This window comes from Hevea brasiliensis, chromosome 4, assembly GCF_030052815.1.
Source record: "Hevea brasiliensis isolate MT/VB/25A 57/8 chromosome 4, ASM3005281v1, whole genome shotgun sequence".
NCBI classification, from domain to species: Eukaryota; Viridiplantae; Streptophyta; class Magnoliopsida; order Malpighiales; family Euphorbiaceae; genus Hevea; species Hevea brasiliensis.
This window is the reverse complement of record NC_079496.1, coordinates 12696986-12769074: the sequence shown is the minus strand read 5'-3', so window position 1 is coordinate 12769074 and position 72089 is coordinate 12696986. Positions and strand designations below refer to the sequence as shown.

Here is a 72089-nt window from a genome sequence, read left to right as displayed (position 1 = left end):
GGAAAGGTAGAAGAAAAAAAATAAGGTGGAAAATAGAGCAAGGGATGCGAAGTGCTTCAAGTGTTTGGGAAGGGGACATTATTCCAATGAGTGTCCAAATAGGAGAGTGATATTTATTAGAGAAGATGGAGAATGGGAGAGTGCTGAAGAAAAGGCCGAAGAGAGTGCTGGTGATGATAGTGATAATGAGTATCTTGATGAGGGTGAGCAAGCTCCCATAGATGGTAATGTCCTTGTCACTATGCGAACTTTGAGCGCACAAGTTAGTTTGGGTGATGGAGATAAGGTGCAAAGGGACAATATTTTCCATACTAGATGTTTGGTGAATGAGAAACTATATATTGTGATTGTGGATAGTGGTAGTTGCTGCAATGTTGCTAGTAGCTTATTGGTTGAGAAATTGGGGTTGCCTACCACTATGCATCCAAAGCCATATGGTCTCAATGGCTTAATGATTGTGGGAAATTGAGAGTTACCAAATAAGTAATAGTGCCTTTTAGCATTGGGAAGTACCATGACGAGGCAGTTTGTGATGTAGTGCCTATGGTAGCTACCCATTTGTTGTTGGGACGTCTATGGCAATTTGATAGAAGTGTGGTTCATGATGGGAAAAAGAACAAGTATACAGTTTTGAAAGATGGCCGAACCTACACCTTGCCTCCTATGTCACCATCTCGAGTGCATGAAGACCAAGTGAGGATCTTAAAATTAGTTGAGGAAAAGAAAGATTGGAGAGAAAATTTGAGAGAGGCCGAGCTTGATGAGAGGAAAAATGAGAGGAAAGTGAGAGCAAAAGAAGTAAAAGAAAAAGAAAAGAGTGAGGGCTCAGGGCAAAAGGAGAGTAGAGAGAAGAAAATGAGTTTGTATGTGAGAGGAAAAGAAGTGAGGGAAGCCTTACATGGGGGTAGACCTCTTTGTGTGCCTATGTACCGAGAGGTGAACTTATGTTTATCTGACATTGTCCAAAACTTGCCTAGTGGTGCTTTTTCTTTGTTGCAGGAATTTGAGGTTGTGTTTCCAGATGATATTCCTTCGGGTTTGCCACCAATTCGGGGGATAGAACACCAAATTGACCTCATTCTGAGTGCTCTAATTCCAAACAGACCAACATATAGGAGTAATCCTGAGGAGACAAAAGAACTACAAAGGCAAGTGAAGGAACTTTTAGCAAGGGGCTATGTGCGTGAAAGTATGAGTCCATGTGCGGTTCCAGTGCTCCTTATACCAAAGAAGGATGGGACATTTAGAATGTATGTAGATTGCCGTGCTATCAAAAAAATCACGGTAAAGTATCAACTTCCCATTCCTCGATTGGATAATATGCTTGATGAGTTGTTTGGTGCATGTGTGTTTACAAAGATTGACTTGAAAAGCGATTACCATCAGATTAGAATGAAAGAGGGGGATGAATGGAAAACCACATTTAAGACAAAATATGGATTGTATGAGTGGATGGTTATGCCATTTGGGCTAACCAATGCACCTAGTACTTTCATGAGGTTAATGAACCATGTGCTTAGACAATTCATTGACAGATTTGTGGTAGTTTATTTTGATGACATCTTGATCTATAGTAAAAACATGGATGAGCATTTGTATCATTTGAGATATGTGTTTGATGTGTTAAGATCTGAAAAACTGTATGCTAATATGAAGAAGTGTTCCTTTTGCTTAGATAGAGTTGTCTTTCTTGGTTATGTTGTGAGTATCAAAGGTGTGGAAGTAGATGAACAAAAGGTTATAGCGATTAGGGATTGGCCAACTCCTAAAAATGCATCTAAGATTAGGAGTTTTCATGGATTGGCTAGTTTCTATAGGAGATTTGTGCCTAATTTTAGTACTATTGTTGCTCCTTTGAATGAACTGGTGAAAAAGGATGTTGTGTTTGAATGGAAAAAGAAGCATGAAAATGCATTTGCTGAATTGAAAGAAAAATTATGCACTGCACCATTGTTGAGCTTACCTGATTTTGATAAAATGTTTGAAATCGAATGTGATGCTAGTGGTGTAGGTATAGGTGCAGTTTTGATGCAAGAGAAATGCCCTATTGCATATTTTAGGGAGAAATTGAATGGTGCTGACTTGAATTACTCTACTTATGACAAAGAATTGTATGCACTTCTTAGGGCCTTGGAAACTTGGCAACATTATTCGTGGCCTAAAGAGCTTGTCATACATTCTAATCATGAATCATTGAAGCATCTTAAGAGTCAAAATATGTTGAGTAAAAGGCATGCTAAATGGATTGCTTTTGTTGATTCATTTCTATATGTGATTAAATATAAGCAAGGAAAGGAAAATGTTGTTGCTGATGCACTTTCTAGGAGGTACTCACTTTTGTCTACACTTGATGTAAAGTTGCTTGGGTTTGAATTCATGAAAGATTTATATGCTAATGATGATGACTCTGCTGGTTTGTATGATGCTTGTGAGAAAGGTGCATTTCAAAAGTATTATAGACATGATGGGTACTTATTTAAGAGACTAACTTTGTGTGCCTAAGTGTTCTATACATGACTTGCTTGTGTTAAAATCGCATAGTGGGGGTTTAATGGACCATTTTGGCGTGGCCAAAACTTTGGAACATTTCTTTTGGCCCAAGATGAGAAAAGATGATGAAAAATTGTGTTCTAGTTGTGCGCAATGTAAAAAGGCTAAGTCTAGAGTTATGCTACATGGGTTGTATACACCATTACCTATGCCAAAGGAACCTTGGACTGACATTTCCATAGATTTCATATTAGGGTTACCTAGGACACAAAGAAAACATGACAGCATATTTGTGGTTATTGATAGATTTTCTAAGATGGCACATTTTATTCCCTGCCATAAAACTGATGATGCCACTCATATTGCTGATTTGTTCTTTCGGGAGGTTGTCAAATTGCATGGCATACCTAGAACGATAGTTAGCGATAGAGATGTTAAGTTCCTAAGTTACTTTTGGAAAGTCTTGTGAGGTAAGTTAGGCACTAAACTTCTATTTTCCACTACTTATCATCCACAGACTGATGGACAAATTGAGGTAGTGAATAGGACACTAACCACTCTATTGCGTGCTATAATCCAAAAGAACTTGAAATCTTGGGAAGATTGTTTGCCATTTGTTGAGTTTGCTTATAACCCTGTTATGCATTCTTCCACAGGATTTTCACCTTTTTCAGCTTGTATATGGATATAATCCACTCACACCACTAGACTTGCTACCATTGCCTATTGATCATATTGATAGTCTAGATGGTAAGAAAAAGGCTGAATTGGTTAAGAAATTACATGAGCAAGCTAGGGTACACATTGAAAAGAAAAATGCACAATATGCTTCTCATGCTAACAAAGGTCGCAAGGTACTTGTTTTTGAGTCAGGTGACTTAGTGTGGGTACATTTTAGGAAGGAACGGTTTCCAAACCAATGGCAATCGAAACTGCATCCAAGGTGTGATTGTCCATTCAAGGTGTTAGAGCAGATCAACAATAACGCGTGTAAAATTGAACTGCCAGGTGAGTATGGCGTTAGTGCTACATTCAATATTTTTTATCTTTCTCCTTTTATTGATGCAGGTCCGAATTCGAGGACGAATTCTTTTCAAGAAGGGGAGAATGATGAGGAGACACCACCACTGGAGCCACTTCCATTGTTTGAGGGTCTAATTACAAGAGCCAGGGCAAGGGAGTTGCAAAGCTTAGTTAGTAGACTTTGGAGGCGTTAAGAGGATCATATTGGGCTTGGGCTTGGGCCTTTGGAGGACAAATGGATCAGCTTCACACAATTGGACCTTGGAGAAGTAAGTGCAGCCACCTAGCCTCTAGAATATTCTTTTTTTTTTTTTGTTCCTTTATGCCATGTGGTAGATTAGTTATTTATAACTCATATAAATACTTGTCTTCTACATCAAATGGGGGGAGCTAATATCAAACATTGAGAGAACATTGATTTTCGGCCATCGCTGTTAATTGTGAGAGCTTTATGATTTCTTCCTTATTTCTTGAATAGAACTTGGACTTAAGCAAATTGACCACTTGTTTATTTTATCTTTATAATTAAGGTGCTCTAGCCTAGCTACTATTATGTCTTGATTGGTTATCAATTCTGCCTTGTTTGTTGTTAAAAGATCTAATTCCATCTTTAGATGTTATGTCTCTAATCTGAATATTGGGGGTGTTCATCACTTGTGTCTTAAAGCAATATGTCTAGACTTGCCATTATAAATCTTGCTAAATGCTCTAAACATAGTAGCTTTACTATCATAGTACAAAGAGATTGCTGGCATCAATTGTAGCCATAACTTTATATCTAGTAATAAATTTTTCTGCCATTCTACCTCTTTGCCTACTGTCGCTAAAGCAATAAACTCATATTCCGTTGTTGAATGAATGATGCATGTTTGTTTCTTAGAAGCCCATGAGATAGCTCTTCTGCCTAAAATGAATATCCAACCAAATGTAGACTTATTATCATTAACACTGGTTACCCAACTGGCATCACTATAACCCTCAAGCATTGAGGGAAACTTATTGTAAAATAGGGCAAAAGACTTTGTCCTTTTAAGATAACTAAGAACTCTTCCAACAACTTTCTAATGATCAGTGCTAGGATTTTGAGTATATCTTGAAAGTTTACAAGCAACAAAAGTAATATCTGACCTAGTACAATGTATAGTATACATCAAACTACTAATTGCACTAGGTTTAATTAACTTATAGATCTTCCTAAATCTTCAACTAATTTGTTAGAAACATCAAAATGAGTATTAGCTTCTTTAATACCCAAATGATTATACTTAGGAAGAATCTTATCAATGTAATAAGATTAATTCAAAACAAACCCCCACTATGTTTTTTAATTCTGATACCTAAGATAGTATACACTTCTCCCATGTCTTTCTATAATTATTCTAAGTGGTGAGCAATTTTGCAATAATAGTAGCCACTTGAAGTTATTCAGACACTTCTATTTTCAAATCTTTGAGTCTAAACGCTAAAACAAGCAATTCATCTACTTGATTCATAATGAGTTTATTTTCTGACATTTGAAACTCCAAAAATTTCATACTTAGAAATCTGTTCGTACATTGTTTTTCATAAGTATACTTATTCTCTAAGGCCTGGCAGATTCCTTGTGGAGATTTGATTGGTCAAAATAAATCATACAGTCTATCAGAAAGAGAATTCAAAATAAATCCTCTACATCGAACTTAATATTCTTCACATTTCTTGCAAGATGCCAATTCAATAAGCAAAAATAATAATTTGTCCTTCCAGCGAGTAAAATTGGATCCATCAAAATGCTCCAATTTGAAGGCATCAGGATTGACAATTTTGTTGAAGACAGAATCAAAAACACTAGTACCAGAAGCCTCCATTGTTGAATAATTCTCTTAAGATTTTTAGAAAAATAATAATAATAGGCTTCGGTCGTATAGTCACTCTCCTTAAGAGAATAATTTATTTACTTTGCCTAGATTTATTAATTTTACTAAGTTTATTTACATTTGTACTTTACTTTAATTATCATTAGACCAAATACAAATTTTTGTAGGAACAATACTTTAATTATCACTCTATTTACTTGATATGACTCATGTACTCAGGAAATACCACATCAAAATCTTTGCAATTTTTCTTTGTCATCCAAAGACAAGCACATCAAGTCATGAAAGTTCTATATAAATAGGAGGTAGATAGGTTATTTCACAGTTTCTAAAATAAATATTGAAAAAAAAAAATCCTGGAAGAAAAATAGCACCTTTTGGCGAGAAAAATCTTAGCTACAGTCTTTTTCAGTGATGGAATATTCATTCTTCTTTTGTTTTGGGTAAACAAATATGTATCTTCGTGGAAGACTCTAGCCACAGAACCGACAAAGGCATGCCTTGAAAATTCCAGCCAATTTGCAAGTGTCACCATCAAATTACTCACTCCTGTACTTGTTATTCTAGATAACTTAGTTTGTGGGTTGTGCATAAGTTAACATTCTCACAATCGTTGCACATCCCATTCTCATACGATAGCTTAGTCGACTTTCCAAAGTAGAAATTAAGCAGGAAAGGAGATATAGCGAAAAGAGAAATCAAGGGGTCAAGCAGAGGGAGTCAGGGAGAAAGGAGTTGATGGGTTTTTTTTTTTTTTTTCCTCAATTTTCTGATCTACTTTTTTGTAAGTTTTAAAAAATTGAAAAGTATCCAGTTTAATTTTACTTTATCGTCCATCAATTTTTTTTTTTTAAATTATTTGTAATTTGGTAGAGTAAACCCTTTGAGCAGCTCAATTTAATCTCCCTAAAGATTAAAAAAAAAAAATCATTTTCAAGTCATCTATATTATTTTAACTAATAAATTTTTATAGTATTACTAAAAAAGTGTTTAGCTTATATTTTCTTATTTTAGAGGAAATGATTTTTTTTTTTATGTTAAGTTAATAAATTTTTCTTAATTAAATATTTTATAAAAAATTAATATCATTTCACTAAAATATTGTGAGATTAGTTGCAAAATTGTGTTAAACTATAATATTTTCGCCAACATCATAAATTTTAATAAAAATCATATATTTTAAATGTGAAATAATATATGAATATACCTTATTTAATGTTATTTATAATTAATATTTTTAATATTATTAAAAAACATTATATGTATTTTTTTAGGAATTTTTTTTTCTATCAAGTTGATAAATATTTTGTAATTAATTACTTTAACAAAAAATATAATTTTATAAAAATTTTATAAAATAAATTGTAAATTTATGTCAAATCAGTTTATTTTTTTAAGAAATAATTTTATTTTATATGAAATCAAATAATTATAAAAGACATCCTAAATTAAAATCATATTGAAACCAGTGATTTGAATTATTAACTTCAATATTGGGGTGGCCACGGTTCAGGAACCACTGGTTACGGTTCCTGAACCGCTTGTTCAGGTTCAATGAAATCATGAATCTGAACCAAATCGTCATGGGACAGTTTAGAAGACGGTTTTTGAACCGCCGGTTCCGGTTCAAGCTCCGGTTTTAAACGGTTTAAAGGACGGTTCGAAAAATGATAGTTTAAGATAGTTTGAAAGCGGTTTAGGAGCGGTTTAAGAGCGATTTAAAGGAAAAAAATTAGAGAAAAATTTTATTGATTTAGAATTTAAGTTATATTTGTAAAAATATTTTAATTTTTCTTAGAAATCTTTCAATCAAAATAAAATAAAAAAAATAAGAATAAAAATAACTTATTTTTAAGAAAAATTTAATAAGCAAAAACTTGAACTTATTAAAAAATTAGAGATGAAATTAATTTAAAAAAAATTAGAAAAAGGTGCATGAACTTAATTTTGCCTATATATCCCTTTAAGATTTAGAGGAATCAAAATTTTCAGTTATAAGTTAAGAGAAGGAGGATTGAGGTGGTTTGGTCATGTGAAGCATAAACAAAGGAAAAGTCCAATTAGACAAGTAGAGCATATTAGGTTGAGGATAGAAAGAAAATAATAGGTAGACCTAAATTGACTTGGAGGAGAATAGTACAACATGACCTAGAAGTATTACACATTTCCGAGGATTTAACCCAAAATTTTTTAGAGTGGAGAAAGAGAATCCATATAGCCAACCCCAATAAATTTTTGGGATAAAAGCTTAGTTGAATTGAGTTGAATTGACTATTACTTATCATTTTTAAAAAAAATTATATGATAATTGATAATTAAAAAATATAAAAGAAAAAAAATCAAAATGGAGGGTATTGAAAATTTTATTGAAGATATAAAATAATAACAGAGTAATTGATATAGCATAAAAATAATAAAGTAGGGGAATTGTGAAAGTACTGAGAATTAAAAGGAATGTAGAAAATAATTATTTAGAAAATTTGAGAGAAATTGAAAGAGTATTAAGAATTAAAGAGAGTGTAGAGAATAATTGTGTAGAGAATTAATGATATATATATATATATATATATATATATATATATATATATATATATATATATATATATATATATATATGAAATAGGAGTAGAGTGAAGTATTTATTGAATTTTTTTGTATTTAAATCACTGGTTTTTTTCTGGTTCGGAATCGTCGGTTCAATCCGGTTCGGAACCGCCGGTTCACGTTTTCTAAAAATTATGAACCTGAACTAAATCGTAGAAGGACGGTTTCGGTCCGGTTTGAAGCCTGTTTCGGTTTGGTTTTGACCGAACCGGTTCCGGTTCGATTCTGGTTCGAAACCGGACTGTGGCCACCCCTATTTCAATGGATTCAAATTAAAAAAAAAAAAAAAAAAAGCGGTGGCATCTTTATAAGACACCACGTGGATTAAATCATTTTTAAATCAAAATCATGAAAAATCAGAATCATAATCAGAATTGAATTGGATCAAAATCCAATCAACATCGAGTATAAACTGAAATCTGCTGGAACGTTACTCAACTTATTTGATTCCTATTGGTCCCCTAGGATTACAGCGTGTAGGAGTCACAACGATTACAAATGCAAATCCACAATTCCCCTTTGACTCTTTCACTATACAGGCCTACACTTCAAATAATAATAATAAATCCTTGAGTGGCATTAATAAAAATTAATTAGATAAAAAACTCTTTCTCACACAATAAATTATAGAATATAAGTCAAAACACTTTGTTTTCATTGAAACTTGCTTGCAAGTTGCATTCCTTTCATTGTCAAGTGAAAGAGATATAAAAACTAAAAAGTCCTAACAAAATCTGAAATTGAGGCTGTGAATTCAATACCAATCCCACACCAATTAATGTATAGGAAAAAAATTAATTAGGTTTGATTTATTATAAATTTAAAACATGAATATATAAATTTAATTTGTTTTATACGTAAATCTCAATGCATAATGTATCTTACATACTACTAGGTATAGGTATCATAGAAAGAAATTTCTATCTTTTTGGTCATTGCCTCTCAATCCCCATTTTCCTCTTTGCCCATCTCTCCATCCTCACAGTTCATGGCTTCCATACTACAGAAATCACTCTGCTTATTTTCCTCACTCCTTCTCCATCTTGTTCCTTTACTAGTATTTTTTGTTCATGTTCTTTCTACTGCATCCCCTGCTGCTGCTCAAACTGAAGCAGCAGAAGCAGATTCTCTTCTGAGATGGAAGGCTTCTGCTGATAATCAAAGCCAATCATTCCTGTGTTCTTGGAATGCTACTGCTGGCAGACCCTGCAATTGCTTTGGTATCCAATGCAATGAGGCTGGAAATGTCTCCAATATAAGCCTTACAGATTCTGGTTAGGAAGGCACGCTTCAGAGTTTCACCTTTCCATCAGTTCCCAATATTGTCAAGCTTAACCTTAGTCATAACTCTTTCCATGGGAACATTCCTTCCCATATTGGCAAGCTATCCAGGCTCAACATCCTTGGTTTTTCTGTCAATGAAATCTCTGGTTCCATTCCCCAAGAAATTGGGATTTTGAATTCTCTCACGTACATTGATTTATCAAACAATTTTCTTACTGGTACAATACCAGCTTCTATAGGGAATTGGACAGCATTGCCAATTCTCTACATTCAAAGGAACCAACTTTCAGGCTCCATACCTCAAGAACTTGGAATGTTAAATTTGTCACTGAGATTTCTTTTTTTTTTTTTTTTTTTTTTTCAGAAAATATTCTCACTGGTGTAATCCGAACTTCCATAGGAAACTTGACAAATCTTTGGGCTCTTTATCTTGATAGCAACCAACTTTCTCGTTCCATACCTTAAGAAATTGGCATGCTTAGATCACTTAAAGAACTTGCTTTGTCACATAATAGTCTCACTGGTCCAATTCCAGCTTTTATAGGAAACTTGACAACATTATCTTATCTTTATCTCACTGATAACTAACTTTCGAATTCCTTACCTAGAGAAATTGGAAAGTTGACAAAGCTAACTAGACTCGTCCTTGAAATGAATGACCTTTTAAAAGGGATAAAGATCAGGCTCATTCGTTAGATAAAGATGAAGATGGGGATAAAGATCAAGCTCATTCGTTAGATAAAGATGAAGATGTTAGATGTTAGTTTGTTAGATAAAGATGAAGTTGTTAGAGTGAAGCCTTTTCCTCTGGAGGTCAATTGATTACCCAGAAATTTGCCTCTTCCATTTGAATTTCTTCCTCCTCCTTGTCATTGGCTCACAAAGGCAATATGCTGATTTGTTGCCAAATATGCAATATAACATGCCATACAGCTCTTGAGTGTTACAACAGATTTAATAAAGCTTATCAATAAAAGAAAATTCCACAGGCCTTAGCTGCTATAACTCTTAACAATTTTCAAGAGATCAATGGCTTCCAGATACTGGAGCAAGCTCACATATGACTAATGATCCTAGTAAACTCTCTTCTATTAATAAATACTTCGGATCAGACAAAATTATGGTTGGCAATGGACAAAGACTTGACATCACTCATGTTGGTTCAACTAATCTAATAGTTGATTATAACAAAGTTTCACTCAAAGATGTGCTGGTTGTACCTAAGATAAAGAAAAATATAATGTCTATTGCAAAGTTAACTGATAATCTTCCTTGTCTTGTTGAATTCTCATCCACTGGACTTTGTATTAAAAGTAGAGAAACAGGAGAACTGATTGCTGCAGGAAAACACAGTGGGGGACATCTATTCGGTGAATAGTTTGCTTTCTTCTCAAACCAATTCCGCAAAGGTAGTGCTGAAGTTTGGAATCAACGATTGGGATATCCTCAGCGCAAGATAGTGGATTTTCTTCAAAAGAATAATCTCATTCATGGAAACTCAGTCAATAAAGCAGCTACTCTATGCTCAAGTTGTCAAATGGGCAAATCATGTTGATTGCCTTCTGCTAATTCTCATGAAACTACTAATAATCTGTTCAGTAGAATTCATTGTCACACTCAAGTTGTAAGGCATGACATGATCCCGTAGTATACCTAATGAATTATCAAACTTCATCTACTAATAACCTATTAAATACACTACAAGGGATTTTAAATATTTTCTTACTTCTTTTTACAGTGGTAAGCACTATTGATAGGTGTTAAAAATTTTCTTTTACTGAAGTGAAACCAAATAACAAATTTAAAGTACTAATAATTTCTGTAAAAATTTTGGCAGAGTGCCATCTGTATTTTGAATAAAACAATTCTTCAAAACCTGTAAAAAGCACTTCTAATAAGTTTGTTCAATCCCCAAACTCCAATAATAGTTCAACACAATAAATTTCTCAATATTTGTCGACTCAATTCAACAACAATTTTCCATTGTTTCCAAAAGTTGAAATAAGAGAAATATGTCACAATATTTTTACAAGCCAAAATACTTTACAATTTCAGTTTACAACTGCTCAAGATCAAGTACAATATATACATACAGTGCGCATACATTACAACAAAAACTACAAAATATGATACACTCAATATACCCGGTGAAATCTCAATGTAGCACAAGCAGCCTACTCTACTGCTCTGTCCGTCTGTCTACCTGCGACAGCAATGAAAAAGCTATCGCTGAGTAAAATTTACTCATTGGTGCACAATAACAATTTAAAATGCGGTATATAAAACATTTATTGACAATTCACAATTCAAATGATTTACAATTTCATGTCACAATTTTCAAAGCCCATATAACACAAATTTGATCAAACAATTGAATAACACAGTGTTGCCAATCAATAACACAACTTAGGTCATGACACAAACTTTTTCAACCATGTCGTGTTGCACACCACGACAAGGCATACTCACCCCACTAATCGAAATCAATGAGGGAGGTGGCTAGCTAGATAATGAGTGTTCATCCATACTCACCTCAGACTGATAAGTCAAAGAGGGAGGAATATAGTCATACTCAGTCCAGACTGGCAAGCCAGAGAGGGAGGAAAATAGTCATACTCACCCCATAAATGGAGGAGGAAAATAGTCATACTCACCCCATAAATGGAAGAGGAAAATAGTGTACCTATCAGACCACTTGCAGGTGTTACGTATCGCCATCCCTGCAAACTCCTAGGCGAAGAGCTCCCAAGAATCGTAGGCGTTACGTATTGCCGTCCCTACTTTACTCTGATAACACTAAGCACATTTTATCTCAAAATTTCCATTTACAAAGTAAGCAACATAATAATTTTCAAATAAAATTCTCAAAGCCAAAACAATCAAATATTATTCATAACTCATTTCTCCAAATAAAGTTTCTGATAAAAGCAATTAATATAAAAAGTATTGTGCACAGACACAATTTAAAACTATAATGTTCAATTTAATTTTTAAGTAGAAAATGAGAAATCAAAATTATTGTATACAAACACAATTTAAAACAATAACTTACAAATTGTCATAATTTATTTCAATTGAAAAATTCAAAAGAAATAACTGTTGTGCACAAACCTGATTTGAGTCGCCCCTAGCCCTTGACTCAATGTTCCTTATGCTTCCCAATATCCTTTTCAACTGAAACATACAATTTAAAGTATTTCAGTACTCAGTTAAATTGTTTCTAACAATAAAATCCAATACCTAAATTTTCTTGATACTATTCCCTTCAATTCATTTCATTAGTCAACCTATAATATTGACCTTTAACGCACTCTAGGTGAATTAATTTTAATGTTCCCAATATGTCACATTTTAGAGCCCTTTAGTGTTAGTATATGTTACCAATTTCATTTTCAAGTGTATTGCATTTTATTGCAATTTACCGGATTTTGGTGTACTATTTTAACCTAGCCGGATGACCTAGTTTCCTCGGTTTTCGGGTTTTGGTCCAAACTACAAACTTGTAGGTCTATGTCTTATTGCACGCGGAGCAAAATTTTAGGTCATTCTGAGTTGTATAGACCAAGATATGATCAATTTACCAATGCTGGATAGAATGCACTAAACTGGTAGGCTTAAGTCATTTTTAGGTCATTTTCACTTCGGCCAGTTTTGGTACCCGAATTTGTGCAAGCTATTTGGCTTGGTTCTGGCCATTTCTGGGCTTTGGTGCTTTCATAAGAATTGTAGATCTATGTCTAAACTATTCATGGTAAAAATTTTAGGTCAATTGGACCTGTTTTGAGTGAGTTATGGTCATACTAATGACTAATATTCATATGGTCAAAAATTTTGGCCTGCACTTACCTATTCTGGATTTGGTCATTTTTAAGGTCAGTTTCTAGGCAGAATTTTGGCAACATTTCTACATGAAAGTTGGCCTATTTGGTGTCTATTTTTACTCCCCATTAGCCTCATACCAATTGGGTCCACAATTTTGCACTTATAACCTAATTTAGGTACTGCCATCAATACACAACCTACACAAGACAATTACACTTTCAATTTGACATTCCTTCTCTTCCTCATGACTTCATTATTCATTCATAGCACTTCTACAATTAATAAACACAATCCCAGCAAGCATTTTGGCCAGAACACTCAAGTGCTCAATGCACAATTCACCATTAAAGTACAACATTCAATTCCACTAAAATTCAACATACCTCAATATCAATATTACACATACACTTCCATATACTCATACCTCAATATCAACTACACATGCTGCCCACAATTTAACATTATGACATCTCATCAATAAATTATATATACTCACATACAATTTCTTGATTTTTAAAGCTGCCCAATATGGCAGTTTACTAAAGCATCAAAGTCCCACTTTTAAACTCTTAATTCAAGCACCAACATACATATACTTAGACATTAACCTACTACAACTTCCATTGAGTTAATTAACCTTAATTTCTATCCATATAAATATAAGAATAAATCACTAACCATGCATTTTCATGGCTGCCAAAACTAAGGTTCACCAATACTCAATCATTTCCTCAATTTTTCTTAGCAATTCCACTTACCTAAAGCTCAACACAAGGATTAGTTAAGGAAAATGGGAAGATTAAGCACTAACCTTTATTTGGAGCTTGCTAAACCTCACAAAAACTTCTTCTTTTTGCTTCCTACATGCTGCCCATGATGTGTAGATCAACTTTAGTGAAGGAAGTTTGAGGAATCATGGCTTGAATTAAGGTGCATGGAGGTTTGTTCAAGCTTTGGCTTTGGAGTTTCAATGGTGGAGTGGTACGGCTGGTTTGAGAGGAGGTTGAAGATGAGTTTATTTTCTATCCTAATGACTTTATATAGTTCCTTAATACTTAGTTAGTGGAGCACTAAGATAGTTTAATGAATTAATTAATTAAAGTTCCTAATTTGCACTTATGCCACAATTCTTCCACTATTTATATTATGTACTCATTTCTTATTTTTCATAACATTTTCAATGTTTAATATTACTTATTTTTAATGAACATTTAGGTCAAAAGTCAACTCCAGGTGTCAATTGACCAAAATGCCCCTCTTCGGATCAAATTCGAACTTTTTCGGTAACACCGATTTACCCCTTGTACCGTTGATTTCTTTAATTTTTATTTTTCGTTTATAATAATTTATTAATTTTTCTTTGACATTTTCAATGTCAATTACACCTTAGTAGACCTTTAATTATGTCTCAAAAATATTTTCCTGAGTTCCCCGCGGTCCAGGGCTAGTCAACGGTCCTCGCCGTAACTTCCCGGTGCGGTCAACCATCGCTACGGGTTCGGCTCGTTTAACTTAGTCACATTTTCTCTCTTTCATTTTTCTTTGATTTTTCTTATATTTTCCTCTATAGTATTTCATTATTTTATGTCTCCTCACTAATATTTAAGTGTAGTTCTAGGTATCCTAGCTGTCTGGATAGACACTGGTCACCGGAACAGTAGAACGCACTACCGAACATAGGGGTGTTACAATTCTCTCCCCCCCTTAAAATAAATTTCGTCTCGAAATTTTACCCAATAGCCTTCTTACAATAGTCATACGTTTATTTTCTCTTATCTATATGATCGTATAATATTCTTTCCTTTGAATTGTGGAAGACTTTTAACAATCTAATACAACATTTACTTTGTTTATACAACACTAATCTTTTCTTACTATCGTTTCATCTAATATTTCGATTCATATTCCCTTTTTGAAAGACTATTGAGGTCGTGTTAGAATTACTTATCTAATCATAGGTCCTTTGACCATTCTAGTCAACGATCTTACTCATATTCATAACATTTTTTTGTTATATCTGAAGCAATTGTTCAAATTTTTACTTCCACGACTCTTTTTATCTATTAATATTCTATAACTTACTTCCTTTTGTACTGAACTATAACCTTTCGATAATCTAATTTTTGAGTTTTAAATCCTTAAGTAGGATTTCCAAACTCATTTCCAACCATAAAATTCTGTCCTGGCATAACTATTCCAAAACAGATGTCGTTGAAAACTATTCTCATCTTGGTGTACTATCGAGTAGTACGTAGCTCTACACAATAATCTCAAGTCAGTATTGTAATCTGCAGCTTACAGTACAAATATCAAGAAAATTGCATAGTTACTACGATACATTCCAATAGATCAAACTTTCCTATATTTTATCCTTCTTGAATTCACTAATATCCGAAACTTATTCTGATTACAATATCCATTGACAATTAGAGGATATTATACCTCTTGAACAAATAACACAAGGAGATTTCCTCCCGTTAGTGCATATTAATAATATAATGTATTGTATGTATCAAGCCATGACATTGAGCAGTTGTACTATGAAGGAAAAATATTCTAATTACAGGTCAAAACAGAATTTAAACCCTGGCTCTGATACCACTAAAACATATCACACCCTACCCCTCCGTAAGGCATGACATGATCCCGTAGTATACCTAATGAATTACCAAACTTCATCTACTAATAACCCATTAAATGCACTACAAGGGATTTTAAACCTTTTCTTACTTCTTTGTATAGTGGTGAGCACTATTGACAGGTGTTAAAAATTTTCTTTTACTGAAGTGAAACCAAATAACAAATTTAAAGTACTAATAATTTCTGTAAAAATTTTGGCAGAGTGTCATTTATATTTTGAATAAAACAGTTCTTCAAAAACCTGTAAAAAGCACTTCCAATAAGTTTGTTCAATCCCCAAACTCCAATAATAGTTCAACACAATAAATTTCTCAACATTTGTCGATTCAATTCAACAATAATTTTCCATTGTTTCCAAAAGCTGAAATAAGAGAAATATGTCACAATATTTTTACAAGCCAAAATACTTTACAATTTCAGTTTACAACTGCTCAAGACCAAGTACAATATATACATACAGTGTACATACATTACAACAAAAACTACAAAATATGGTATACTCAATATACTCGGTGAAATCTCAATGTAGCACAAGCAGCCTACTCTACTGTTCTGTCCATCTGTCTACCTGCGACAGCAATGAAAAAGCTATCGGTGAGTAAAATTTACTCAGTGGTGCACAATAATAATTTAAAATGCGGTATATAAAACATTTATTGACAATTCACAATTCAAATGATTCACAATTTCATGTCACAATTTTCAAAGCTCATATAACACAAATTTGATCAAACAATTGAATAACACTGTGTTGCCAATCAATAACACAACTTAGGTCATGACACAAACTTTTCCAAACATACCGTGTTGCACACCACGACAAGGCATACTCACCCCACTAATCGAAATCAATGAGGGAGGTGGCTAGCTAGAAAATGAGTGCTCATCCATACTTACCTCAGACTGATAAGTCAAAGAGAGAGGAATATAGTCATACTTACCCCAGACTGGCAAGCCAGAGAGGGAGGAAAATAGTCATACTCACCCCATAAATGGTGGAGGAAAATAGTCATACTCATCCCATAAATGGAAGAGGAAAATAGTGTACCTATCAGAGCACTTGCAGGTGTTACGTATCGCCATCCCTGCAAGCTCCTGGGCAGAGAGCTCCCAAGAATCGTAGGCGTTACGTATCGCCGTCCCTACTTTGCTTTGATAACACTAAGCACATTTTATCTCAAAATTTCCATTTACAAAGTAGGCAACACAATAATTTTCAAATAAAATTCTCAAAGCAAAAACAATCAAATATTATTCATAACTCATTTCTCCAAATAAAGTTTCTAGTAAAAGCAGTAAATATAAAAAGTATTGTACACAGACACAATTTAAAACTATAATGTTCAATTTAATTTTTAAGTAGAAAATGAGAAATCAAAATTATTGTGCACAAACACAATTTAAAACAATAACTTACAAATTGTCATAATTTATTTCAATTGAAAAATTCAAAAGAAATAACTGTTGTGCACAAACCTGATTTGAGTCGCCCCTAGCCCTTAACTCAATGTTTCTTATGCTTCCCAATATCATTTTCAACTGAAACACACAATTTAAAGTGTTTCAGTACTCAGTTAAATTGTTTCTAATAATAAAATCCAATATCTAAATTTTCTTGATACTATTCCCTTCAATTCATTTCATTAATCAACCTATAATGTTGACCTTTAATGCACTCTAGGTGAATTAATTTTAATGTTCCCAATATGTCACATTTTAGAGCCTTTTAGTGTTAGTATATGTTACCAATTTCATTTTCAAGTGTATTGCATTTTATTGCAATTTACCGAATTTCGGTGTACTATTTTAACCTAGCCAGACGACCTAGTTCCCTCGGTTTTCGGGTTTTCGTCCAAACTACAAACTTGTAGGTCTATGTCTTATTGCACGCGGGGCAAAATTTTTGGTCATTCTGAGTTGTATAGACCAAGATATGGTCAATTTACCAATGCTGGACAGAATGCACTAAACTGGTAGGCTTAAGTCATTTTTAGGTCAGTTTCACTTCGGCCAGTTTTGGTATCCAAATTTGTACAAGCTATTTGACTTAGTTCTGACCATTTCTGGGCTTCGGTGTCTTCATAAGAATTGTAGATCTATGTCTAAACTATTCATGGTAAAAATTTCAGGTCAATTGGACCTGTTTTGCGTGAGTTATGGTCATGCCAATGACTACTATTTATATGGTCAAAAATTTTGGCCTGCACTTACCTATTCCGGATTTGGTCATTTTTAAGGTCAGTTTCTAGGCAGAGTTTTAGCAATATTTCTACATGAAAGTTGGCCTATTTGGTATCTATTTTCACTCCCCATTGGCTCATACCAATTGGGTCCACAATTTTGCACTTATAACCTAATTTAGGTACTGCCATCAATACACAACCTGCACAAGATAATTACACTTCCAATTTGACATTCCTTCTCCTCCTCATGACTTCATTATTCATTCATAGTACTTCTACAATTACTAAACACAATCCCAATAAGCATTTTGGCCAGAACACTCAAGTGCTCAATGCATAATTCCCATTAAAGTACAACATTCAATTCTAGTAAAATTCAACATACCTCAATATCAATATTACACATACACTTCCATATACTCATACTTCAATATCAACTACACATGCTGCCACAATTTAACATTATGACATCTCATCAATAAATTACATATACTCACATACAATTTCATGATTTTTAAAGCTACCCAACATGGCAGTTTACTAAAGCATCAAAGTCCCACTTTTAAACTCTTAATTCAAGCACCAACATACATATACTTAGACATTAACCTACTACAACTTCCATTAAGTTAATCAACCTTAATTCCCATCCATATAAATATAAGAATAAATCACTAACCATGCATTTTCATGGGTGCCAAAACTAAGGTTCACCAATACTCAATCATTTCCTCAATTTTTCTTAGCAATTCCACTTACGCAAAGCTCAATACAAGGATTAGTGAAGGAAAATGGGAAGATTAAGCACTAACCTTTATTTGGAGCTTGCTAAACCTCACAAAAACTTCTTCTTTTTGCTTCCTACATGCTGCCCATGATGTGTAGATCAACTTTAGTGAAGGAATTTTGAGGAATCATGGCTTGAATTAAGGTGCATGGAGGTTTGTTCAAGCTTTGGCTTTGGAGTTTCAATGGTGGAGTGGTATGGCTGGTTTGAGAGGAGGTTGAAGATGAGTTTATTTTCTATCCTAATGACTTTATATAGGTCCCTTAATACTTAGTTAGTGGAGCACTAAGATAGTTTAATGAATGAATTAATTAAAGTTTCTAATTTGCAATTATGCCACAATTCTTCTACTATTTATATTATGTACTCATTTCTTATTTTCATGACATTTTCAATGTTTAATATTACTTATTTTTAATGGATATTTAGGTCAAAAGTCAACTCCAGGTGTCAATTGACCAAAATGCCCCTCTTCGGGTCAAATTCAGACTTTTTCGGTAACACCGATTTACTCCTTGTACCGTTGATTTCTTTAATTTTCATTTTTTGTTTATACTAACTTATTAATTTTTCTTTGACATTTCCAATGTCAATTACACCTCAGTAGACCTTTAATTATGTCCCGAAAATATTTTCCCGAGTTCCCCGCGATCCAGGGCTAGTCAACGGTCCTCGCCGTAACTTCCCGGTGCGGTCAACCATCGCTACGGGTTCGGCTCGTTTAACTTAGTCACATTTTCTCTCTTTCATTTTTCTTTGATTTTTCTTATATTTTCCTCTATTGTATTTCATTATTTTATGTTTCCTCACTAACATCTAAGTGTAGTTCTAGGCATCCTAGCTGTCCGGATAAACACTGATCACCGGAATAGTAGAACGCACTACCGAACATAGGAGTGTTACATTCATTGTGACTTATGGGGTCCAGCGCCAGTCTTGTCAGTACAAGGTTTTCTATATTATGCTTTGTTCATTGATGAGTTTTCAAGGTTTTCCTGGACATTTCTCTTGAGAAAGAAATCTGAATTATGAAATCTGAATTATTTCGATCCTTTGTTAATTTTCATAAGTTTGTTGAAAATCAATTCACCAAGAAAATTCAAATCTTTCAATATGATGGAAGAGGGGAATTTTCTAGCTTGGAATTTGAAACTTATCTTGTTAATCATGGCATCCTTCAGAAATCATTTCCTAAAACTCTAGCTCAAAATGGGCTTGCTGGAAAAAAGCATAGAAACGTGACTGAATTAGGTCTTACAATGATGTTGCATAGTAGAATGCCATGCAGATTCTGGGTTGAAGCCTTCAATACGAAAGTTTGGCTAATTAATCACCTTCCTCATCCTTGATATAGTTGCTGGTGCCTATAAATGGCTCACACACAGATAAAGGCATCTTCATGCGCCGGTTGATGAAGTGCAAGACAATTAGACTCTGTGCAATTGATAAACATAATTTGTTCTGTTGAAAATTCATTACACATGTAATGCTGTGTTTCCCTTCCTGGAAACATTGTTAGGGAAAATGCTGTCTAGGTTGTTAAGCAACTTTGTTAAATTCTGGCTCTGTCTAGATTAGCTAATATGATTTAGTAAGAATTCCATTTCTTTCCTAAATTAAATCCAAATTTGTCAATTGTCATAATCATGCAAACTAAGATCAATGCAGTACTACAATAAATGATCTAAGATAATGCTTTTTATATGCCTTACAATGCCACTGCAAACCTGCAAGCTAATGCGTGATTGTACATTTTTGCAGAGCTAGCTTACACCATGATCGTCAATGAAAAATGCGATGTTTACAGTTTTGGTGTGGTGACACTTGAAATTCTAATGGGAAGACATCCAGGTGATTTCATTTCATCTCTTTCACAGATGGATCAGTATACACTACTCAAGGATGTGATTGATCAACGTCTCCCAACTCCTCAAAACAAAGCTGCTGAAGGAGTAAGACATATTGCACAACTCGCACTTGCCTGCTTGCCTGCTTGAGTGCCAATCCGCAATCTCGGCCAACCATGAAACAAGTTTCTTCAATTCTGATAAATAAATGGCATCCATTGACTAAGCCATTCTCAGAAGTAAATTTGGGAGAAATTTTTTTTTTTTTTTCAAGGAGGTGTCAGTAGCTAAGCCTTTGAATAAGTGTTTGTAATACTGTGTATGAATGCATGTTTGATATTAATTTCCTTTTTACTTTTCCTGCTTCACACTCTTTGCTTGCCCTGTATAAAAATGTAATATAATGTTATTGTCATCTTCATCATGAAGATTTTATAATAAAAATAATAAAAAAAATAATAATATAATAAAAATATTTATTAAAAATATTAATGGCTTAAAGTCATTAAATTATATAATATTTTTATCATTTAAAAATATTAAATTTTTATAACTTTTTAGTATTAAAAAATATAATATATCTAAATATTATATTTATTTAATTATATTAATATTATTCTAAAAAATAATATTAATAATAAAAAAGCACATAAAAATAGCGCCAGAGGAAAAAAATAAAACAAAATTATATAAATTTTGCTATATAAAATTATATATATATATAATAATAATAATAATAATAATAATAATAATAATACCTATTTATTGTAGCATTAAAAGATAATTATTTAATAATTTATAAAAAAAATTATCAAAATTAAATTAATTATATTTTATAGATAAATTACCACTTAAATTGTGATTTAGAATGTCACATCACAAGTTTTTGAAAGAATATAACTTGCTTTATATATGCACACAATTCCAGTTCCTAGAACTTCCACTGCATTAATATTTATATTTAAATGTATTTTCTTTTCCACAACATTATTATTAGTATTTTGTTTTATATCTAATTTTTTTAATTATATTTTAATATTTTTAATATTTATACTTAAATGTATTTTAAAATAAATTTGCACGTAGAATTATTTTTTTTTCTTTAAAAAATTTTAAAGAATGGACTTTAAATCTTTGTATCTAGTGAAATTAACAATAATAAAATGGCATCGTAAATTATAAAAATAAATAATATTAAAAATTTATTTTCTCAAATTTTACTTATTTTTGTATAGACTTAAATTATTATGCTTTGTATAATAATTAATGATTTATTTTATATATTTAATTAAAAATTTTCTATTATTTAAATATTTATTAACATATTTAATAAATATTATTTTAATTTTAATTAATGACTCCATATCTTATTTTTATAACCTATTTTATCTATATCAAAACTATATTGACTAAAAATTCTAAATACATAAATAAGAAAAGAAAATGGTACTAATATGTTTATATGAAATGCAAAAAGATAATAAACACTACAAGAAAAAGCGTTGAAAATATAAATTGAGATGTAATTATTGACTATGCAAATGCAATCAGTTAACTGCAAACAGAGAGTAAAGATGTAGTCAATTAAAGCAGGAGTTTAAATACTTAAAATCAAACAATTAAAGACAAAAAAAAAAAAAAAAATTAACGAAAACCAACTCAGAAATAGGTTTAAAAGATCAAAAGAAAAAAGATATCCTAGAATAACAATGTGTACAAATCACTTTGAAGGGAAAAAAAATGATTCCAAAAATTAAAAAAAAGAATTTGTAGGTGTTTAAAGCGTCTTACTAAAACCTTTGAAAAGCAAGGAATCAAAGGACCAACTTACAACCTTCTTGCAAGTCCAAAAAAAAAAAAAAAAAAAGCTTAAAATCTTCTTTGAGAATCAGATCAACTCACGTTGGGAGGACTGAATTGCGATTCGATAAAGAAAACATAAGGATTAAGAAAACTGTTTAATGGAGCTAGGCCTTTGGATTTAGATAAAGAAAACTGTTTGGCTTTTGGGAATTGGCCAAATTGTGACTAAGAGAAAAAATAAAAGAGTGAATTGGCTAAAAAAAAAAATACCGGTGCTTAAGATTTTTTTTTTTTTTTATAAAGTTGAGAATTTTATTTTATATTATTAATATTTGTATTAATTTTTATTTACAGAAGTTATTTTCATTATTGTTAATAATACAGGATTAAAACATATATAATAAATTTATAATTAAATGTTGAATTGCATATATCCAGAAGTATTAAATTAAAAATATTTATGAATGCAAAAAATAAATAGTTAATAATATTAATAATTAATAATTAAACATGGCAAAAAAAAAAAAGAGGAATTTGGCTAATAATGAAAATAATTTGTATTATTAATGTTTGTATTAATATTTTTTAAAGATAATTTTTTTAAAAAAATTAAGGTAAAAATAAAAGAGGAAATTGGCAAAAAATAGCTCCTAAAATGATTTTTTTTATAAAATTGAGAATTTAATTTGATATTATTAATATTTGTATTAATATTTATTTATAAAAATTAATTTTATTATTGTTAATAATAAAAGATTAAAACATATATAATAACTTTATAATTAAATGTTTAATTATATATATATACACACTCACAGAATTATTAAATTAAAAATATTTATAATCATAAAAAATAAATAGTTAATAATATTAATAATTAATAATTCTTTTAGAAGATAATAATTAATAAATTAAATAAATAAAAAATGACAACACAAAAATTATTGTAAACTCGCCAATGCAGTTAACGAAATGTTAGTAATATTTTAAAAAATGTCAACGCATAAAATAAGTGTTATGTATCACTTAAATACTAACGCATTTTGCTTAGTGTTAGGATAGACTCATTTTCTTGTAGTATTTTGAAATAATACAGGCAGCATGCCACTTTGGCTTATGCATATATATTTCTCCAAATTTATTTTAATGATTGTATAAAATTATTACTAATTTTTAAAATTAAATTTAATTGTTAAAATTAAAAGTTTTGAATTAGATCATAAAATGCGCAAAATATTCAGCTTTTGAAATTATTAGGCGTATAAAAAAAAAGTCTAATAAATAATAATATCAAGGCCTTCTTTTATCAAGGACTTTGACCAAAGACTTCAGTGCTCCACTATTTGCAATTCAAGTCAATACACAAGATGTATACAATAATAATAATAATAATAATAATAATAATAATAATGTATTTTCTTTGGGTAGGTTTCTTTCTCGACCAGGACACTTCGTTTATTTAATGTATTTGCATATTGAGAAGTTGAAGCATCAAACTTTTGACCATCAATCCAGCCAAAAATTATAGCAATAACCAAAAGAGCATTGGCAATAGATCAATTTTTTCACTACTGCATACTTCTTATATGATGATCTCCTTCCAGACAAAAGATGAGGATTATTTTCACTAAATCTACAAACGGGTCAAATTTCTTGCCACGTAAAATAACAGAATCCATTCCCTTTTTGAGCCATAAGTTCCCAGAAATTCTGAACTATTTTTCAATAAATTCCACATCAAAGGAAGCTGCAATCATGAAACAGACAACTGAAGAATGTGAGGCTCCTGGCATTCGAGGAGAAGACAAAGATTGTGCTGCATCTTTAGAATCTTTAGTTGATATTGTGGTTGCCGAGTTGGGAAAAAATGTTCAAGCTTTTTCTAATGAGGCAGAAAAAGAGAACAAGAAACAAGACTATAAAATTTTGAAGGGAATCAAAATGATGGGAGAAAATCACATGGTGTGCCATGGGGAGACATATGCATATGCTGTGTTTTATTGCCATAGAATCAAAACCACAAAGGTTTATAAGGTTCCATTAATGGGTGTTGATGGCTCTAAAGCTGAAGAAGCTGTTGTTTGCCACGTGGATACATTAGCTTGGAACCCATATCACTATGCTTTTCAGATCCTTAATGTGAAGCCAGGAGGACCATCAATTTGTCACTTCCTTAATAGTGATGCCATTGTCTGGATTTCCACTAATTAGGTTCTATAGGCATGAGAATGTATTTAATTAGAGAAATTTTGCATAATAATTTAACATTCCCACATCATGGGGAAAATCATAGTAAAGGATTTATATAGTCCAGAAACTAAAATAATTTGCATAATTATTTTGAGTCAAGTTTTCTGAGGACCCAAGGTTATTTGATATGAAATCAGATAATTTAGGTTAATTTTTCTTTGAGCTAAATGAGTAAAGGCTTGAAAAGAAGCAAAAATTCTAGACAAATTGTCTTTGCAAATTTATTTACGTGCTACTTTAACAGGCAGCTCGATCCCATTGAAATCTTTGCAAATTTTCTTTGTTATACAAGGACATGCTCATCAAGTCATGAAAGATTTGGATAAATTTCAGTATCCATCCTTGAACTTTAATGGAACTTTAATGGTTATAACAGAGTCGTCTCTAAACTTAAAATTGTAATATAAATCTCCTTGAATTTTGAAATTTTACATAATAAAATTCTTTTAACTACCAATAATCAATTTATAAGTAACATACTAATATGGGTAATCCAAAGCAGTGATAACATAGACGATTACTGTTTTTCTTTTTTTTGAAGGCAGGGTTCCTCTAATTAGCTGTTATACATTTAGTACTTTATTATCTCATACAATCGAAAAAATTTTTTATGATTAATATGTGAAGAAAATCATAGCTGATTTTGCCACTATCACATAGAGAAGAGAGAACTATAGATTGCATAAATCGCCTATTGAGAATTAGAATGATTTTATTATAAAAAATAAATTCAGGGGCTTTTATGTTATATTTTTAAGTTTAAGAATGATTTTGTTACCATCCCTAAAGTTGAGGAATTTATCCTGAAAGATTTGTATAAAATAAAGATTGATGGGTTATTTCACACTCTCCACATGAAATATTGACTCCATCGCACCCACATGAATTTAGTTCGACTCTCGCCACTCCATTTACATAGGGGGAAAAATCGTAGTCTAAAATAGCATCCTTTGGTGGTGAAAAATCTTTACGGAAGTCCAAGATAGATAGCTGGAGTCTTTTTCAGAAGAGGACTTCATTCGCCTCTTGTGTTAGGTAAGCACATGTTTCTTCGTGGAAGACTATGGCCACAGAACTCACTGATAATTTTAAGTCAATTCGCAACAAGCACCATCAAAGTATTGAGTGAAGGAACGGAAGCGTGAAAAACACAAGTTTATACCATTGAATTCAAAAATTTTCACCTAGGGTCACATGCACCATGCAAGATTTATTTTTATCTATTTGACTTCAATGATAAACAACATATTAAAACTCTTTTAATATGTTTTTGGATCTGTATTTGCCATTTAAGATTTTAAAATTAATCAGATTAATTTTAGAACCCTAGATTAAATCAAGAACGATTACACTAACCTCTTGATGTCTTTGCAGCGTGTCTGCCTTTGAGATTCGTCTTGAGGACACGGATGTTGTCCCTCTAGCTTGTCCACACCAAGAACACCTATGGCAGCCCTTGAATAGCTTCTAAAGCTTTTTCTATTAATTAGAAAATCAAGTTCTGCCTTTTAAGAGATTAAAGATGTAAACAGGACACTAGAAACAATTTCTAGTGTTCTTAATTCAAGAGATTGATGGCTAATCTCTTTGAATTGATGAGAGATGAAGAAGAATGGCTGGAGAGGCTCAAAGTGGCGTGACAATTGAGAGGAGAGGCTGCTGGTTATGTTTTCCATTCATAACCACACTTAAATAGCTAGGTTAACACATTAAACCCTAGCCACATGTCACCTTTTGATTAGCTCTAGGTTTAAGTGACCCAATCACATTGTGCCAAGTGTCAAACCTATATTTAATCTTGATTTTAATCATCCTACATGATTAAAAAAATATTTGGCAAGCTTATGTGTTATACCATGTGTCACCATCTCATGGTGCCACGTGTCACACTGTGAAATGACCAAAATGCCCCTGTGTCTTAATTTTGAGTTCTTAACCCAAAATAATTATTTTCTTCTTCTAATTAATTTATATCAAATATAAATTAATTAATTAATCTCTATTAATTAATTTCTCATCAATTAAATTCATATTTAAACACTTTAAATATGAATGCTTTAGCTTGCATACTTTGGAACCATCTTGGGATTCAAATCCCTTAGGTTGTTCCATGAAAATGTTTTCTTCAATGTATCCATTGAGAAAAGCTGTTTTGACATCCATCTGCCAAATCTCATAATCATAGTATGCAGCTATTGCTAATAAAATCCTAATTGATTTAAGCATGGCAACAGGCGAGAAAGTCTCCTCTGGATATGTGTTCATTTGTAATGGAGGTGCAGTCAGTTGGAAGAGTTCCAAACAGAGCACGACTGCAGATTCCACTACTGAGGCTGAGTATATTGCTGCATTGCAAAAGAAGCTGTTTGGATAAAGAAGTTCGTGACAGAACTTACAGTAGTTCCTTCCATTGAGTCAGCAGTTCCATTACACTGTGACAACAATGGAGCAGTCATACAGGCTAAGGAACCAAGGTCTCACCAGAAATCCAAACACATAGAAAGGCGCTACCACATTATCAGAGAAATAGTTGGGCGAGGCGATGTAGCCATGCAGAAAATAGCATCGGTGAAAATCCAGGTGATCCATTCACTAAGCCTATGTCACGCACTCGATTAGACCGACATCTTGAGAAGATAGGTCTAAGATATTGTAATGAATGGCTCTAGTGCTAGTGGGAGATTGTTAGTAGTATGCCCTAGAGCATATCATTTAGTATGTATCTTGTACATATTTTTAATAATAAAAGGCATTTCCACTTTTCCGTTTACATAATATATTTATGTGTAATAGAAAAGGTCCATTGATATTTTGTTAGAAATATTATTCTTAAGTTGTTAAGAATATGAGTGACAATATTTCTAGCACAAAGTATCATAAATAGGTTCACAATCGAGGATACTTCATAATAAGGACATGACTTATCCAGAAAGATTGTATTCATGTTTGTTCCCAAGTTATTTATATGAGATATAAATAAGATGGAATGGTGAGTCTCATGCCATATAACAAACATGATAGGCACTTATAAATGATAAGTAGGCCGAACCAGTGACACTTATGACAAGCACATGGAGTTTACTCTTGTCAATGTTTTGTCATAAATCATATCAGTGCATATAATCTTTAGACCTGAGATAGCACAATTATCTTGTATATAGGTAGTTTGAGTTTGATACTGCTTTCATACTTGTACTAAGTATGGGTATATGGGCATGTGTTGGCTCATGCTAGTTATATATGGAGGTAGGTGTTGATCAAGATGGAATCTGTTCCTCTAAGTAAATAGAGATAAAATCCTATGTTCATTTAATTTTTCTTGATTTTTCAAGTTCTGGCAGACAGATAGATTTATTCGAGAAAGAGTTTACGATGAGAAAAATCTTTTAATCAAGAATCGAATTAAAAGAGAACATAATATTCATAGCAAATGGAGTTTGACATAAACCATGACTCCAGCTTGAGTTGGGATTTTGTAACAGAGAGATTCTAGTGCATGGTAACATATGATTATAGGTTCATTTAAGGTGAATCTTATTACTAATTGGGTGGCCATGACATGCTATGCTAGGTGTTAACCATGGTCTATGAGGTTCATAAAATGATTTAGAGAAATCATTTATGGTAAGAAAAGAGTTACGATGATATTAATAGTTTATATCATGTCTCATTTAATATTAGTTATGAGCCTAGTAAGTCACAAACATACACATTTTATCACCTATTTAAATATGATTTAATTAATTAATTAAAGAGTTTAATTGATTAATTAAATAGATTTGGTTTGCAATAAAATTGCAAAGTCCCTAGCATGACTTGAAACCAAATCTAGATTATTGGATGTGTAGTATAAATTAAATTCATATTTAAAGTTTATATTTAAAGTGTTTAAATATGAATTTAATTTATACTACACATCCAATAATCTAGATTTGGTTTCAAGTCATGCTAGGGACTTTGCAATTTTATTGCAAACCAAATCTATTTAATTAATCAATTAAACTCTTTAATTAATTAATTAAATCATATTTAAATAGGTGATAACTTGTGTATGTGTGACTTACTAGGCTCATCACTAATTGGCAATGAGACATGATATCAACTCTTAATATCATCAGAACTCTTTCTTACCATAAATGATTTCTCTAAATCATTTTATGAACCTCATAGACCATGGTTAACACCTAGCATAGCATGTCATGGCCACCCAATTAGTAATAAGATTTACCTTAAATGAACCTATAATCATATGTTATCATGCACTAGAATCTCTGCATAAAATCCCAACTCAAGCTGAGTCATGGTTTATGTCAAACTCCATTTGCTATGAATATTATGTTCTCTTTTAATTCGATTCTTGATTAAAAGATTTTTCTCATCGAAAACTCTTTTACGAATAAATCTATCTGTCTGCCAGAACTTGAAACATCAAGAACAATTAAATGAACATAGGATTTTATCTCTATTTACTTAGAGGAACATTCCATCTTGATCAACACCTACCTCCATATAACTAGCATGAGCCAACACATGCCCATATACCCATACTTAGTACAAGTATGAAAGCAGATCAAACTCAAACTACCTATATACAAGATAATTGTGCTATCTCAGTCTAAAGATTATATGCATCGATATGATTTATGACAAAACATTGACAAGAGTAAACTCCATGTGCTTGTCATAAGTGTCACTGGTTCGGCCTACTTATCATTTATAAGTGCCTATCATGTTTGTTATATGGCATGAGACTCACCATTCCATCTTATTTATATCTCATATAAATAACTTGGGAACAAACATGAATACAATCTTTCTGGATAAGTCATGTCCTTATTATGAAGTATCCTCGATTGTGAACCTATTTATGATACTTTGTGCTAGAAATATTGTCACTCATATTCTTAACAACTTAAGAATAATATTTCTAACAAAATATCAATGGACCTTTTCTATTACACATAAATATATTATGTAAACGGAAAAGTGGAAATGCCTTTTATTATTAAAAATATGTACAAGATACATACTAAATGATATGCTCTAGGGCATACTACTAACATTGAGTGCCATCCTTTTCATTCTAGCTAGCTTTTTTTCTATTATTTTTGTTGTAGCTTGAATTTTGGATATGTTTTCATTGACCCGAATTATGATCCGACCCGAATTGTGATCCAACCCGAAAGTTTCGCGTTGCGATCCGATTAGGATAAAAAGTAAAATCTGTGGTAGTTTCCTCCGCAGTATGGACTGTTATAAATATTATAATATTCTACCTTTTGAGAAAGAGTTGTGAGATATTCAGGAAACACACTAAGGTTAGGGTTTGAGAGTTCTGAGTAATTGTATCTTCCTTTTTTTTTTTCATCATAATGGAACTTTTTCTCTCGTTTTGCCCGTGGACGTAAATCTTACGGTTGAACCATGTTAAATCCTTTGTTATTCTTCTTCTCTTTTCTATACTGTATGATTGCGATTTGTGTGTGTACCTTAGATTTGCATGCCTATCCTAACAAATGAGTATCAGAGCTTTGGGCACACAATCTAGGGTTTACAGATGGCGTCGTCTTGAACGAAGCATGAGATAGAGAAGTTTAATGGCGGATCGAGTTTTAGTTTGTGGAAGATTAAAATTAAATCTTCCTTGATCCTATAAGGTCTATGGAATGCAATTGAGAAAAACTTTCCAGAATGTTTGAAAAAGGAAGAGAAGGCTGATCTAAAGGAGAGAGCCTTGAGTGTAATTTTCATGAGTGTAACTGATAATGTCCTACATTATATTGCTAGTGAAAACTCAGTGTCTGTGGCATGGAAGAAATTGGAGGAGTTGTACTCTGTCAAATCGCTGACCAACTGCCTATATCTGAAGAAAAGGCTTTACAATATGAGAATGAGAGAAGGTACGCCTATTTAAGAACATCTGAATGAATTTAATTCAATCATTATGGACCTGAAGAATATTAATATTGATATTGATAGTGAGGATTAGGCCCTTATTGTGTTATGTTCTTTGCCACCCTCCTATGAGACTTTTGTTGATACTCTGTTGTATGGGAAAGACAGTATTTCACCAGATGATGTTAGTAATTCTCTAAAATCAAAAGAGTTGAAAAATAATTTCCCAGTTAATAGAAAAAAATTTGAGGGGGAAGGTTTGGTGAGCAGGGGAAGAACACATTTAAGGGAGGGTTCTTCCAGTTGGAAGATATCTAAGGCCAAAACTAAATAAAGAACGAAAAAAAGCTAACTGTTTTAAGTGTGGGGAGCAAGGTCACTATAGGAGAGATTGTTCCAAGTTGAAAAATAAAAAGGGAAAGCAACCAGAAAGTTCTGTGAATGTGGTTGACAGTTTTATCGATTCTGATGGTGATAACAGTGCTGGGGAAATTTTATCCTTGAGTAAGAATCATGGACAGAATTCCTAGATTCTTGATATTGGTGATAGGTATAATATGTGTCCACATAAAAATTGGTTTGTCACTTACAAATAGATGAGTGGTAAGGTGTTTCTGGGCAATGATCGTGCATTATCTGTGAAAGAAACTGGTAACATCAGATTGAGGATGTTTGATGGTGTTGTCAGAACAATAGAGTGTTGGCATGTTTCAAGACTAAAGAGGAACTTGATTTCTCTTAGGACACTTGACTCTCATAGATTTAGATACCATGCAGAGAATGGAGTTCTCAAAATGTGCAAGGGCTTTATGGTACTCATGAAGAGCAGTTTGGTTTTCAGGATTGTATTTTTCAGATGCAGATTTGTGGAACTAAGCAATAATGAGAATCAGACTCAACTGTGGCATCTGCATCTTGGTCATATGAGTGAAAGAGGGATATCTATGTTAAGTAAGTGGGATTTATCGGACGGGCAAAAAACATAATCTGATGACTTTTGTGAGCACTATGTGTTTGGCAAACAAATCAGGGTGAAGTTTGATAAAAATGCAGTGCGCAAAACCAAACAAAAGGTAGATTATATCCACTCTGATCTATGGGGTCCTAACAGAATCCTTTTCCAAGAGCGGTGCTAGGTACTTCATGACTTTGATTGATAATTACTCTTGGATGGTGTGGGTGTATTTTCTAAAAACAAAAGATGAGGCATTTTCAACCTTTGTAAAGTGGAAGACAATGATTGAGAAGTATACAAAAAGGAAGATCAAGCGTCTTAGAACTGATAACGAGTTGGAATTTTGCAATTGTGAGTTCGATACATTTTGCAGTAATGAAGGTATAGTGAGACATTACACTTGTGCAAGGACACCACAATAAAATGGTATTGTAGAACACATGAACAGAATGTTTTGTGACAAAGCACGAAGCATGCTCTCACATTCAGGATTGGGAAAGGATTTCTGAGCTGAAGCAATTAATACAGCCTATTTCTTGGTTAATAGATCTCCATCTACAGCTATTTAGTGTAAAACTCCTTTTGAGATCTAGTCCGATTCACCTGCTAATTACTCTCAGCTGAGAGCATTTGGTTGCCCTACTTATGCTCATGTGAGGGATGGTAAGCTTGAGCCGATGGCCAGAAAATGCATATTCTAGGGTATGCTTCTGGAGTGAAAGGCTACAGGTTGTGGTACAATGATCCAAAGTCTCTAGGATTAATTATCAACAGGGATGCGACATTTAATGAGTCTGCTTCATTAGATAGTCAGAGGGATAAGTCAATAGCAGAATCAGATCATGGTGTCAAAGAACAGGTAGAGCTTGACATTGATACTTTAGCAGTTCAGTCTAGTGATTCAGAGGATGAGGTGCAAGATCCTGATCAATAAGAGGATGCACCTGAGCAATAACAACAAAAACCATATAGCATTGCAACTAATAGAGAGAGAAGACAGATTAGACCCTCGCAGAGATATGCATATGCAGATTTAGTTACGTTTGCCTTATCAGTTGCTGAGATAGTTGATGTGCATGAACTTAGTAATTATAGAGAAGCTATTTCTTATTCAGATGTAGATCAAGAGGTTGGTGCTATGGGTGAAGAAATTGAATCTCTTCATAAGAATCAGACTTGGAAGCTTGTAACATTACTTAAGGGATAAAAAGTGTTAGGCTGCAAATGGGTGTTCAAGAAAAAGGAAGACACTCTAGGGGTTGAAGCACCTTGATATAAGGCACGGTTGATAGTAAAAGGCTTTACTCAGAGGGAGGCGATTGACTTTAATGAAGTTTTTTCTCTAATTGTGAAGTACAGTTCTATCAGGGTCTTACTTGCTATGATTGCTCTTCATAATTTAGAGCTTGAGCAACTAGATGTGAAGACAACATTCTTGCATGGTGAGTTAGAGGAGCAAATTTATATGAATTAGCCTGAGGGATTTGTCACTTCAGGTATGGAAAACCATGTTTGTTTACTTAAGAAATCTTTATATGGTCTAAAATAGTCGCCTAGGCAGTGGTACAAAAGATTTGATACATTCATGATTCGTAATGGCGTTGTTCGTAGTTCATATGATAGTTGTGTGTATCGTAAAAAGCTTTTAGGTGATTCCTTTATCTATTTGCTATTGTATGTAGATGACATGCTTATTGCTGCTAAAAACGTCACATATTAACATTATGAAAAAGTAGTTAAGTGATGAGTTTGAGATGAAGGATTTGGGTGCTGCAAAGAAGATTTTGGGAATGGAAATCACTAGGGATAGAAGTGTTGGGAAGCTTTTCTTGTCTTAGTAGGCCTATGTTGAGAAAGTGCTTAAGCGTTTCAATATGAATAATGCTAAACCTATGACTATTCCATTTGCTGCTCACTTCAAGTTATCTGTAGACATGTCATAAAAAACAAATGAGGAGATGGAACGTATGTTTAATGTTCCTTATTTAAGTGTTATTGGTAGTATCATATATGCTATGGTTTGCACCAGACCTGACATTTCGCATGCAGTTAGTGTTCTGAGTAGATACATGGCGTGTCTTGGGAAAGTGCATTTGCAGGCAGTGAAATGGATTCTAAGATATTTGAAGGGTACAACAAATGTTGGTTTGACATTTGACAGGGCCAAGATGAGTGATTCAGTTGTTGGCTATGTTGATTTAGATTTTGCAGGGAACTTAGACAAAAGGAGATCTCTAATGGGTTATTTGTTTACTCTCTCTAGAAGTGCTATTAGTTGGAAGGCAACATTGCAAGCTACAGTTGCTTTGTCTATCACAGAGGCTGAATATATAACTTTAGCAGAGGTAGTTAAGGAAGCTTTATGGTTACATGGTTTAGTGGGTAATCTTGGATTGATACAGAACAAGCAACAATGTTTTGTGATAGTCAGAGTGTAATACATCTCATAAAGAATCAGATGTACCATAGCGAACTAAGTATATTGATGTCAGATATCACTTCATTCAGGACAAAAATGTCTCAGGGAACTGTAGTTATGCAGAAAGTCTCTACACATGATAATCTAGCAGATATGATGACTAAGAGAGTCCCAGTCAGCAAGTTTAGGTATTGCCTAGACTTGGTTGGTGTTTGTAGTGCTTAATAGTGCCCTTGTAAGAGCATATGGCGAGACAGATTATTTTGTGGTTATTTTGTTGATGACAGAGGGAATTTAAGCTAAGGGGAAGAATTATTATTTTTTATGTGGCTTGAATTTTGGATATGTTTTCATGGACCCGAATTGTGATCCGACCCGAAAGTTTCACGCCACTTTTTGCAAAAGAGTAGTGAGATATTCAGAAAATACACTAGGGTTAGGGTTTGAGAGTTTTGAGTGATTGTATCTTCCTTTTTTTTTCATCATAGTGAAACTTTTTCTCTTGTCTTGCCCATGAACATAGACCTTACGGTCGAACCACGTTAAATTCTATGTTATTCTTTTTCTCTTTTCTATACTATGTGATTACGATTTATGTGTGTACTTTAGATTTGCATGCCTGTTCTAACAGTTTCTAATTTGTGCATAAATTAATATTCTCACACTCATTGCACATCATTTTCTTATTATTAAACATTCCAAATTTTCAATAGATATCATTTGGAGTTCCTATGGAGTATCATCTTCTTCCCATCTTTGCTTTATTCTGTATAAGTACTAAATTCTGTTCTATATATGCTTAATTATTTTTAAAAAAACAATTGTGCTTATATATATATGTGTGTGTGTGTGTGTGTGTGTGTGTGTGTGTGTGTGTGTGTGTGTGTGTGTGTGTGTCAGAAACTAATTAATATAAGTTTGGCAGCTTGCTCTAAGAGGAAGTAATGCTTATTTGCCGGCAGAGGTGTATTGGAAGTCCATGTTACCAGACACTTCCATGCCCAAAGCTATACAAGATCTTTTACAGCCCAGTTAGTTTCATTTTCTCTTTATTTTACAATCGCCGTATTAGTGACAAACAATCCATTACAAGTTTATTTATTTATTTATTTTGCTTCAATATATAAAATATTAAATTGCCAACCCCTAGGCCCCCCCCCCCTTCTTTTTGAATGCTATTGTATTGTGAAAATCAGTACACTTTGATTCACGTGAAGCATTATCTTTTTCTTGATTTGCAATTATATATTGCATGCAGGAAATGAAATCACTATTTCATTTGCAGAGAACTACTCTATCAACCGCAGGGCAGAATATAGAGGAGCTGGGTATGATGTTGCCTATTGTAATGAATTGAGAAAAACTAGTTTCATATCGAGTACAACCACTATATTCTTCTTATGTGATGATCTCCTTCCTCACAAAAACATGACCTTTAATTTTACTAAATCAGACAAAACCTCCAATTTCTAGCCAAGAAAAATTGCTGAAACCATACCATTTTCAAGCAATATGTTACCACAAATTCTCAAATATTTTTTCATAAAAACTTCGTCAAAGGAAGCTCAAATTGCAAAATGAACAATTGAAGATTGTGAAGCACCAAATATTAGGGGAGAAAATAAATATTATGCTAGATTTTCATGTTAGAGTCCAAGTCCAATAGGAATTAGGAAGTATAACTAATTTAGGAAGTATAATTAGTTTAGGAAGTTTAGTAGAATTTAAATTATGAAGTTTAATAATTAAAGTCCAAAAGGACTAGATTTTAGTGGCCTATATATATAAATAGTTGGTTGGCCATTATATGGAATGTATTGCAGAGAGCCCACAAAGTGGAGAGGTGTGTTGCATTCCATGAGTTTTGTTTGAGTGATTTTGAGGGTGAAAAAAATAATTAGTGGTTGCAATTATTTTTCCTTAATAGTAGATTTGTTTGGTGGAGTAGGCTTACGCTGAACCACGTTAAATTTTGTGTTCTTTATTTTGTGTGGGTGTGATTTTTCACAAGTGGTATCAGAGCCTAGTTCGAGATGTCAAAGATAGCGAGTACAAAATTTGAGGTGGAGCCGTTAGATGGGAAAAATAATTTCAGTTTATGGCAAAGTGTTTGCTGGTTTTTCAACCATCGTAAGTGCACAGATCGCTAACAAGTAATAAAGTGATGAGTAGAGTATCGTTCCCACGAGGACCGTGTTGAGTACCAAACTATAGTGATTTTAATTATCTAAATGATCGAATTGTAGAGAAATAATAATTATATCTAAATTGAAAGAAATAAAATCTAAAAAATTAACTAAAATAAAATACTAATGGACAAAAGCATTCTAGAGCTAGGGGTTCACACTTCAATCAATTATAGAATCAATCTGATTCATTCAATAAATGGGAGATTATTACTTTGATAGAAATTAATCCTAAGTTATCTTAAGTCCTCTCTCAAGGCACTCAAGGTGTATTTTAATTAATATAAACCCTACTTTCATGGTGATTAAATTAATTAAAACCCTTTAAGATCTTTGATTAATTTTGGAACTCCACAAAGGTCATCAACCTATCTCTAGGTCAGATTTTCTAGGTTCAAAATCCCGATTTTCTAATATTAATCTTCACCTTTTAGTCCTTCAATTAATATCTATAATCAATACTAAGTGGATACTAACACATAGCATGCATTAAGATCACAAGAGATTGAATCAAATAATAAAATACCCAATGTATTAAATAAAATCAAACCAGATCCATAATGAAAATTGAGTGCTACACCCTAACCCTAGAATAAAGGACCTACTCACCCTCGGTGAGTTTTACAATTAAGTTTATAAAAAGATAAAGAGAAGACATGAGAAGAAAATAGAGTGAAAGAACCCAGAAAGAGAGTTACAGCCTCGGACTTTTGGAACTTCAGCTGAAAATCCCTTAGAGAAATCTTGCAAATCTTGTTTTCTCCCTTACCTCCCTTGAAGTTGATGTGCATCCTTGAATGTAAATCGACTCCCCTTGAATGTAAATTCTGTTCTTGGTGTTAGTAGTATGCCCTAGAGCATATTATTTAGTATGTATCTTGTACATATTTTATTAATAAAAGGCAATTTCAATTTTTTGTTTACATAATGTATTTATGTGTAATAGAAAAGGTCCATTGATATTTTGTTAGAAATTCTATACTTAAGTTGTTAAGAATATGAGTGACAGTATTTCTAGCACAAAGTATCATAAATTGGTTCACAATCGAGGATACTTCATACAGGACATGACTTATCCAGAAAGATTGTATTCATGTTTGTTCCCAAGGTATTTATATGAGATATAAATAAGATGGAATGGTGAGTCTCATGCCATATAATAAACATGATAGGCACTTATACATGATAAGTAGGCCGAACCAGTGACGCATATGACAAGCACATGGAGTTTACTCTTGTCAATGCATTATCATATATCATATCAGTGCATATAATCTTTAAACCTGAGATAACACAGTTATCTTGTATATAGGTGGTTTGAGTTTGATACTGCTTTCATACTCGTACTGCGTATGGGTATATGGGCATGTATTGGCTCCTACTAGTTATATATGGAGATAGGTGTTGATCAAGATGGAATTTGTTACCCTCAATAAATAGGAATGAAATCCTATGTTCATTTAATTGTTCTTGATGTCTCAAGTTCCTAGCCAGGACAGACAGATTTAATCAGAAAAGAGTTTCTGATAAGAAAATGTAATTAATCAAGAACTGGAATTAAAAGAGAATATAATATTCATAGCAAATAGGGTTTGACATAAACCATGACTCCAGCTCGAATTGGGATTTAGTGACAGAGAGATTCTAGCACATGGTAACATATAATTAAAGGTTCATTTAAGGTATTCCTTGTTACTGATTGGGTGGTCATGGCACGCTATGCTAGGTGTCAACCATGGTCTATGAGATACCTAAAATGATATTAAGAGTTAATATCATATCTCTTTGCCAATTAGTGATGAGCCTAGTAAGTCACACACATACAGAAGATAATCACCAAGTAAAATGTGATTTAATTGATTAATTAAAGAGTTTAATTAATTAATTAAATAGGTTTGATTTGCAATAAGATTGCAAAGTTCCTAGTATGACTTGAAACTAAATCTAGGTTATTGGATGTATAATATAAGTTAAATTTATATTTAAAGTGTTTAAATATGAATTTAATTGTGAGAAATTAATTAATAGAGATTAATTAATTAATTTATATTTGATATAAATTGATTTGAAGAGAAGAAATAATGATTTTGGGTTGAGAACTCAAAATTACAACATAAGAGTAATTTGGTCATTTCACATGGTGACATGTGGCACCATGAGATGGTGACACATGGCATCATATAAGCTTGCTATTTGTCTTCCTATCATGTAAGATGATCAAAGTCAAGATTAAGTCTAGCTTTGACACTTGGCTTAATGTGATTAAGTTAATTAAAAATAAGATGCAATGTGGTGGTGACATGTGGCATAGGGTTTAAGTGATTACTTGACCTAATTATATAAAGAGATGTTATAAGAAAAAATCAGCCAACTCTTATTTTCTCTCATGTGTGGTGGCACACCTCTCTCCCTCTCTTCTCTTCATCTTGTCTCATCAATTCAAAGAGAATTATTCAAAATCCTTTGAATTAAAATTGCTAGAAATTATTTCTAGTGTCCTATACACATATACAACCTCTATAAAAGTAAAAACCCAAATTATAATTGGTTGGCAAGGCTTGAGAAGCTGATTTGGGGGCTGCCCATTGGTGATCTTGGTGTGGACAAGCTAGAGGGACAACACTTGGTGTCCCAGGTGCTTCCTAAAGGTGCCAATCACATCCATAGTGCATCAAAGAAGTTAGTGCTCTAACTCCTCTTTTAAACTAAGGTTTAAATGAATTAATTTGTTAATTCACAATCTTGAATGGCAAACATAGATCCTAATACATATTAAAAGTGTTTTAATATGCAATTGAGCATTGAAATTAATTAGACACATAAGAGATGTGGTATGATGCATGTAACCCTAAAAGAAAAATTTTTGAAATTCAATGCTCTAATGAAATAATCACCATGCTTCCGCTCCTTCAATTGGTATCAGAGCCACTATATTTGCCATTTAGATTGATTATTGAGATTTAATTGTGTGATTGAATTGATCTAAAGCTATTTGGATTAACCAATGGTGGCGGCATGCATGTTGAGGTCCTCAAGTGTGGCGGCTTGCATGGTTGTGTACACCAACCATGCACATGGTTTTGGGTTTTGATGTATGGGCTTGGTTTTTAAGGCCCATAATTAGGCCCATGCTTAATTAAATTGTTTAATTAAGAATTTTAATCACACAATTAAATTTTGATTCAATTGTTTGAATGAGATTTAAATCTGAATTTTTAAATTTGTTTGAATGAGATTCAAATCTGAATTTTTTAGTTGAATATAAGATATTCAATTTGATTTTAGTATGTATGTTTTATTTAATTGTTAAATGGTAATATGCATGATGGATGATCATGGACAATAAAAGACCAATGTGATTGGATTTATTATTTTTTTTTTTTTCTTTGGGTTGTAAAATAATTAATTTTATTTTTGGTGGCATGTATTATAAGAGTTGTAATAATTTGGGTTGTAATTTCATTTATTTAAGGACTTTAAAGTCCATATTCTCGTAAATTCGCCTTGGTATGCCAAGGATTATAATGTAATTAGATTGCAAGAAGATCAAGAATATTGGTGGGACCACTGGGAGGAATTCAAGATCAAGTGTTGATTATGTACTCCTTCAGCAACTCTTATAAAATGAATGAATGAAATGCACCTAGGAATGCCCTGATTCAATTCTTGGTGGCTTAGAATTGAATCCCTTAGAAAGTCCATGATCATACCATATTTATTATTTATCCATGTATGCATGAGATGTATGGGAATGTATGCAAGTATACGATATATGCATGCCAAATGAATAATGAGCAAAGTGAGACCATAATAGTAATTAAGCCAACCACTAAATCTTCCAAACAAATAATTAAGTTAGAAATAGTATAATTAAAGTAATTATATCATGGGCCTCTCCATTGAGGCAATTATTTTAAGAAATTTTAAATACTTGCATGTGATGCATTTAATTTAAGAGATTTTCTTAAGAATAATTATCAAGCATGAGATGTTGTAAATATGTAAATAAGTTGATGGCCAATAATGGATGTGCCTCAGGACATTAAAATTATTTGCATGTTTACTGGCTTAATGGGATCAACTTAACTAATACAAGATGAATCAATAATGAATGTACCTGAGATTTTGAGCATTAGGGGCTAGATAAATTATTGAACCTCACAGGAGATGTGATGGGTAATGAGTTGCTCACTTATAGTTTATTGTAATTCCAATAATGGATGTGCCTGAGGATGATCAATAAGACTATAAGAATTCAATCACCCACTAGAAATCTATCCCACTAGGATTTCCGTTTCCTACTTTGGAAGTGTAGGATTTGCTAAGTTAGTGGGAGGACCAATTTGATTAAAAGACCATAATCATTTTGGTTAATTACTTGATACATTTACTAATTAATCTAGTTATTTTTTGCAGTTATTCTTCTGATAATAATGAGCACACAACAACCACCACCATCCAATATACTTGCGAGCATACTTGATCACAATATGTTAACGGGACCTAATCTTTCAAATTGGCTAAGAAATTTAAAACTTGTCCTGAACCTAGAACGTATTAGATATGTTCTAGACTCAAACGTTCCTAGTCCCTTACCTCCAGAGGCCACTCAAGAGGAACATGATACTTTGGACAAGTGGAAGGAGCATGATATGAGAGCCAAATGTTACATGCTTGCTTTTATAAGTAATGAGTTATAGAAGCAGTATGAGAACATACAGAGTGCAAGTGAGATCCTTCTTCACGTGCAACAGTTGTATGGTGAGCACAGTAGGAATGCTATATATGAGATATCTAGATAGCTATTTTGCATGAGGATGTCTGAGGGACAGAATATAGGAGATCATGTCCAAAAGATGATTCGTCTTATTGAGCAACTGGAACATCTTGACTTTAACATGGATTTCCAACTACAGACGGATTTGATCCTTCAGTCCCTACCTGAGTCATTTGGGAATTTTGTGACAAATTTCTATATGACTAAGCAAGAATACACCTTGGCTGGTTTACTTAACATGTTTGTTATTGCCCAAAAGAATATGCCAGGCAATAAAAGAAAAGAGGTAGCTTTGATTGCATCTTCTTCTACTGGAAAGTCTAATAAGAAGAAGGGCAATAAGAAAAAGAAACCTCAACTTCCAGGACCTTCCAAAAAGATAGCAAAACAGAAAGGGAAGACCAAAGCTAATGGAGGCAAAGGAAACTGTTTCCACTACTAGAAGGATGGGCACTGGAAAAGGAACTGCCCAGAGTATCTTGCTTCTTCGAAGGACAAGAAGGATACACCTTCAGAAGGTATGTCTATATCTTGTTATTTAGATGCTAATGATGCTCATAGTTCATCTACATCTTGGGTTTTAGATACTGGTGCCAGTTCTCACATTTCTTATGATATGCAAGAACTAGCAAACAGTAGCAGCTTGCATGCTCGAAATGTTAGACTCTGGATTGGCGATGGCTCAACTGTTGAAGCTTTAGCCATAGGATCTAAATCTTTTTACATGTGTGGACATGTTTTGTGTTTGAATAATATTTTGTATGTACCTGATGCTTTTACGAACATTATTTCTATATCTAGTTTGACTAGAAATAGTTATGAATTTCAGTTCACAAATGATGTTTGCAATATATATATTGGAAATAAATATGTTAGCTCGGGTTATATGCATGATGGTCTTTATTATCTGGATAATAATGATAAACACAAATTGAATGCAAGCAATCAATGCAATGCCATGATGAAAATCAACTCAAGTTCAAAATATCTTTGGCACTTAAGATCAGGTCATGTTTGTAACACCCTCACTTTAGCTAGTCTATACATTTTGCTGTTTCGGTGACCAATATCTGTTCGGACAGCTAGAATGACTAGAACTATATGTAAACTAGAGTGAGGAGTCATAAATAACTCAAATATTAATAAGAAAAATTTAGAAAAAATTTTAGAAATAAAATACAACCAAGTTAAATGAGCCAGTGCCCTAGTGATGGGTAACCCAGTGGGAAGTTGCGGTCCTCGCAGCTAAAAGCCCTAAACCCGGGAGAAAATTCATGAAATAATTTTTGGGACTCCAGAGAAGAGTCATTGAGGCTTCTATGGCATTAGAATGCCAAGAAAATGTTTAGAAAAATTTTTAGATCGATACAGATGATTTTGGCTCGATAAGCCAAACAGAGGGCATTTTGGTCATTTCGTCTTCAGAGACGATTTTTGATCAACTTGTCCAGTTAAGTAAATAATTATTATGACATAAAATATAAATAAATATTGCTAAAAATTAAATTGAAAATGAATAAAAAGAAAAGAAAGGAAAAATGAAGAAAAATGGGACTTTGACATCATATGATGTCATTAAAAACCCTCCACCAATCATATTGCAACACACACCTTATAAACTAATTAAAAAGAGATAAAACTTACAAGAAAATTAGTTGTCTTCCTCCTCCCATCAACTAGCCGAAACCCACTTATTTTCTTCCTCCATTGATTTCTTCATTCAAAGCTTTAATTCCCACACCATTTCACCATAAAATCTCTTACTCCCTTCACAAAAACTCATCCTCATACTTAGAGCAAGCTTTGGACAGCAAAAAGAAAAGAAGAAAGTGAAGTTTTGAAGTCTTGGAAAGAGACTAAGTCAAGGTTAGTTCTAATTTTCTTGTTTCCACTCTTTTCTAAGTATGAATTTAAGTTGAGTTAAGTTGAAAATTTGATGAAAAATGAATTAAAGATGCATGAACTTGCCCCATTAAATTTTGGTAGCCAAGAGAGGGTGAGGGTTTTGATGATTTACTTACAATTAAACTTGTGTATTGATGTCAATTGATGTGTATATATGGATTGGAGTTGGGGATATTAGGAGTTGCATGAGATTGAGACTTTGATTAATTAGGGTTTGTGATGAATTAAGGGTTATTGTTGTGTAATGTTAAGTGGAGTTCTAATGGTCAATTAGTGACCATTTGGCTGAGTATAATGAAGAATTGAAGTGAATTGTAGCTTTGGATTTGAGGTTGGGTGTGCTGCCTTGAGTGCCTTGCAGGTCTGGATGTGAGTCCAGCATGTTTGGGTAGCTATAACTTGGGTTGTGTAAGTTCAATTGGTGCAAGGCCAATTGGACATGAAATTAGACACATAATGGCACAACTTTGATGAAGGAACCCTATCTAGAAACTAAACTTAGGATGTCTTAAAAATTGACCAAATCTGGGTAGCACCAATTCTGCCTGGGCAAAATGACCAAATGAACAGTGTTCATTCATTTGGTCATAACTCAGTGTAGAATAGTTCAATTGACCTAAAATTTATATCAATGGAAAGCTGAGGCAATTTAGAACAACTTTCATGTAGAACACAAACTCAAATTCTGAACTTAACTAAATGAAATTGCTAGCTAAAATTGAACTATCAAATCCGGCAGAACCAAAAATTGCCCAGAAATTCTGGGTTAAGGCAATCAGACCAGTTATGGTTAAATAGCCATAACTTGAGCTAAAAAACTCCAAATGGGGTGATTCAAAAAGTGAAATATAACTAGATACAATAAAGAACAACTTTGATTAAGAACACTTGGCCAAATTCTCATTGTAGAATGGCCTAATGGAACAGTGAACTCTAGCACCCAAAAACTAAAATTTGGATTTATTCTCCATTGGTTAGAAGTATGGATTGGCAACAAATGCTAACATTTTTGGGAACCAAAATGTAGTAAATCTATGTGATTAAAACTCATGTAACTATTATATATGAAAAAGTCAATATTGTGACTTAAATGACTAAATGAATAGTAACCTTTCATGTTAAGTACAAACATTCAAGAAATAACTTTGTAATATGCCCTAGTACACCTAGTGTGATTGGTTTGGATAGGTTGGCATGCCAATAGGATTATGATAGCAGTAATGCGTGTGGCATCATGCCATTCTGTGTTATGATGGCCTATGGCTATACTGATTATGATATACTTGGCTTTATGCCTTATTGCTTTTATGGCTTATTAGTCATTCTGTATGCACACCCGGAGACACATTGTGACTGATAGTGTGACGGCCCGAGGTACCTGGTACCCAGTGCTAGTTTACCCGTTTATCCAGTCCGGTCAATTTGTATAGGTTACTTGGGCATGAAAAAGTATAAATGTAATTGAATTGATTATTAAAGGAAGTAAGAAGATTAAATATCAAGATAAAGAATGATTACAATAAAATGAGGCTCAAAATCATCAAGAAAACGATTAATAAAATGCTAGAAAGAATTGAAATGAACTGGACTGATGATAAAAAAAAAAAAGTTATCTATTATTGAATGCACTGGAACTTTAATTATTATGAAATAATTTAAGATAACCTAGAAGGTATTAAATTAAATGATACAAAAAGATTAATAACAGAAATATAATTTAAATAAAAGTTACAAATGTACCTTGCATAATAATATTAAGTTAAGAATAATGCTATTAGAATATTAGTATATTGTATATTCTTACTGTAACCTTATGAGCTAAGCACCTCTAAAGAGGACTAAATTAAGAAAAAAAAATGGGATATTAAATTTTAGAAACCTTATTGAAGCATAATTAGATCTAAATTATTTGAACCATGTTTTATTTCAATTTATATTTTGTATATTATTTCTTTGTTATATTATTGCACAACTAAGCAGAAATGCTTAGCGCGATTAGATTTGTTTCCCTCGCGCAGGTACAGAAGGTAAAGCCTAGCGAATACTAAACAGAGATTTTGGAGTTCTGATCTGCAGTAGTGTCTAAAGTATTCAAGGTTGTCACCTCCTCGGCAATGCATGTAGATAGGGCTCATATAGGTCATAATTTGTATGTTGTATAAAATGCTTAGTTATAGTATTGTAATGTAAATTATGAAAATGTAATTAATAGGTATATGATGTAAATTAATAAGTCAGTTAATTCATATATGATTAAATTGTATATCATGTTGATTAATGAAGATTGAAAATTTTCATATATGAGTTGAGCATGAATGGGAATGTATAGAAATTGATATGAATGAAATTGTATAGATTTGAATACGGAATTGAAATATATAGATAATGCATGAAATGATGAGATTTTTATTTTAAAATATTATTGAAATTTTCAAACAGGTGAATAGTGAAACACGTCAAACGATAATAAAATAGGAGAAACTCCGTTAGTTTCTCCGTCGAAAAATAATTGATATTAAAAGATAATAACTTGAAAATGATTAAAGGAATAAAGTAAGATAAGATAGGGTGCTCCGGCACCGAGTGTGACACGCCTTGCTCGGCTACAGTGTAGAATGGTGAGGGGTGTTACAATGTTGTAAAAGATAGGATTGCAAAACTAGAGAAAATAGGGATTTTATCCTCATTGGGTTCTGAACCTACTCCAACTCGTGAATCCTGCCTTCAAGGAAAAATGACTAGATCACCCTTTGTTGGACAAGGACTAAGAGCTGAAAATATTTTGGAGCTAATACATAGTGATGTATGTGGTCCATTTAAGGAAATAGCTAGAGATGGTTTTCATTACTTTATTACATTTACTGATGATAAATCAAGGTTTGGGTATTTGTATTTGATGAAATACAAACATGAATCCTTTGAAAAGGTCAAAGAATTTAAATCTAAAGTAGAAAATCAAACAAGAAAAAGTATTAAAACTCTTCGATCATATCATGGAGGTGAATACTTAAGTACAGAATTTGATGAGTACTTGAAAGAGCATGGCATTGTTTCCCAGCTGACTCCTCCAGGAACGCCACAGTTGAATGGTGTATCTTAAAGGAAAAATCGTACCCTATTAGATATGGTACATAGTATGATGAGCTATACTGATATGCAAATCTTCTTTTGAGGATTTGCATTAGAATCAGCTTTGCATATTCTGAATAGGATTCCATCAAAATCAGTTTCTTTCACACCTTATGACATATGGCATGGAAGAAAACTAAGTCTTAAGAATGTTAAGATTTGGGATTGTCCATCTTATATCAAAAAGCTAAATACTGATAAATTGAAAACCAGATCAAAAAAGGGTCGATTTGTTGGATCTCCAAAAGAAAGTTTTTGATATTATTTTTATTTGCCTACATCACAAAAGGTTATGATAAGCAGAGATGCCATATTTCTTGAACAACAGTTTATTCAAGAAGGAGGCAAAGGAAGGAAAATAGAGTTAGAATTGGAGAATTTTGACCAACCAATAGATCAAATGGATATAGATCCATCTAGTCAACCTACACTTACTGATGAAACATCTACAGTAATTCCTCGCAGATCGACTAGGATATCTCACCCACCAGTGAGATATAGTTTTCTTCATAAAGATGAACAAGATTTGTTTACTCATGAAGAAGTAGATCATGGAGATTATCCACTTACCTACGAAGAAGCTATATCAGATATAGACTCTTCAAAATAGATTGAAGCTATGAAATTCGAAACCGATTCCATGTATAAGAATCAAGTTTGGGATCTTATTGACCCACCTGACGGTATTGTACCTATAGGGAATAAATGGTTTTTTAAGAAGAAAATTGGTTCTGATGGAAAGGTAGAGACCTATAAAGCAAGGCTAGTAGCAAAAGGGTTTCACCAAAGGTAAGGAATTGACTATGAGGAGACTTTCTCGCCTGTTGCCATGCTTAAATCAATTAGGATTCTATTAGCAATAGCTGCATACTATGATTATGAGATTTGGCAGATGGATGTCAAAACAGCTTTTCTCAATGGATACAATGAAGAAAACATTTTCATGGAACAACCTAGGAGTTTTGAATCCCAAGATGGTTCCAAGGTATGCAAGCTAAAGCGATCAATTTATGGGTTGAAACAAGCTTCGAGGAGTTGGAATATCCATTTTGATGAAGCCATTAAATCATTTGGTTTTATCAAAAATGTGAATGAACCATGTGTATATAAGAAGGTTAGTGATAGTGCTATCACTTTCCTTGTCTTATATGTGGATGGTATTCTGTTGATAGGTAATGACATAGGTATGTTGACAACTGTAAAAGTATGGTTGTCAAATACATTCTCCATAAAAGACTTAGGGGAGGCAACCTATATTCTTGGAATTCACATCTATAGAGATAGAACAAAAAGAATAATTGGTTTATCCTAATGTTTATACTTGAAAAAGGTGTTAAAGAGGTTTAACATGCTTGATTCCAAGAGAGGATTGTTACCAGTGAGATATGGTATCCACCTTTCTAAAGAGATGTCTCCAAAGACACCTGAAGAAAGAGATAAAATGGCCAGGATTCCATATGCTTTGGCTATTGGAAGTTTGATGTATGCAATGATAAGTACTATGCTGAATATAGCATATACTGTTAGTTTGACTAGCAGGTTTCAATCCAATCCAGGTTTGGAATACTGGATAGCTGTCAAGAATATCCTTAAGTACTTGACAAGGACTAAGGATTTATTCTTGATTTATGGAGGTGGTGACTTGTAATTGGATGGCTACACTGATTCTGATTTCCAATCAGATATCGATGATAGAAAGTCTACCTCTGGGTTTGTGTTCATTTGTAATGGAGGTGCAGTCAGTTGGAAGAGTTCCAAACAGAGTACGATTGCTGATTCCACTACAGAGGCTGAGTACATTGCTACATCAGATGCTGCAAAAGAGGTTGTTTGGATATAAGGAACCCCGGTCTCACCAGAAATCCAAACACATAGAAAGGCACTACCACATTATCAAAGAGATAGTTGAGCGGGCAATGTACCCATGCAGAAAATAGCATTAGCTGAAAATCCAGCTGATCCATTCACGAAGCCTAGGTCATAAGCTCAATTAGACCGACATCTTGAGAAGATAGGTCTAAGTTATTGTAATGAATGGCTCTAGTGCTAGTGGGAGATTGTTAGTAGTATGCCCTAGAGCATATCATTTAGTATATATCTTTTACATATTTTATTAATAAAAGGCAATTTCACTTTTTCGTTTACATAATGTATTTATGTGTAATAGAAAAGGTCCATTGATGTTTTGTTAGAAATTCTATTCTTAAATTGTTAAGAATATGAGTGACAGTATTTCTAGCATAAAGTATCATAAATTGGTTCACAATCAAGGATACTTCACATAGGACATGACTTATTCAGAAAGATTGTATTTATGTTTGTTCCCAAGTTATTTATATGAGATATAAATAAGATGAAATGGTGAGTCTCATGCCATATAATAAACATGATAGGCACTTATACATGATAAGTAGGCCGAACCAGTGACACATATGACAAGCACATGGAGTTTACTCTTGTCAATGCATTGTCATATATCATATCAGTGCATATAATCTTTAGACCTAAGATAACATAGTTATCTTGTATATAGGTGGTTTGAGTTTGATACTGCTTTCATACTTTACTATGTATGGGTATATAGGCATGTGTTGTCTCCTACTAGTTATATATGGAGATAGGTGTTAATCAAGATGGAATTTGTTACCCTAAGTAAATAGGAATAAAATCCTATGTTCATTTAATTGTTCTTGATGTTTAAAGTTCCTGGCCAGGATAGACAGATTTAGTCAGAAAAGAGTTTTTGACAAAAAAATCTAATTAATCAAGAAGTGGAATTAAAAGAGAACATAATATTCATAGCAAATGGGGTTTAACATAAACCATGACTCCAGCTCGAATTGGGATTTAGTAACAGAGAGATTCTAGCACATGGTAATATATGATTAAAGGTTCATTTAAGGTATTCCTTGTTACTGATTGGGTGGCCATGGCACGCTATGCTTGGTGTCAACCATGGTCTATGAGATACCTAAAATGATTTAGAGAAATCATTTATGGTAAGAAAGAGTTCTGATGATATTAAGAGTTAATATCATATCTCATTGCCAATTAGTGATAAGCCTAGTAAGTCACACACATACACAAGAAAATCACCAAGTAAAATGTGATTTAATTGATTGATTAAAGAGTTTAATTAATTAATTAAATAGGTTTGGTTTGCAAAAAGATTGCAAAGTCCCTAGCATGACTTGAAACTAAATCTAGGTTATTGGATGTATAGTACAAGTTAAATTTATATTTTAAGTGTTTAAATATGAATTTAATTTTGAGAAATTAATTAATAGAGATTAATTAATTAATTTATATTTGATATAAATTGATTTGAAGAGGAGAAATAATGATTTTGGGTTGAGAACTCAAAATTACAACATAACGGTAATTTGGTCATTTCACATGGTGACATGTAGCACCATGAGATGGTGACACATGGCATCATATAAGTTTGCCATTTGTCTTCCTATCATGTAAGATGATCAAAGTCAAGATTAAATCTACCTTTGACACTTGGCTTAATGTGATTAAGTCAATTAAAAATAAGATGCAATGTGGTGGTGACATGTGGCATAGGGTTTAAGTGATTACTTGACCTAATTATATAAAGAGATGTTATAAGAAATAATCAGCCAACTCTTATTTTCTCTCATGTGTGGTGGCACACCTCTCTCCCTCTCTTCTCTTCATCTCGTCTCATCAATTCAAAAGAGAATTGCCCAAAATCCTTTGAATTAAAATTGATAGAAATTATTTCTAGTGTCCTATACACATATACAACCTCTGTAAAGGTAAGAACCCAAATTATAATTGGTTGGCAAGGCTTGAAAAGCTAATTTGGGGCCTATCTATTGGTGATCTTGGTGTGGACAAGCTAGAGGGACAACACTTGGGATCTTAAGTGCTTCCTAAAGGTACCAATCACATCCATAGTGCATCAAAGAGGTTAGTGCCCTAACTCCTCTTTTAAACTAGGTTTTAAATAAATTAATTTGTTAATTCACAATCTTGAATGGAAAACATAGATCCTAATACATATTAAAAGTGTTGTAATATGCAATTGAGCATTGAAATTAATTAGGCACATAAGAGATGTGGTATGATGCATATAACCCTAGAAGAAAAATTTTTGAAATTCAATGCTCTAATGAAATAATCACCATGCTTCTGCTCCTTCACTTGGATGTAAATTCTCTCCCCCCTCCTCAATTCCTGACTTGTTATATTTATATCTGGTGTAAAAACTATAATTTCAGAGTCCTAGAAGCATTAGGAGTCCATCCGGGTCGAGTTGGAAGCAAGAAAAGTCGTATGAGAATTCCTGTCAGGGAACTTTACACAAGCCATGTAGTGATACACGCCCTGTGTAACTTTCTGCTACTTTTGTTTTTCAAGTTTTCTTTATCCAGAAGGTTGCACGGGGTCTAGGAAGTTACATGGGGCAAGTTACACGGCCCGTGTACTTTTTCTGGACCTGTATTCTTCACGTTTTAACCTCTAAATCTCTTCCAAACTCGTCTTTGATTCTAGAACCACATAAAAACATTTGATAAAATATAAAAATCAATGAATTGAGTTGGATTAACATGTTTTCTAAAATAATAATGGAAACACATAAAAATAAACATAAAATGAGACTAAATGCTAATAAAATGCAATGAATGTTAACCTTAAATGTCTATATAATTTGATGTAATCAAATACCCCCAAACTCAAATCTTTGCTTGTCCTCAAGCAAAATAAAACTTTATAAAAACTCATTGGGGGTACTTAGAAAAAAAAAAAAAAATTTAACTTGCACATAATTAGACACTCTTCAACCTTCATACCAATTCTCACTTTCAAGGCATAGGGACCTCAACAGTTGCCCGCTAGAACCTTACCCCCTTCATGTTATTTCAACTAATTATTCCTCTATACAAGGCTGTTAATAAGTCACAAATAACTTGTTTTATTAGGATAGACTTAAGAAACACTTACTTCCATAAGATGCCTCTATTGAGGATGATTGTGGTGAGTTTGATTTAATTCCAACTCCATAGGCATATCTCAATTCCCTATCTCCACTAATGTAGCATACACTTTTCAAAAGATCAAAAGGTCTTTAAAAGGGTTGTAATGGGGCTAAAGGGATAATGACTTGGTTGCTAATGAAAGGTTTTTTAGGGAATATAAATATGAGGATAGCATGTATGTATAAAATACCAAGTATACTAAGTTTATTCTATTGATTTTGTATGGAGAGGAGAGGCTTTTTATTTTTTATAGTGCCAAGCATGCTTCCATGATACTTATCTTGGGACTTCTTCTTCTTCTTTTTATTTTCTTCTTCTTTCCTTTTTTTTTTTTATTTATTTATGTCCCTTTTGTCCTTTCCCCAAACTCATTGCTTTTGCTAGGTTAGAAAGGCAAATTTTTCTTTGATTTCAATTGCACACTTGCACTCTTTCTTGAGTTCCACATCCTCTCTTCATTTTTTTTTTTTGTACTTAATATACTTTTTACTTATGCATTTAGCTTCCTCAAAAGGGTAGGGTAGGTGTTTAGGCTAGGGGCTAGGTAAATAATACGGGTAAGCAATAAATTCTAAGGGATAAGTATAGGCTTCAAGTTGGCTGCAAAGGGACATATATATTTTAATTAGGGGTGGCTAAGGCTTAGTGAGATTATATCAAAGAATGCCTTAATCATCTCTTCATCAAGCATATGCTAGGATTTTGCCTCGATAGGTCCAAGAGACATGTTCTAGAGTTGATGAGGCATTTTTAGGTTTGCTTGTATCTCAAAAATTTTCTCCCAATTTTGCAAGTTCAATGTGACAGATTAATGGTTATGAAAGGGTTTAACTATTTTAACTCCACTTAGGTGATTTGGTTTTTCACAAACAACATATTAAAGCCTTTTTGCTCATCCAGTTACATTCATTCCTCTTTCCTAAAGAGTCCAATCATTAGCTCATCAAGGTTTTAGTTATAATTCTAAGTTAAAAGCCTTTTCAAAAAGTTCAAAATTTGCAAAAATTTTATGGATTTTTCATATACAAATATAATATAGGCATAATAAGGTGATGCAGGATGAAATATAATACATGAATGTAATGCATGAAATGCTGCACCCCCAAACTCAAATTTGACATTGTTCTCAATGTCATTAAGATATCATAATCAGCTCAAGAGCAATGTCATAAATGTAATGATAAGGAAAAGCTAATGGATATAAAATACTCCTCCTTGAAGCATGCCTTCCCTTGAAGATTTGTGAGTTTGATCCCCATTGCTCTTTTTAAGCACTTCTTGAACTTTCAAAGTGAACAAATATCAAAATCAAGTTTGGGAGGGTGATAAAATAAAAGAAATAGATAAATACAAAGATTAAATTTAAAACTTGGGTTGCCTCCCAAGAAGCGCTAATTTAAGGTCATTAGCTTGACCCCTTTCAGAATTGCTGATCAAAAAGCGATTTTCTCTCATAGTAGTTGTCATGTAACACCACATATGGGTCTTGATTTATGATACCCTCAAGATTGGCAAGATCTGAAACAAGATTGCATGTAGGATGAACAACACATGGCTTAGAGTGATCTGTTTGGGAAGAGGGCTGCTTTAGCTCATGGAGGACATGTGATGATGTAGGAGGTATCCATGATAGAAAATGGGTCTTCTGGTGGTGTATGTGTAAGCATCATTAATGAATTTAAATTGATAGTCTCATTAATTTCCTCATCTACCACATTCATCTCTAATTTGTCTTCATGGAAACACTCTTCGAATGAACCGCCAACTGTAAAGGAGTTGTTTCCTTTAGCTCTAGGTTATATTTGTTCTTTAAGTAACTCCTGTTCCTGTGGAAACTCTAGTGGTAAGTCATCTTCATAGGAATTTTGTTCATGAGGTTCAACTTCTTCTACAGGTTCAAAATCCCATGAAACTTCTTCATTCTCCTAACTTTGTTCGTTTAATTCGTCCTCATAAAGTGATAGCTCATTATTCACCATTAGTTTGTCTAAAATTTCCAATGGAGTTATCATCTCTTCAAGTCCCACTCTCTCATCTAATTACAGCTCAAATGGTTGGTGTGAAATATTAGGTTGATGAATGTGTGGGGGATATTGATAACTCCAACCCTGCAGTGAAGGATGCCAATGCCAATGGTAATAAAAATCTGCTATGTCATTCAACAAGTGAATGGCATCCTCACGGTTTCTTTGAAGAATGTGATCACCGGTAGCCCAAGCTCTATAATTTATCCAATACTTTGTCACTTCATCCAGACCATTATAGAAACTGAGAGTGAGTTCATAATTTGAAAGACTATGATTGGCAAATTGCTCTACCAATTCATTAAAACTCCCCCAAGCATTATAAAATGGTTCATTGTGTTGTTGAATAAAACTTCTGAAAACTTGTTAATGAAACATCTCAATGTACCTCACAAGAAAAATAAGAAAAAATAAAATTAGACAAGAAATAAACTATAAAAGAAATAAGAATGTCTAGAGTAATCAAATCACTAATCGTATGATATCAAGCACCGATCCCCGGCAATGGCGCCAAAAACTTGTTTGCTAGTTTTTCAACCACCGCAAGTGCACGGATTGCTAACAAGTAATAAAGTGATGAGTAGAGTATCATTCCCACGAGGACCATGTTGAGTACCAAACTATAGTGATTTTAATTATCTAAACGATTGAATTGTAGAGAAATAATAATTATATCTAAATTGAAAGAAATAAAATCTAAATAATTAAATAAAATAAAATACTAATGGACAAAGGTATTCTAGAGCTAGGGGTTCACACTTGAATCAATTATAGAATCAATCTGATTCATTTAATAAATGGGAGATTATTACTTTGATGGAAATTAATCCTAAGTTATCTTAAGTCCTCTCTCAAGGCACTCAAGGTGTATTTTAATTAACATAAACCTTACTTTTATGGTGATTAAATTAATTAAAACCCTTTAAGATCTTTGATTAATTTTGGAACTCCACAAAGGTCATCAGCATATTTCTTGGTCAGATTTCCTAGGTTCAAAATCCTAATTTTCTAATATTAATCTTCACATTTCAGTCCTTCAATTAATATCTGTAATCAATACTAAGTGGGTACCAACACATAGCATGCATTAAGATCACAAGAGATTGAATCAAAGAATAAAATACCCAATGTATTAAATAAAATCAAACTAGATCCATAATGAAAATTGAATGCTACACCCTAACCCTAGAATAAAGGACCTACTCACCCTCGGTGAGTTTTACAATCAAGTTTATAAAAAGATAAAAAGAAACATGAGAAGAAAATAGAGTGACAGAACCCAGAAAGAGAGTTGCAGCCTTGGACTTTTAGAACTTCAGCTGAAAATCCCTTAGAGAAATCTTGCAAATCTTGTTTTCTCCTTTGCCTCCCTTGAAGTTAATGTGCATCCTTGAATGTAAATCGACTCCCTTGAATGTAAATTCTATTCTTGGATGTAAATTCTCTCCCCCCCCCTCAATTCCTGACTAGTTATATTTATATCTGGTGTAAAAACCCTAATTTCAAATTCCTAGAAGCATTAGCAGTCCATCCGGGTCGAGTTGGAAGCAAAAAAAGTCATATCAAAATTGCTGTCAGGGACTTTACACGACCATGTAGTGATACACGCCCCGTGTAACTTTCTGTCACTTTTGTTTTTCAAGTTTTCTTTGTCCAGAAGGTTACACGGGGTCCAGGAAGTTACACGGGGCAAGTTACACGACCCATGTACTGCTTCTGGACTTGTATTCTTCACGTTTTGACCTCTAAATCTCTTCCAAAGTCGTCTTTGATTCTAGAACCACATAAAATCACCTGATAAAATATAAAAATCAATGAATTAAGTTGGATTAACATGTTTTCTAAAATAATAATGAAAACACATAAAAATAAACATAAAATGAGACTAAATGCTAATAAAATGCAATGAATGTTAACCTTAAATGTCTATAAAATTTGATGTAATCACAAAGCACTGTGAAAGATGTCCTTATACAACAAGGATTAATTAAAGCATTGAACGAGAAGAAACCAGTGACCATTAAAGATAATGATTGGGAGGAGCTTCAACAAAGGGCTGTGAGTACAATTAGATTGACGTTAGGCCCAGATGTGAAGTATAATGTATTAGAGGAGACCTCGCCTGTTGTTTTGTGGAAGAAATTGGAGAGCCTGTACATGTCAAAATCACTCACAAATCGTTTGTACTTGAAGAAGGAGTTGTACCAACTCAGCACGGATGAAGGTACTAATGTGAGGGATTATTTTAATATTTTTAATAAATTAATTACCCAATTGGCTAGTGTTGGTCTGAAGGTTGATGAAGAATATAAAGCCCTCTTGCTTTTAACCTCTCTCTCACACTCTTATAAAAGCTTGGTAACAGCTTTAACAGTTGGGAAGGAGACTTTGAAGGTGGAGGAGGTTACTGCAGTTATCTTAAATGATGAAAAGTTTAAGAAGATAGGTAATAGCAATGAAGGTGGAGCTTTTGTCATTGGTTCTAGTCGTGGTAGAAGCAATTCATGTGGAAACAATTGGAGAAGGAATAGTAGATCGAGTTCGAGACCAAGAGTAGACCATGAAGATGGAGAATGCTACTATTGTCATGAGAAGGGCCACATTCAATACCATTGTATGAAGATGAAGGAAGATTTTGTAGAGTTTAAACAATTCAAAAGGAGTCGCGAAAAAGAAAAAGAAACTGCTGCAATTGCAATGGATAATGGTATTGATAGTGAATGTTTGAATGTGGATGATGATAAGGAAAAGGCAAAAGATCCATTACACAATGAGTGGTTAATGGATTCTGCTTGCCCATTCCATATTTGCTCACAGGAGGATTGGTTTGATGTGATTGAAGAAAAGAAAGGAGAAAAAGTGAAGCTAGCCAATGGGAACAAGATGAAAGTTGAAGGTATTGGAAGAGTGGAGATCAAGTTGCATGGTGATCAAGTAAAAGTGTTCGATGAAGTGAGATATGTTCCTAAATTTGAAAGGAACTTAATTTCCTTGGGTAAATTAGATTCTTTGGGTTATGGGTATTTGATTCACGGTAGAGTCATGAGAGTTAGCCGAGGTGCTCTTGTGATCATGAAGGGTGAGAAGATTGGTATAAAGAATCTCTACAAATTGGAAGGAAGCACATTGATTGGATGGAAGCACATTGATTGGAAGAATGCAAGTGGAAGTAAGAAGCAACATCAATAATCAAGAGTGCAAGGAAATGCCCAAGAGAATATTGACTTTTGTAGAAATTGTGAAGACTAATTTCATTTGACTTGGAGGTGGAGATTGTTAGAATTATGACTCAAAATCCTAGTGGGATTTGGAGAGACATTTTCCTAATTTGAGTGGGAGAAATATTCCTTAATAGGATAGAGGAATATTTCCTATATAAAGTATTGAGAAATATTCCTTATTTTAGTGTTATTCCTAAATTGAGTGAGACTCCTAATCAGATTAGGATTGAGGGAATTAACACTATAAATAGGAGAATGTTGAAAAGGGTTATTTGGCTTTCAGCTCATGGAGTGAGGCTGTCGCCCCCATTGTAGAGAGGGGCCTTACCAATTGCTGCGGATTTGGCTCTGCCCATTGATGAGGGGCTTTTGCCCATTACAATGCAGAGAGGTTTTGGCCTAAGGTGGAGTAAGGACATAGAATTCAAGAAGAATGGATTCTTGTCCATTGGTGAGAGGGCTTTTGCCCATATAGTTGAAGGCACCCTTTGTGGTGTAGTGTTATAATAGTAAATATATTGGGTTATGTCTAGAGGAGACTGAGAGGGACTAACTACTATATTTACTATGAGCAGTTTGATATTATATGGGTTCTCTTGGGTATAATTGGGTTTATGGGTAGTATAGTTTTGAGCTTGTAATTAATGATTTATTATTATTAATAGTGGAAGATGGCATGCCCGTGGATGTAGCCCTATGTGGAGAGGGTGAACCACGTAAATATTAGTGTTTTGTGTGTTTGCTTTATTTCTTTGCAGTTTACACACTTCCACGGTGCACAACAAATTGGTATTAAAGCATGGAATGATTTGGGTGAGTTTGGTTGAAAGTGGAGCTGTTGCGACATGTAGAAATTTGCACATGCAACAATGGTTGTGGTGGAAACTTGAAATTGAGGTGGAGCTCTTAATGCAAATCAAGAAGATGACATGAAAATTTTTTGAAGAAAGAAGCAAGTTACACCCAAGATAAAGATTGGAGAGATTAATGATTTGAAGGCTTCAAGCTCAAGCATAGAGATGTGATGATTGAAGGCACCTAAGAATTTGAGGTATGTAATGATTTATGGATTTTGAGTCAAGGTGGAGATTATTAGAATTATGACTCAAAATCCTAGTGGAATTTGGAGAGACATTTTCCTAATTTTAGTGGGAGAAATATTCCTTAATAGGATAAAGGAATATTTCCTATATAAAGTAGAACTCTTATTTTAGTGTTATTCCTAAATTGAGTGGGACTCCTAATCAGATTAGGATTAAGGGAATTAACACTATAAATAGGAGAATGTTGAAAAGTGTTATTTGACTTTTAGCTCATGGAGTGAGGTTGTCACCCCCATTGTAGAGAGGAGCCTTGCCAATTGCTACAGATTTGGGTCTGCTCATTGATGAGGGGCTTTTGCCCATTGCAGTGCAGAGAGGTTTTGGCCTAAGGTGGAGTAAGGACATAGAATTCAAGAGGAAGGGATTATTGTCCATTGGTGAAAGGGCTCTTGCCCATATAGTTGAAGGCACCCTTTGTGGTGTAGTGTTGTAATAGTAAACATATTGAGTTATGTCTAGAGAAGATTGAGAGGGATTAACTAATATATTTACTATGAGCAGTTTGATGTTATATGGGTTCTCTTGGGTGTAATTAGGTTTATGGGTAGTATAGTTTTAAGCTTGTAATTAATGATTTATTATTATTGATAGTGGAAGATGTCATGCCCATGGATGTAGCCCTATGTGTAGAGGGTGAACCACGTAAATATTGGTGTTTTGTGTGTTTGCTTTGTTTCTTTGCAGTTTACATGCTTTTGCGGTGCACAACACTTCAGAATCACTAGTTGATTTTATCATTACAAAGTTTAGGAAGAAAGTTTAGACGCTTGCAAATGAGGCAGAAAAGGAGAATAAAGAACAACAGTATACTATTTTAAAAGGAATCAAAATGATTAGAGATAATCAAATAGTGTGCCACAAGCTGAGATATGCATATGCTGTATTTTACTGTCATACAGTCAATGCCACGAAGGCTTATACGATTCCACTGGAAGGCGTTGATGGCTCCAAAGCTAAAGCCATTGCAGTTTGCCACACTGATACTTCAGTTTGGAACTCCAAGCATATTGCCTTCCAGATCCCGAAGGTTAAGCCTAGAGGACCTCTAATTTGTCACTTACTTAATAGCGATATCAATGTGGGTACCCAACTAGATTATGTTTAGTAAGATGTAATCAAAATTATCATAATGGAATGCATATCTATCTTCCATTATTTTTTTTAGTTATATAATAATAATTTAATGTAATGGATTGGTAATTATATAATGCAACCAATTACACTTTAATTAATGTAATTATTTTTATATACAAAAATCTGAGCAATTGTATTACTTATTTTTATTTATTTTTTCATTGCCATAATTTTATTGCAATTGCCAACAATAAGTAGTAACCACCGCTATCACTACTTGGAAACCACCATTAACAACTATTGTCATTGCCGCTGTTGCCATCAACTACTAGTTACTATCATCATCACCATCATAAAGGTAAAAATGTAATTGGTGTAAAATGGGTTTACAAAACTATAGTAAATCCTGGTGGTTCTATTTTCAGATATACAACTAGACTTGTTATTAAAGGATATGCTTAATAGCTAGGGGTGGATTATGGAGATACATTTGCTCCAATTACTAGGCATGATACTATTAAATTATTATTGTCTTTAGCAGCTCAAAAACAATGGCAAATGTTCCATGGATGTCAAATCTGCATTTTTGAATGGTTTATTGACTGAAGAAATTTATGTGTAGCAACCTGAAGGATTTGAGATGCAGGGTCAAAATGACAAAATGTATAAGCTGAAAAAAGCTCTTTATGGCCTGAAACAAGCTTCTAGAGCTTGGTATGCAAGGATTGACTCAAATCTGATCCAAAATGGATTTAGGAGGAGTGAGAATGAACTAACCTTGCATGTGAGTGGTGATGGAGATAAATTTCAGCTGATAGTATTACTATATGTTAATGATATATTAGTGACTGGTGGAAATTTTCAGTTATTGAATGATTTTAAACTGAAAATGAAACTGAGTTTGGGATGTCTGATTTAGGGAGTATGAGCTACTTTCTTAGTATAGAAATTGAGCAAAGTATTGAAGGAATCTTTATATCTTAAAGAAAATATGCTCTTGAAATGTTGAAAAGGTTCAATACGGATAAATGCAAATCTATGGCAGTTCCTCTAATTGTGAACGAAAAACTTAGCAAGGAAGATGCAATTGAGAAAGCAGATGCTTCAATGTATAGAAGTTTAGTTGGTAGTCTACTATACTTGACTACATTAAGGACTGATTTAATGTATTCAACTAACTTATTATCCAGATTTATGCATTCACCAAGTCAAGTGCATTTAGCTACAGCTAAGAGAGTGTTGAGATACTTAAAAGGTACTATTGATTATGGTATATGGTTTCTAAAAGGAAGACCTGTGAAACTTGAAAGCTATGTGGATAGTGACTGGGCTGGGTGTGTTGATGATTTAAAGAGCACATCAGGCTCTTTTTTTTGGGGGGGTTGAGGTCCTTTCTCTTAGAATTCTTAGAAACAGGAAGTGGTGGCTCAATCTGCTATAGAAGCTGAATATATTTCAGCTGCTGCTGCAAACCAATCAATTTGGCTTAGGAAGCTGTTGAAAGATTTGGGAATGGAGCAATGTGAACCTATGGTTATCTGGTGTAATAACAATTCTGCAATTGCCATTGCAAATAATCCTGTTCATCACGGAAAAACTAAGCACATCAAGGTGAAGTTTCATTTTCTAAGGGAAGTTGAAAAGAATTCAGAGATTAAGTTGTCGCATTATAAGTCTGAAGAACAATTTGCTGATATACTTACTAAAGCTTTGACCAAGAACAAGTTTGAAGAGCTAAGGAAAAAGCTTGGAGTATCAAGGAAAAATCTTAAGGAGGAGTGTTGACTAAAATGTGATTTTTCCTAGATGCTTAGTTGCTTAATTCTAGGCTGGAGTTTGTACTGAAAATGTTTTTTTTTTTTTAGCTAATGTAATTTTGCAGTTGTATTAGGTAACATTTTACTATACTTCCAGCCATGCTTTGCTTACTTTAGTTGTTGGAGAAGTTAGTTTTTTGTAATCAATGTAAACAACTCTCTTATGCCTATATTATGAATGAAATTTCAGCTCTCACTAAAGAATGAGAAAAGTTTTGCTATTGAAAATTTTTTCTTTTTCCTTTAGCTTGTTATTTCTCTGTTTTCTGAGTTCATCTCTGCTCAAAGTTTAACAGATTCACTCTCTCTAGCAATGTTTTATGGTCAAGGATTTAGGCAGGCTTGACTATTTTCTCAGTGTCAAAGTCCAACATTTGCCCACTGGAATGCTTCTCACTTAAAGTAAGTACATAGGAGATTTGCTAATCAAAGGTAATATGTCAAAATGTAATGAGATTTCAACACCAACATTCATCAGAGTGAAACTAACACTTCGGGACAGTGCACCAGCTCCAGATCCTACTTTATACCATTGCGTTGTAGGTGGCCTTCAATATCTCTCATTGACATGGCCAGACATCTCCTATGTAGTCCATCACGTATCTCAGTTCATGCACAAACCAACCATGAAACATTTGGATAAATTTTAACAGTTGTCCTTGAATTTATCTAGTTGTAACATTACAGTCCCTCTTAAAAATATAACATAAAATCCCATTAACTTTCAAATTTTGTACAGTAAAATCCCTCTAACCTCCAATTTCCCATTTTTCAGTTAGCCACTGACCTGGATAGTTCCAGCGTAGAGCTTAGTCAGTATTTCTTTTTTCACTCTCAAGCCATGTGTAAATTAAATCCTTCATATCACTGTAGACAAAATAATTTTTTATACGTAGAGAGAATAATTTTACACTTTGTATAAGAGAAGAGAGAGAAATGTTGACTAAGTACCATGCAGGAGCTATTCACATTAATTTCTAACTGGAAAATCAGTAATTAAAAGTCAGAGAGATTTTATTGTGTAAAATTTAAAAATTTAGAGGGTTTTATGTTACATTTTAAAATTGAAAGATTATAGTGTTACAATTATATAAATTTAGGGACAATTATTGAAATTTATCCTAAAACATTAGATGGCTGTAAAACGCCTTCTGCGGTATCTTCGGGCTGCACAAACTTACGGTCTTCTCATTTCTCGACCTAAAACAAACCATATCAATGCCTATGCTGATGCAGATTGGGAAACCAATCCCGATGACTGCAAGTCAATCACTGGTTTTACTGTGTAGTTAGGTGACAATCTTGTATCGTGGTGAACGAGGAAACAACCAACCGTTGCAAAGAGTTCTACCAAAGCTAAATATCGAGCCGTTGGCTCTGCCACAACAGATGTCATCTGGCTCCAATCTCTTCTTCGAGATATTGGCTACGGGTCTTCTGCCTATCCGAACTTGTGGTGTGACAATGTGGGTGCCACGTCGAAGTTGATTTTCATTTTGTTCACGATATTGTAGCCAAAAAGGAACTTCAGATCAAGTATATTTCTTCGAAGGATCAAATTGTAGATCTCTTAACTAAAGCTCTTTCACGATAGAGACATCAACAGCTTTGAGATTGACTAACAATCCGATCAGCTCCTGGTTTGAATTGAGGGGGTGTGATAAGCTTGATCTTGTTGTAACTAATGTTCAGATTAATATTATCTATGTTGGGTTTATCCTTGTTATGTACACATGTATATATACTGCTGTATATCTCTTTGTTCAGTAATGCAACAAACTTCTTCAAACGGTACATCCTAATTTAGTCGAGAAAAATTTTAAGTCTGTCCAAGGATAGATAGCTAGAGTCTTTTTCAGTGGAGGACTATCCATTCCCCTTTTTGTCTTGGGTAAACGCACGTGTTTCTTCGTGGAAGACTATGACCACAGAACCGACAAATAAAATTAAAGCCAATTTGCAAGTATCACCATCAAATTCTAAGTCTTGTCCTTGTCATTCTAGCTAACTTGGTTTCTGGGTTGTGCGTAAGTTAATATTCTCACACTCATTGCACATCCCATTCTCACTAGGTAGCTTGTTCCAAATTTTCAATAGAAATCTTTTGGAGTTCCTATGGAGTTTCATCTTCTTTCCATCTTTGCTTTATTCTGTGTGAGCACTAAATTTTATTCTATATATGCTTAATTGTCAAAAAAAAAAAAATCTGCTTGTTATATATGTGTTAGTAGATGCAAATAAGATCAGAAACTAATTAATATAAGTTTGGCAGCTTGCTTTAAGAGGAAGCAAAGCAATGCTTCTTTACCTGCAGAGGTGTATTGGAAGTCCATGCTACCAAACACATCCATGCCCAAAGCTCTACAAGATCTTTTACAGCCTGGTTAGTTTCATTTTCTCTTTCTTTTTCAATCGTCGTATTAGTGAAAAACAATCCATTACAAGTTGCTGTATTTATTTATTTATCTTGCTTCAGTAAAATATTAAATTGCCATCCACGCCACCAACCCCTCCTTTCCCCACCACCCACCCCCACACCACCACACACCCACCCCCCTCAACCCCACCCACCTCACCCTCCCCCACCACAGCCCGCGCCCCCCCAGCCGCCCCCCCCCCCCAACCCCAACCCTTCTTGAATGCTATTATATATTTTAAACACTTAGTGAAAATCGTACACTTTGATTCATGTCAAGCATTATCTTTTTCTTGATTTGCAATTATATATTGCATGCAGGAAACGAAATCACTATTTCATTTGCAGAGGACGACTCTATCAACTCCAGGGGAGGCTATGGACAAAACGGAGTTGAGTATAACGTTGCATATTGGAATGAATTGAGAAAAACTAGTTTCATACCAAGTACACCCACTATATTCTTCTTATATGATGATCTCCTTCCTCACAAAAACATGACCCTTAATTTTACTAAATCAAACAAAACCTCCAATTTCTTGCCAAGAAAAATTGCTGAGACCATACCATTTTCAAGCAATATGTTACCACAAATTCTCAAATATTTTTCCATAGAACCTTCGTCAAAGGAAGCTCAAACTGCGAAACGAACAATTGAAGACTGTGAGGCACCAAATATTAGGGGAGAAAATAAATATTGTGCTACATCTTTAGAATCACTAGTTGATTTTGTCATTACAAAGTTTGGGAAGAAAGTTCAGGCGCTTGCGAATGAGGCAGAAAAGAAGAATAAAGAACAGGAGTATACAATTTTAAAGGGAATCAAAATGATTGGAGATAATCAAATAGTGTGCCACAAGCAGAGGTATGCATATGCTGTATTTTACTGTCATACAATCAATGCCATGAAGGCTTATACGATTCCATTGGAAGGCGTTGATGGCTCCAAAGCTAAAGCCATTGCAGTATGCCACACAGATACATCGGCTTGGAACCCCAAGCATATTGCCTTCCAGATCCTAAAGGTTAAGCCTGGAGGACCTCCAATTTGCCACTTCGTTAATAGTGATACCATTGTTTGGGTACCCAACTAGACTATGTTTAGTAAGATGTATCAAAATTATAATAATGGAATGCATATCTATCTTCCATTATTTTGTTTAGTTATATAATAATAATTTAATGTAATGGATTGGTAATTATATTATGCAACCAATTACACTTTAATTAATGTAATTATTTTTTATATAAAAAAATGTACGTAATTGTATTATTTATTTTCATTTATTTTTTTATTGCCATAATTTTATTACAATTACCAACCACAAGCAGTATCACTCCTTCACCAATACCCAGTTATTATTGTCATCAACACCACCGTATTAACTACTAGTTGTCACCACTAAAGTACTATCTACTACCAATTACCATCCTTAATGATGATAATGGATAAGGTACTTACAGATCACCCTACTAGCATAAATCTAAACTTGATTAATTACTTAAATACTCAAGCTCATTTTAAACTAGATTAAAATTCTTTCTAAACTATCTATATCCTACCCAAACCTAATTATCATAACTCCAAATGTTACTTAAATATATCCAATTCTATTTAGTTTTATATATTTAATTTGTAATTTATATAATATTTGTAATATTTATATTGTAAAATTTTAATAATTCTTTAAAATATTTAAATTATATATTTTTTAAAATATAATATTTCAAAATCTATAAATAAAAATATAAAATATATATTTTTATATTTAGAGTTCGGAATATTAACACTCAATATATAAAATTCAAACTTGTTAGTATTAAATATTAAAAACAAACTAGTTCCAAACTTAATAATATACTAACCAAAATAATGGTGTATTAAGATCGGTTCATATCCGAAAATGCCCAATCTATTGACTTTCTTAAGTGCTGTTGGTACTTTCACTGTGAGTACTCTCACGATATTACCATCAAAAATAAATAAAATATTGAAAAAAATAATAAAAAATTATTATTATTATTATTATTATTATTATTATTATTAAATATAAAGATAAAATAATAATTATATTATATTACATATTTGATTAAATTACATGAAATATATTATATCCCATATTAAATGTGGTTTTAATGGAAAAAAAAAATAGATTTTGAATGTTGATAAATGTTGAACTTCATCAAGAGTGGATATTTGGCATTTACATATTGGATTTTTTTCCCTTTTTGTCTAGAATAGAGAAAAAATTTAAATTTTCTACGCATTTGCAATTTTACTGCTTTTTTTTCCTGATTTAAATATTAATTTTGTTATGCATCATGAAAGCATGTAAACTGTAAAAAAATAAAAGAAATATACAAAATGCTAATATTTACGTGGTTTACTTTCTCAACATAAGGCTACATCTATGTATATACTATCTTCCACTATAATCAAATAATAATCATAAATTACAAGCTCAAATTATACTATACTCAATTACACTCAAGAGAATCCATACTATATCAAACTGTTCATAGTAAATATATTAGTTAGTCCATTTCAGTCTCTTATAAACATAACTCAATATATTTACTACTACAACATTACACCACAAAGGGTGTTTTCAACTATATGAGCCAGGGCTCTCCTACCAATGGATAAGAATCCCTTCATCTTGAATTCTATGTCCTTTCTCCATCTTAAGCCGAAGAGCCTCTCCATTGCAATGGGCAAAAGCCACTTATCAATGGGCAGAGCCAAATCCACAACAAGTGGCAAAATTTTTCTCTACAATGGGCGACATCCTCACTCTATGAGCTAAAAGCTAAATAATCTTTTCTACGATTCTCCAATTTACAGTGTTAATTTTCTCAATTCTAATCTGATTAGAAGTCCCGCTCAATTTAGAAATAATACTAAAATAAGAGTTATACTCTAAATATTCCTCTATCTTATTGAGGAATATTTCTCTCATGCAAATTAGGAAAAGGTCTCTCCAAATTCCACTAGGATTTTGAGTCATAATTCTAACAATCTCCACCTTGACTCAAAATCCATAAACCATTATATACCTCAAATTCTTAGGTGTCTTCAATCATCACATCTCTATGCTTGAACTTGAACCCTACAAATCTTCAATCTTCATCTTGGGTGTAACTTGCTTCTTTCTTCAAAAAATTTTCACGTCCTCAACCATCATGATTTCGCATCAAGGACTTCACCTTAATTTCAACTCTCCACATTCACTATTATTGCATGTTCAACTTTCTACATGTCGCAGTAGCTCCACCTTCAATCAAATGCACCAAGATCGTCCCCATGCTCTGATACCAATTTGTTATGCACTGCAAAAGTGTGTAAACTATAAAGAAATAAAACAAACATACAAAATATCAATATTTATGTGGTTCACCCTCTCAACATAGAGCTACATCCATGGGCATGCCATCTTCTACTATAATAAAATAATAATCATCAATTACAAGCTCAAACTATACTACCCATAAACCCAATTATACCCAAGAAAACTCATACTACATCAAACTACCCGTAGTAAATACATTAGTTAGTCCATCTTAATCTCCTATAAATATAATCCAATATATTTACTACTACAACATTACACCACAAACGGTGTCTTTAACTGTATGGGTAAGAGCCCTCTCACCAATGGATAAGAATCCCTTCCTTTTGAATTCTATGTCCTTTCTCTACCTTAAGCCGAAGCCTCTCTCTATTGCAACGGACAAAAGTCCCTCATCAATGAGCAGAGCCAAATTCACAGTAATAGGCAAGGCCCTTCTCTACTATGGGTGACAACTTCACTCCATGAGCTAAAAGTCAAATAACATTTTTCACCATTCTCCTATTTATAGTGTTAATGTAACACCCCCATTTGTATAGCCTGGTACATTTCACTGTTCCGGTGACCGGTGTCGGTCCGGACAATTAAGGGGATTAGAACCATACTTAAGATAACTAGAGAAGCCATAAACACAAATAATTAGTAATGTTTAATTAGTTAAGTATAAATAAGAAAACAGAACATAAGAAGTTAAACGAGCCGAGAGTCACAGCGATGGGTGACCTCCTCGGGAACGATTGCGAAGTCATTTTAAACTCAAATTTCAAACCGTAAAATGTGACGCTGCGGTCCTTAGGACGCTTATGGACACAGTGGAAAAGAGAAAATCACGAAAAAGAACTGTTAAGTCAGTCAAATAATTAGGTCAGGGAACTGAAAGAAATATGGAATTATTTGCAAACCGGGATGAACCGGCGAGGGGCAATTTGGTCAATTGACCCCGAGGGCTGACTCCTGACCTAACTGTCAAATAAAATCAGAGAAAAGAAAATTTCAAAATCGAGAATTAAATTAAAGAACTAATAGAAAAAAAAATAAATAGAAAAAAAAAAAAGAAAAGAAGATGGAAAAGTCAAAGGTGATGACATCATGCATGATGTCATCAAGGATTAATTAATTTATTTTATTAATTTGGGATTTTTGGTCTTCAAAAAGGGGATAAGATTAAAGAAAATAAAACAAAAAAAAAATTAGAATTGTCTTCTTCCTTTCTCTTGGTTGCCGCCCCACTTCCTCCATGAATCTCCATGGAATTTTCTTCCTTTAAGCTTACACTTAAGCTTAATTCTCTTCACTTAACTTTCATAACTCCCTTAAATACCTCACTAGAACTTATAATCTCAACTTAGGAAGAAGAGTATAAGAAGAAAGAAGGGCTAAAGCTAGAGATTTGAAGCTTTAAGTTAAGGTTAGTATGTTAACTCCTTATTTTTTCATTTAAATGCATAATTAGTGTTTGAATTGAGTTTAGAACTTGATTAAATGACACAAATACGGGGGAAGGACCCATGCTGAAATTTCGGCCTGGTTGAAGGGAGTATGAATTGCATGAATTAAATGAGTTAGAATGAGTGTAGAAACCTTAATTAGTTGAATGATTAGCATTAAAACCATTAATGTAGTTAAATACAATGAATTAATGAGATTAGGGTTTGAATGTTAGGGTTTGTGAACCAAATTTTGGAGAAATGCTTAAATGATGACTTTGGTCTATTGTAAGACGAAAAATGGTCAATAATGACCAAAAGAAATGTGTGGGAATTGTTAGAATGGAAGCCAAATTCGTAGGGCAAATGGTTATGCTGCTGGCAGCATGACCAAGCCAACTTTGAAGAACCAAAACTCACATTTTACAAGTCCAATTGATATGCCACAAATTGGCGATGAAAATAGACATAAAATAACACAATTTTCATTACGGAACCATGGCCAAAAACTGAACAAAACTTAGTGAACCAATTGACCAAAGTGAAATGAGAGCAGTCACATCGACAATCGACTAAATGAACAGTAACTGTTCATTTGGTCATAACTCGAGCTAGACAGGTCAAATTGACCTGAAATTTGGCCAGGGGTTAGAGGAGATATAGACCTAAAACTTTCATAAAGAACACAAACCCAAATTATGCCATTAACCCATTCAAATTATTGAGCAAAGTTGAGTTACTGAACCTGCGATTCTGCAGAATTGCCATTGAGCAGTAAAGTTTCAATGGCTATAACTCTCTCTAGAAAACTCGGATTTAGGTGATTCTTGAACCGATGGAAACATAAGACATAGTAGAACATTTCATATGGAGAAAGTTAGATCAAATTATGAACTTAACTTGATCAAATTACTGACCAAAGTTGGATCAAAATCTGCCAGAACCCAAAATCTCAGCATGAAGAGTGCACGTGAACAGTAATTTTATTTTGGCCATAACTTGAGCTACAAAACTCCGATTGAGGTGATCCAAAAATGGGAATACACTTAAGACAATAAGGAACATTTTCTATGAAGGAAGTTTTATCAAATTTCAACAGTAGATCGACCAATGGAACAGTGCAACTAGGAGCACCAAAACCGAAAATTTGACAATTTGGCCAAAAGGATTTAAGTTTTGAGAAAATGACCAAAACCAACAAGTTTAATAACCAAAATGTGGTATGTGGGTGAAGTTGGAGTTCCCATACCTATTAAGCCTTAGAAAGTCAATAATTTGACTTGAATAGTGCAGTGAATAGTAACCCGAAACATAAAATTTCGAGAACGTCGAATTTAACACGTTATAGCTAGGTAAATGTGAAGCTAAATTTATTTTTGATTTATTTTAAGTTCTAGTACTGAAACATTGTAAAATTGCATGTTTCAGTGGAAAAGAATACCGGGACAGAACCCGAGGAGTCGAGTCAAGGCCAACAGGCGACTCGTTTGAGGTTTGTGCACAACATCACCATGCTTTAAAGTTCATTGATAAAGTGAATGAAATATGTATTTTACATTTGCCTTGAATTGTTGAAAATTTATTTGTGACATTATTTATGATGTTTTGACTTAAATTGTTGAAAGTTATTCTGTATATTTGAAATAACAATGTTTAGCAAATTGTTAAGATAAGTTTTGAAACCACAGTGTCATGACCATATATTTGAACACCTCACTAGCACGACTAGTGGGGGTAATTAGTTTCGAATTTTGATTCCTTCTCCGAGAACCTGAGGTGTGCCAGTAGAAGAGGATGTGAATGGATATCCATATATTTGAGCTAGCTAGCCTTGTGATGTGATTTCTCTTTAGCCTCTGGCTATTGAGATTCTATTTGTTTCGAATGGCATGATCTAACTGTGGGTTTTATGAAATGTGTTTTTAATACTTCGAAATGAACCTGGTTTGCATTAAAACCTCATAATTCATGTTTTGTGTTTAATGCTCATGTTTAGTCAAATTTTTGAATAAATGTGATTATATTCTGCATAAAGATTATTTTAGTATGTTGTGCACCACTGAGTCCTAGTACTCAGCGATAGCTTCTATTGCTGTCGCAGATACATAGACTAGAGGAGCAGCAGACTGAGCTGCTGAGGTGTGAAGAGCTATCAGCTTGAAGTCTTCGGGTATAATTTATACCCTAACTGTAAATATTTCTTTTGATGTATATATTGCACATAAATGTATGGACATGTAAAAATGGGTCTTGAGTAGTTTGTATAAAATTTTGTATAAAGTTGTAATGTATATTGCAGTTTGAAATTCTCTTAATGTAAATGTTGTAATGATGTATCTAAATTGTTCTGTTTCAAATGAAATATGAATGAAATGGATTGTGAGTATTTTGATAGTGGATTTGAAATTTGAAAGTTGATAAATGTGTTGAGAAATTGATTGAGATTGAGTTTGAAATTGAAGCAGTTGTCGAGAAAAATTTTTAGAAGTGCTTTTTACAAGTATTCGAAGAACGGTTTTCTCAAAATACAGAGGAAACTCTGTCAAAATTTTTATAAAATTTGCGGAAAACTAAAATGGACCAAAAATATTAACTAGTTTTAATTTTTAACTAAATGTTTTAAATACTTATTAGAAAATGCTCACCACTTATCAAAAATAAGAAAATTGTTTTAAAATCCCTTGTAGGGTACTTAATGAGTTATCGGTAGGTGAAGTGTGGTAGTTCATTAGGTATTCTACGGGATCATGTTATGCCTTACAGAGGGGTAAGGTGTGACAGTTAATTCTCTTAATTCTAATCTGATTAGGAGTCCCACTCAATTCAGAAATAATACTAAAATAAGAATTCTATTCTAAATATTTCTCTATCCTATTGAGGAATATTTCTCTCATTTAAATTAGGAAAATATCTCTCCAAATCCAACTAAGATTTTGAGTCATAATTCTAACAAATTTTTAGAGATATCTATCTAATATAACGAGCTACCTGCATAGCATAACGAGCTATCTACCAGATATGAGGAAAAAGGTTTATGTTTTAATTGGATCTTCTAAGTTGAATTTCTGCATCTTAGGTTAGAAAATTGTGCAAGTTAGTGATACATGTCAGTAAGTGCACGGATTCGTATAAGCAATAAAAAGTGAGTAAAATATTGTTCCTATGAGGATTGTTTTTAATTGCCGAAATTTGTGTTAATTTTACTAATATCTAGACAATCAAATGGGATTAAATTTAAGAAATCAAAATTGAACTAAAGATGAAATTAACTAAATTTGGAAAATAACTAATAAAAGCAATGAAAACTTTAGGTTTAAATTCAAATAAAAATGGCTAGAAATATTGATTTCACTTAGGTCAATAACTAATATCAATCAATTTTTTTTAATAATCAATTTTAACTACTCTTGCAAGGGTTAATAATCAAAAGCATTTAATAATCCCTTTTAGGCATCATCAAACCTTCTAATTAAAAAATTAATCCCTATTTCCTAATAGAGAATTACTCAATTAATTAGAGTATTAAGAGAAAGATTGTTTTAATAAAACCCTATAAACTCAACCATCATTTCTGCTCTTAATTGAAATCTATAACAGCTGTAATCAAATCAAACTCATAATCATATTTTCTAACCATAGATTATAAATCTAACAACATTCAAGTATTTTCCAAGATACTCAAAAGCATTAAACTCAAAAATAACAACTATTAGCAACGTAAAGAAAATTAGATCAAAATCTAGAGATTAAATCAAGTCAAGCTATATCAAATTTTTAGCTAAAATATCCAGCCACTCATTATGTCAAAAACTACAATAAAACTCAAACAATCAAAACTCAACATCATTCAACAAAAATGAGATTCTCCCCAAGAAATGAACTTAAAAGGAAGAAGATAAAACTCTATAGGATGTGAATTCGTGTCCTCCTTCAAGCTTTAAAAATCCCCCTTTTAAATCCCTTACTCCAATAGAAATTGGTGTATATTTTTGTGTTTTGGGAGCCTCCAAAATGTCTCTTCCCCTTCCTCATTTAGAAATTCCCAACTCCCCTTACTTTTGGATTATTCCTCCACTTTTGATGATGTGTCAAAAATTTTATTGGATGAAAAATAATCTCAACAGACCATTCATGGCCAGCCATGAGTTGAGTGTAGGAGGCAATCTCATGGCTGACCGTGTACCCTATTACCATCCCATAAGAAGCCATGTGAATTCTTCAATTCCACAGCTGACCATGTGAATTTCATGGCTAGGGGTAAGATTTTCTACTCAATTTTAGACTTCTCTACAACTTTCATCTATCTTTGTAATTTTTCCTAAAAAGAACATGTGACACCCCTTACCCGTGTACAGTATACCCGAGTAAGTAATGCCACACGGTGTACCGGCACACTCTAATATTCCTCAATTAATTTATATCAATGCTTTTGCATATAATTTATGAAATACAATTTATTTAAACCATTTATCAAAAGTATTATTCATTTAAGGTTCCGAAAATTTTTAAAGAAAATCCGGCGGAGTACCGGCTAAAAATGGAGAAAACCGTTCTTCGGAACCTGTTAAAAACACTTTCAATATTTTTTTATTCCATCATCTCAATAATATTTCTCAAACATCCATTATCAACACCAAACTCAATATCAAGATTTCAACATTTCAATTTCTATTTTCATTCATCATTTCACATGTGATGTCTGCATATAATCACAAGTAAACATTTACTTTTCCATTAAGAAATACAATTTTCATAATTTACATATACATCAATATACATTACACAAGTTTAAT

The 72089-nt window shown here is 33.1% G+C and overlaps 1 protein-coding gene and 1 pseudogene across 1 annotated transcript; both read left to right on the top strand.

Annotated features, from left to right (window-relative positions):
• The first annotated feature begins 33508 nt into the window (after nt 1-33508).
• Nucleotides 33509-58306, top strand: LOC131179394 (BURP domain-containing protein 5-like; annotated as a pseudogene).
• Nucleotides 58307-61236: 2930 nt separating this feature from the next.
• On the top strand, nt 61237-63721 carry LOC131179393 (BURP domain-containing protein 5-like). Its single transcript, XM_058146225.1, has 4 exons — nt 61237-61386; nt 62176-62257; nt 62376-62486; nt 62841-63721. The coding sequence occupies exons 1-4, from the start codon at nt 61237-61239 to the stop codon at nt 63611-63613; spliced, it is 1116 nt and encodes a 371-aa protein (XP_058002208.1). The 3' UTR covers nt 63614-63721.
• Nucleotides 63722-72089: the final 8368 nt, after the last annotated feature.

Bases quoted from the DNA above. Each gene is read 5' to 3' on its own strand.
- LOC131179393 (XM_058146225.1), top strand. From the start codon at position 61,237: ATGGCTGTAAAACGCCTTCTGCGGTATCTTCGGGCTGCACAAACTTAC. The intron at 61,387-62,175 runs GTGTAGTTAGGT...CATTCTCACTAG, and splicing joins AGTCAATCACTGGTTTTACT to GTAGCTTGTTCCAAATTTTC. The intron at 62,258-62,375 runs GTGAGCACTAAA...TAAGTTTGGCAG, and splicing joins CCATCTTTGCTTTATTCTGT to CTTGCTTTAAGAGGAAGCAA.